This window comes from Ochotona princeps, chromosome 31 (assembly GCF_030435755.1).
Source record: "Ochotona princeps isolate mOchPri1 chromosome 31, mOchPri1.hap1, whole genome shotgun sequence".
In the NCBI taxonomy this organism is placed as follows: Eukaryota; Metazoa; Chordata; class Mammalia; order Lagomorpha; family Ochotonidae; genus Ochotona; species Ochotona princeps.
Window position 1 is genome coordinate 9427313 of NC_080862.1, and position 63477 is coordinate 9490789.

Genomic DNA, 63477 nt, shown 5'->3' on the forward strand with positions numbered 1-63477 from the left:
TGTTTAAGGAAAAAGTTTGGCCAAGAGAGTTCTTGGAAAGTGCAGCTGCACCTCGCCTTCCTCCATCTAACGTGGCTGATTCACTTCATTGGACTCTGCTGTTTTTACCTTTAAACCAGAGAAATGAACCTCATGGGAACCAATCTCAGAAGGACAATAGAGTTCAACGTGTTATCGTGGGGTCTGATGGGAAGGGAAAATTCCTGGTGCAGGAACAATCAATTCCCAAAGAACCTTGATCTCCGAAAGCAAGATATATTAAAGGCACTCTCAAAACAAATTTTAAAATTTGATGAACAGGAGCAACATGATGGCATAATCCTCCAGTTGCCATCACAGGTATTCTATATGGGCACTGGTTTATGTCCCTGCTGCTGAAGGGTCCCAAGACTTTGGGCCGTCCTCAACTGCTTTTCCAGGCCACAAGCAAGGAGCTGGATGGGAACTGGAACAGCCGTAATATGAACTGGCACTCATATGGGATCCCGGCTTGTGTAAGGCTAGGACTTTATCCACTAGATTACTGCACTGGATCTATGCTTTCAATTTCAAAAAGCAGCTCTCACACCGTAGGTACTATAAGACAAAGATGAATCTTCTAAACATGTCCTCCATCCTGGGTGATGTTACCAACCCAGAAATGGAGTGTTAGCTGTTGGATGGGGTTTTGGGAATGCTGTTCAGTAAATATTTTAATTTTAGGGCCTTTCCATTGACCAAAGGCCACTCAACTTTCTAATTAGGAAATATTCTTCAAGGAGACACTAAAGAATATATGATTGGTTTAATATCCTAAAATTAAAAAACATAAGTGACTATCGTATAAATCAAACAGCAAGCTTGCAAGTAATTTCATTTAGTTATAAGAACTTGTTCCTTTAAAAAAGCCTCCACAAGCATTGTTTAGTTTTAAATCAAGAAAAAAATATGACCTGAAAATATCTAAGTCTACAAAATGTACTTTTTATAAAGATTTATTTATTTGAAAGACAGCATTGGGCAGTGGTGGGGGTGAGGAGACAGTGAAAGAGAGAGAGGCAGAGAATTTTCCATCTGTTGGTTCACTCCCCTAGTGGCCATTTGGTTGGCGCTCAGCTAGACCAAAGCCAGGAGCTGAGAACTCACACGTGCTGAGGTGAGACTGTGGAACTAAAATAAGAGCTAAGTAGTACTAAAGTGTGCTGAGTGATAGATGAATCAAGAGTGTGTTAAGCAGTAGGTAAATAGTACTAGAATGATAGTAGTAAGAAATAGTATTAGGGAGTAATATTAAGAAATAGTTCAATGATAAATAAATGTCAGGCAATAAAGAAAATAAAGTTAGGTTAATGGCAAAAATATGTGTTAAAAGATAACATTAAATGACCTTAATCTCTATGACTAAGGTCCAGCAATAGCATTAAATAAGCAACTAGCAATAAGATAATTAAAGCAAACATGTAGGTAATAAGAGATAGCAATTGGTAGAGGGTTGGATAAGTAATGGTAATTAGAACATAGGATAAATGATGTTAGAATGATGCGGATTGATCAATTGTTAAGCTGATTGCTAAGTTTGGCTTCTGTAATGAGAGCTTTGCTTGCTACAAGGGGAACCAAGGTAAAGCCATGACAGGCCTCGGACAGGCTAGGTCTAAGTGTCAGTCCCTAGAACTGAGGTACCCGCTACCCCGAAGGGGGCCACCACACACCCTAGACTGAGCCAACCAATCAGAGGAGACTTGAAAGGTCCCTAGCATCAGGTGGTCATGGTGATAGAGGCTGACCCCGGGGATGGGCACGGATAAGAGAGACTGACCAACAGAGTGGTCACAGGTGATAAAAACTGGCCAACTGCAATCTTGCCAATGCCTGTTCATAGAACCAATGGCCTATTCCTAGAATTGTAGCCAAAATCCTATATAAACTATGTGAAATGTATGGTCGTGGTCCTGGTCAAGACTCCACTGCGTTGGGTGAGACTTGGACCCTAGCGTGCTAGCAATAACGTTCCGTTGCTTTGGCATGATCTCGTGTGGAACTTCTCTGTTCAAGGTGGTGGGATAAATGCCAGACCCAGCAGTGGCAGGCGCCAACTGGCACTCATGTAAGATGACAGCCTTCCAGGTAACAGCTTGACCCAATGCCAGCTGCTGCCAAACTCATTTTGAAGAGAGCCACTTTTGCTTTTTGGCATGAGTAAGTGTTGAATCAGAGATCACTTTTAGTCATGCAGAGAACGGGACTAGGATTCTGTTCAGCCTGCTATTTACTATTGTAGGGTGGCCAAGAATGTTTGTTTTCCCTGCCTCTTTTTAAAGTGACAGCATGGCTTTTCTGTCCTGAAGTTGATACTATCTCAAACAAGAAAGTAAGATGCAACAACTGGATGGAGTGTAGAGGTGGGCCTCTCAGCAGTGCTCGGGGCAGGCACGGGAGGTGATGTTTGAGAGACGAATGGTGATGACCATCATGAAAATATTTGCAGAAGACACATATGTGACAGCAGGAACAACAGGTGCAAACACTACAAGGGGAGGATAGGCTTGGCAAGAGTGAAACAGCATCATTGTGGCCAGTGGATAGGGTAAAGGGAGGGCTGGTGGATCCTTCTTAAAGGGCCTTGAGGACAAAAGCGCAGCTGGATTCTAACCACAATGGAAAGTCACAGCAATTGAAGGCAGCTAAGTTATCTGATTGGTCATCTGAAGTTCTCACTGTAGGGGTGGTCTAAAAAGCAGAATGTAGATGGGCCTTACATTTATGGGAACTAGAAGACCATTAGGAGCATATTCCTGTGGAATTCACTCAAAATGGGATTTGGAAGTAGAATCAATAGGATTTGTTGTTGACGGATATTAGTAGTAACAAAAACAAGGGCATCAAGGATCACAGTTAGGGGCAGGTGTTAGGTGCTATGGTTATGGTTATGTTGGTGCTTGGGATGCCCCGACTGTGCCTTCTTGCTAATGTGGACTCTAGGGGCAGCTGATGATGGCCCCAGTGTTTGGGTCCTTGCCACCTATATGGATGACCCAGATGGAATTCCAGGCTCCTGGCTCAATTTCACGCTGTTGTGAGAATTTGGGGGAGAATCAACAGATAAAAAATCTCTCTCAGGCCCGGTGCAGTAGCCTAGTGGCTAAAGTCCTAGCCTTGCATGCACTGGGATTCCATATGGGCACTGGTTCGTATCCCCTGCTCCACTTCCCATCAGCTCTCTGTTTGTGGCCTGGGAAAGCAGTTGAGGACAGCCCAAAGTCTTGGGACCCCTGCCTGCGTGCGAGACCTAGAAGAAACTCCTGGCTCTTGGCTTCTGATCAGCTCAGTTTTGGCCATTGTGGCCACTTGAAGAGTGAACCAGCAGACAGAAGATCTTTCTTTTTTTCTCTCCTTTTGTCTGTAAATCTGAATTTCCAATAGGAAAAGAAATAAATCTTAAAAAAAAAAAAACAACCCTCTCTCTTTTTCTCTTCCTTTCAAATAAAAATGAAAATAAATAAAATTTTAAAGGCTAATACATTCATCTCTCTATTTTTCTCTATATATTATTTATTTATTTATTTATTTATTTATTTAATGTGCTGTTCCAGAGCAGGATATTGCAGCCAGATAACCTATACTATAGGGTTTCACAATGTCATGTGAGTTCACTAAATTAAGGAAGTATAAGCACAAAGTTCGAAAACCAGTTTTAGCCAATCCGAAGAAGAAAATGTGCTCCTTTTCTGGAAATGAAGAAGAAGTTGGAGGCAGTGTTCTGGGAATGGCTTCAAGCCTGAACCCTGCTCCTGGGGCTTCCTGTCCAACAGGTTCAGCAGTGACTGGATAAGGTCATTTCCTATCGGAATGGGAAGCCCCGGGCCAGACATGAGAACAGAGAGCTGTGAGTGAAGCTGGGATATTCCTTTAACAAAGTACAACCAGGGAAAAGCCTTGCAGGCTGAGGCTCTGGCACTGAAGGGTGTAGACACCAGCTTTGGGCAATGAGCCATTTTATTTCCTTACGGAATATGGCAGAGTGAGAGTAATTGGAAAGTGGTTCAATTTATGTCTGTACTTGAACGTGCCAGAGGAATATCACTTCTTTTTAAAAACTATCACATTAACAAAAACAGAATGCAATGATGGTAATTAAAAAAAAAAGCAGCAATAATAAAATGAAGAAGACTTAAAATTATCGAACACTATCTTGGTCATTCACCTATGCTAGCACATTCAGATATGCCAATCATCATCCATCTGTCTTAAAGAGGTGGGGACTGAGGTATGGGGCTTAAATAATTTGAAGTGCACTCGACAATGGAGAATGTCTCATATATGCCCAAGAGGAGAGAAACCATGGGTACAAAGAAAAAAAAAAAAAAAAAAAGAAAACCTTAACAATATTATTCATGGTAAGAAACAGAGGCAATCCAAAGAAAGGTTTCTGAATTTTGAAGAAATAAACAAAATTTTTGCACACTGAAATATTACTTCACCACAGGAAGGGCAATACTGATGCATACTAAACTCTGAGTGAATGTTGAAAGTATTTTTTCAGTTGGAGATAGAAGCAAAAAAAAGGCCATGTATAGTGGGCTTGCCTTTCTATGAAATATCCGAAATAGTAAAATACTGGATCTGAGTAGCTCTGATCACGTGGGTTTTTTTCCTTTCCTGGTGCCCCCCATCTGTCACTTTCAAGGTGGTCATTTTACAAGGCTGAAGCTTTGCCATTCTGCGGTTCTGAGCCGGCCTGGTGAACACTGCCAGCTCACGCCCACACATGTCTCCCGGCTTCCTGGGTGCTTTAAGCCCAGGGATGCGCTGATTGGCCGAGCCCGTCACCCAGTGTGCGACGGCTCTGCAGGGACAAGGCCCGCGCCCTGGGAGCCCGGGTCTGCCGGCCTTCTCGCCGCGATCGCCTGGTCACTGCTGCCCAGTGAGTGAGCGCCGGCCGCGGGCGGGGCGGGGAGGGCGGGCCGGCGCGGCGTGACCGCCCGCTGGTGACCGGCAGCTGTCCACCCCGGATTGTCCGTGAGAGTCTTCGGATCACGCGAACTCGCGGTCGCTGGGGATCGCTACCATCGAGTTCGGGAGGGGCGGGCAGGGCCAGTCAGCATTCCAAGGCCAGCCTGGGGAATGCCCAAATGATTGCAATTGAAAGCAATGCCGGAGGGTGGAGTTAAAGACAGGAAACTCCCCCGGAAGCTGTGGTCTTTGCCCTGGAATTTGCATGAGGGGAAATGGCCTAGTTTGAGTGGAATGCAACTTACTGAAATGGTCCTGAGTGATGTGTCCTTTGATCCGGAAACGAGTTTAGAGCACACGTCATTATTACTTTAGGTGCGGTAGCAATTAAATCTAGATTTCTCAGGGGTACCCAGAGGAAGGCAGCTTTCACTTGCAGCCCCAACTCTACTCCCTAGAAATATGAGGGCACTTCACCAGATTTTCCATGAGCTGTGTGTGAACACACTCGCCTGCATTAATTTCATCAATTTGGGAGGGGCGGGGGGAGAGCCAAAATCAGATTTACTTTTTTGTTTTTTTAGGTATCTTAGGAGGTTTATTCCAGTGGGGCAGGGACGGGGTGGTCCAGATTTACTTTTAGTTTCGTTTTCCCATGAACTTTTTGAAGTGCCCTTGGTAAAACTGTCATAGCAACCTACAGCACGGATGAGGCCAAGATGTTAACAGCCAGGAGCCCTTCCAAGGTCTTAAGGGTCACCAGGGGGACCCTCTGTGCCCTCTAGGCTCCCCGTGTGAATTAACAGCAAGAAGTCTGTTACCTGAGATAAAGTGTTCCTTGCCAGGAAGGTTCTAATGATCAGGGCGGGGCCAGGCGGAAGCCAGGAGCCAGGAACGCTACCAGGGTCTCCCACCAAGGTGGCAGAGTCCCAAACACTAGCGCTGACTTCTGCTGCTTTCCCAGGTCATTAGCAGGGAGCTGGATGGGAAGCGGAGCAGCTGGGACAGGCAGGAATGGGTCCCCATGGCAGGCTTTGCAAGGCAGTGGTTTTACTTAAGCCGCAACACTCACATTTTTGAAAGACTTTACCTTATACAAATGAGTGAAACCCAAGTTATTGGTAGTGTAAGACTGCTGATTTTCTGATGTGTATTTTCGTGAGCAGGAGAGGAAAAGCTGAGAGGGCTGTGTTTACTTTGACGAATACTTGGACCTAGCGAAATGGCTTTGTGAGGTGGAGGGCAAAGTTGACAAGGTGTGGTGTTCCACAGGGCGACTGTTCTCTCTGCCAACCGTCTTACTAACATACCCAGACTCCAGTGCAGATTCAAGGTGCCAAGAAGGAGGTAAGTCTGAATCCTAACTTTCCAGACAGTTCTACTTCTCCCCATGATTGCTGCTCCCTGTTGAAAGCCAACGTTACCCTATTCCAAATAAGAGCACTCCAAGGAACAGCAGCTCTTTGATGTATAGGGTGTGTGCCTGGGCCGGGGTGGCGGGGAGCACAGCTTTCTGTTAAATGTCTGCAGTCAAAGAAATGTCTTATAAGCAGGAGAAAAATAAGTGGTGGTAGGGAGTCTGAGCCAAGCTTTTGCCCTACTCAAGCTTTTTAAAAATATATATAAATTTATTTTGTTTTTGATGTTGTTTTACATAGTGGAGAAGCTTATATACTCATGTGGACCACTGATTAGGGTGGGGAGGGTCGAGGTATGAGGGAAAGTGATTGAGACAATTGCTTCCAATTATTTTCCCCTGTATTTTGGGGAAGGGGTGAGAGAAAGGGAGAGTGTTGCTCCCAACAGTGTCACCCTGGGATCCCCAAGGTAGAGCGTGTTCCCAGGGTACTGCTTTGGGTTGTTCCGAGATTTTGCTGATTTTGTGGCCCCGGGCTTGAGGGAATCATTAACAGCATATGTTGCTGTTATCTTGAATGCAAGTTGGGATCTATCGTTGAAGATGGGGGGCTGTGAATGTTTGGAAGAAGGGAAAGTGGCTAGGTCTTCGCCTATCCCCTCAGGGAGAGACCCCCGAGGGCCTCACAGTGGGATGGTGGTGATGGGGGTGAGAAAGCTCCTGTCCCAGATCTGCTCAGGGCTGGGCCATTTCTCCCCTGTCCTTTGCAAGCCAATTCTGACTCAGGGGTTGCCCTGTTCACAGCAGGGTGTGCCACGGGGAAGCCACAGCAGGAGTGAGCCCACGTTGGAAAGTGGGTGAAAAATGGAATTAAAAGGTACATTGATTTTGGTGCCAAACAACCCAAAAGGAAATCCATGTACATGAAGTCTCTTCAAAAGGCACAGGGAAACATGTGTGTTACACGTGTGTTATATTGTGTTACATGTGTGTTATATATGTGTTATGTGTGTTACATGTGTGTTATATGTGTTTGACCCCACTCAGCTCTGACTGTTGCATCTATCTGGGGGCTCAGCTCTGACTGTTGCATCTATCTGGGGATGGAGTGAACAGATGGAAGATCTCTGTGTATCTGCTTTTCAAATAAAAATGAAAAATAAATTAAAAAATTAAAAGCAATATTATATATGGATTTCAAAAAATTACTTGTACCCTAGCAGACTTATACTGTAATTTCATTTCTCATGAACTTTTTCAAGTTCACTCATATGGGAAAAATCTGGCTTGCACTTTCTACTCATTTGGAGCCTCATTAACAGGGGTAACCCAATTCCACCTGACATGGCATCCTTTCTTCCGCAATCCTCTTCTTAGTCAGCCAGAACCCAGGATGGTACTGGTGACAATGGAAGTTCTCCCTGGGCTTCCTCACAGAACACTAATGAATCTTGGCCGTAAAATATGCAGAATGGCTACTCTGTCCTGACACCCCATAACTTTTTGCAACAGCCTACTAAAGAGGAAAGTGGCATGGGCACAGGTTAAAACTCCTGGTACTCTGCTTCCGGTCTGGCTCCCTAGGAAGGCCCAGTGGATGGCCTGAGCACTTGATTTCCTAATAACCCACGTGGGACACCTGGATGGACATTCCAGGCTCACGGCTTCACTCCCACCACACCCTTTACCCCTCCACCTCCTGCCCCAGGCCCTGACTGTTAAGGGCATCTGGGGAGTGACTGAACCACTTTGCCTTTCAAATAAATCAATACTTAGATAAAAAATATACCTGCCACGTTGTCACACAGAACAGTTCCACCTTCTGAAAGTGAAAGTCAACAACTGAATAGAGGTCTTCAGAAGCAGGTTTTTTTTTCTTTTCTTTCTCTTCACGTTATTCTTCTAGTTGTTTTTTTACCTTTTGATTTCTTTCCTTTTTTAAAAAAAATTCAATTTTCTTCAAGATTAATAGTGAGAAGAAAAATTAGGAGATATGAAACTACAAGCTTACAGAGCCAGGTGAGATTCTGGAACTCCTCAAGTTCAGTCAGTTGGTCTTAGCTTAAGTCAGAGATGTTGGCTACTAAGGCCTGTGGTCACAGGAGCGGCTAACAGCAATAACTAGACTCCCACAGTGCGTTCCTGGGAACTTGCTTTTCTTACTTTGTCATAATCGTGTGGTCGCCTAAAGCACACAACATCAGGATGCATGGAGTATCTTGTTCTGAATCTCTTCACTGTTTGTTTTGCACTTTAGGTCAAGATGGGGTTTGTATTTTCAAAATCTATGAATGAAAACATGAAAAATCAACAGGAGTTCATGCTCATGAATTCTCGGCTTCAGGTACGTGTAGAAGTGACGAAGGATCGTGTGGCCCCAAGGATTCTGTTGTCACTGTGTGTGCGCCAGAAGTGTGTTTCCTTGGACTCCTCAGGGAAGGCGATCTTGGCCTGTGTGAATGTCCAGTCCATTCCCGTGGAAAGATCTGCAGACACAGAAGACAGAAATCAGGCCTCTCCAGAGAGATCTGTGACCTGACCCCCCAGGGCTTGTGGCTGGCTTGCCTTCCTGGACAAGAGGGACTTTTCAGTGTGACCATTTAAAAGGTCTCATGTGGGGAGACAGATCATTCACTTTAATCACTGGGGGCTTTGTCCTTATAAGAGAAAGAGTGAAGCAGGCCTGAGAGAAGGAGAGAGAGGAGGAAAGGAGGGAAAGGAGAGGGGAAGAGACAGAGAGAGAAGGAGAGAGAGAAAGAGAGAGAGTGGGGTTTGAAGACGCAGTAAGGGCCACAAGCCAAGAGTTCACCCATGGTCTAAAAGGTTGAAAAGACAAGGCAACAGATTCTCCCTTACAGCCTTTGGTAGCCTCAAACCTTCTCATCCGCCTGTTTTGGACTTGTAAAACTAGACTGGTGTCACTTGAAGCCATTGTGTTCTTACTGACTTGTTGTGGAAACAATGGGACGCAAATCCCATTGGCACTGGGTTTGTACAATGGCTGGATCAACAAAAAAAAAAGTGTAGTTGAATATTGTTTGCTTACCACCTGTTGCTGATAGGTATCTGAAATAGCACTAGCCAAGATAAAATGTTGAAAGTTTGACTGCTTTCTTAAGATTTCAAAGATTATAAAGTCTTTGGCTCCTTCTGGCCATGGGACTATAAGGGCCTACTTTAAGGCTGTAGATTCAAGCCAGACTGCCTGGGTTCAAATCCCAGCTCCATCTCTAGCTAGATATGTGACTAACACCCCAGTCTGCTGATATGTGCTCTGAAGCTACTTAATATGCTCTGGGACAAGGTTATTTCAAGGAGTAAAGGTGATACTCTTTGCATGAATAGTGCCTAAAGTCGTTGACAAAATGCCCGTTACACTGCTTGTTGTTGCTAAAAAGTGAAAACGGTGTCTTGTGTAAGATGAATATTTCTTTTTTTGGGGTGGAGATGGAGTAATTGAAAAGATGGGTAAACTAATTATTGTCACAGAGTACTGTGACCAAGGCGAGACCAAATATTAACTGGTATGAATCACTCACAGCCCGGCATGCTGCAGGAGCACGGGTCGAGGTGGACTGCCCTTGCCTCCTACTCCCAGGGGGCTGATGCACACGCTGTGACGTGCTGTGTGCTCGCTGCCTTAGTGTCACACTGGGCCAACGCTGGGAACACTACTGCTTTTGTGGTACTGGGAAGGAGGTTACGCTGCAAAGAGCAAAGGGCAGATAGAGTCTGGCCTTCCTGACCTTCCCAGCCACCGTGTGGGCAGGGCGACTCAGGGGCTCCTGGCACTAACCCGTGAGATCAGAGCTTCAAGAACAGCATTGAGCTCTAGCTGTCCAATGCCCAGGTGTGACACAGCTGACCCAGGGAGGAACCACACTTAGGCACGTAGGGGAATCTCAGTGAATGCAGGGCATTACTGAGTCAGAAAATTCTTTCAGGCTGCAAGGTAGGTGATCAAGTTTCCCCAAAAGGGTTTGCCACTTCTCCTTTATCAGAAACCGAGATGGCACTAGGCCGAGGCCAACCATGCCCCTCAAATACATTGTTTTCATGTGAGCAGTAAATGGACTCTTTCCTTGGAGATGTTCTGTCCTCGTTGGCCCATTCAACAGTGGGAACACCAGACCTGAGGATCAGACAGCCTCTGAATATTCATTTTTTTAAAAAGATTTTTTTTTTTAAATTGGAAAGGCAGATATACAGAGAAGAGTTGAGACAGAGAGGAAGATCTTCTGTCTGTTGACTCACTCCCCAAGTGGCCGCAACGGCCGGAAATGCCCTGATACAAAGCCAGGAGCCAGGAGCTTCGTTCAAGTCTCCCATGTGGGTACAGGGTCCCAAGGCTTTGGGCCATCTTAAGCTGCTTTCCCAGACCACAAGCAGAGAGCTGGCTGGGGAGCGGGGTCGCTGGGATTAGGACTGGCACTCATATGGGATTCCTGTGGACTTTAGCCAAAAGGCTACAGCGCTGGGCCCAACGCATATTCATTTTTAATAAGAGATTAGCATCATGTAAATAACTCCCCCCTTTCTAACCAAGGTATGTTATTTGTTGACAGCTCTGTCTCCCTCTGAAATAATGTGTTGAAGTCTTAACTCTTATTTGGGGATAGGATTTTAACAGACAAAATTAAGTTTAAGAGAGTTATCAGGGTAAGCTTTAAGCAGGAATTGACACTGAAGTAGGCGTTTGGGGGAATATAGTGTTAATGTGAAGTCAGCCATCTACAAGACCAGGAAAGAGACTTGTAACAGATGTGTCCTTTACAGCCAAACTTGCAGACACCTTGCCTTTGGATTTCCAGCCTCCAGAAATGAGGGGGGGGGGGAAATGTTCTGATGCCCAGGTCATCCAGTGACCACAGAATCCCTTAGAAAGCGAATAAGGGGTGTTCTTGTGGTCTGTGTCCAGCAGGTGGTGCCGATGTAGCAAGAAATAGCTTTGTCTCCTTTGCTCTCTGAATTCTGTACTATAACGGAACACATGAATTTAGCTACACAGTGGTATGCAGGCATAGGGTTGGGGAAGGGAAGACGGGACACGACCACGGTTTCTTGACTTGGCTCAAGGTTCCCCAAATTCTCCACTTTCACTGGAAACTTTGTTTAAACACTATCACTTGAATTCTGAATGCAAGCCCAGCGGTTTAACCAGAGGGTCTCAGGGTGAGCCGAGCAGTTCTGGGCGATGGTGCCGTCTCTAAGTAGGGGACGAGGTGCAGGGCAGAGCAAGACAGGCAAGGCTTTAACCCTCCTCATTGCAGAATAAATTTGGCTTCTTGCTCTGTATGTAGCCCTGGCCTCTGGAGAGCCCTGCTGGTTGGAGGCGTGTTGCTGTTGGCTGTCACAGGTGCCACGGGGGCTGCCCTGATGCCCCCAGCTCCCAGGGTCTAGCACACACTTCCTCGAAGGGACCAAGCTAACTTTGACTCCTGAATCCAACACAGCCATCAAAGTTCGAATCCCTCCCCTCCTGGAAGCTCCCCAGCAAACCTCACACTGCTGCAGCAGTTGTAGCTGGGGGCATGGGAGGGCAGGAGCAAGGGCAGGGAGGGTAAAGGAGATGTTGGATTCTCTTTCAGTTTCAAGTGGCTCCCTGCCTCTGGGTTCAACAAAGTTCTAATGTTCTATTGGTAGCAGTGTTCTAGGCCCTGGGTGTTCAATGGAGAGGGTGCAGATGAGCCTGTGTGGATGCTGGGACGGATGCAGTCGGTCTGTGAGGAGACTCAGGAGTTGTGGCTTTCCTCGCTCTGACTGGGAGTGGCTTGCCAGCCTGGCCTGGGTCTGGGAGAGAGGCTACTTTTCAGCGTTGACCAGTAGAGGACAGTCAAGGACCATGTGGGTTCTTTCCTACATATGGAGTGAATGCGAACAGGCTGGGTTGGCTTTTTCTTTCAGGGAAGAGGACCAGTATTAGGCATTTAGTCACATCTCTCATTCCAGTGACTAGGTCCTCAGTCCTAGCTGAACCCCTTTTGGGCATTCAGGCCCAAATGTATCCCTTCATGGCCAGGACGGTGGTTGTTACTTTAGGCTGCCTGACGGGAGATGTCCTACAGAGGCCAGGAACTTTTATCACTGCTTTCCCCCTGTGATGCATGTGGTGGCTGGCAGGGATTGAATCGAACCCAGACTGCCAGCAAATACAGTCAATTTTCAATCAATAGCAAGCTGGCCAGTCACTGACATAGAACAAAATTTTATACAAGGCTTCAAAAAAGTTTTCTGTTGATGAGTGAACAACTTAGTTTTGGATGGTGATGGAGGGGGTATTACCTCGCTAGTGGAAATGAGCTCTTCAGATTATCAGCGAACTAGAACTTGCCACTGCCTTTGTGGCCTTTCTCCGAGGATGATGATGCATGCTGGACGGCTGTCCTCCTGTCCACAGGTCCCCCAGCAGGTGCTGAGGCTGCAGAAGGTCCATACCTAGGATATACCATGCCTTTCCTTGTATACCTGTGATGGTTGAATTTATACATTAGTAAGAGATGAACAACAATGAATAAGATAGTTCCAATAATGTCAAGTAGTGTTTTCTTTACAAGAAGAAATATTTGATTCCTTCTCAGTGAACAAAAAATTTGGCTCCATCAGGAAGATTAATACTGTCCGTCTTAGGTTCACAATTCTTCCAATCTTGTTATGAAAATTAATGATCATTTAAGATTTATGATTAACTTCAGCTTGAGAATATTTACTGAACATAAATGGAGGGACCATTGGGTTAGGAATTAATTTATTACCATAAAGTAATGGTGTCATTTAAGATCTGAAATTTTGTTACATACGGGTATATTCATTGGATTTTTCATTGTACTTCATCTGAATGCCACAATATGGTATAATTACTTTCAGTTGTATAACCAAGAAGAAAACTATTAATTTGATGCTGTATTTGTTTCATTTTGAAGAAGATATTAACTTTAAAAAAAATGATTTCTATATTTTCATTGGAAAGGCAGGCTTCCAGAAAGAAGAGGAGAGAAAAAAGATATTCCACCCACTGGTTGACTTCCCAAATGGCTACACTGGCCAGAGCCGACACCAGGAGCCAGATCCTCTTCCGTGTCTCCCACGCGAGTACATGGGCCCAAAGCCATCCTGCACTGCTTTCCCAGGCCACAAACAGGGAGCTGGATGGGAAGGGGAACAGCCAGCTCACAAATTTGTGCTCAAATGGGATGTCAGCACTGCAAGGTGGAGTGTTAGCCAGCTGAGTTATCATGCTGGCCCTGAAGAAATTATGTTTTAAAAAGAAAATGAAGTGTTGGGAGTTATGAGTGATTCTCTTCTTTTGAAAAGTTCTGAAATCACTGAGGAAGCTGTGGAAAAAGGAATGGGAAGATTAGCTTATTTTGATGTCAAAGAGCTTAAAATTTATGCATAGCTTTTTTGGTAGTATGAACTCTCCATGTACTGCTTGAAGAACCCTCATGTGGGGATATGAAGTTGGGTAGCATATTTTGCCACTATGTTTTCCTTCAAGAAAATACACGAAGAGGACAAGCCCAGTGGCATTGTTATTTTGTTTTTACATCCTTTGTTTCTGAAGATTATTTTCTCTTTTCATGATCTCAATAGGAAGATTTTCCTTCATAGTTTGCAGATTTGGGGTTTCCAGTTCTTGCATAGGATTCTTTTTGAAAAATGAAGGTTCTTTAAAAAGAGTTTCTCAACAAAATATTAGTTAGAAGTTAGTTAATACTAACAGGTTTCCAGAAACTTAACCTATTAAGAATGTCTTTGCTTTTAAATATCCGAAAACTATCAATAAGCAAACCCCTAAATACTAAAATAGGGGCAAATATTGAATTAAAACATAACTACATGGAAAATACATGTTATGAGAAGACTATGCGTGGATTCCAAAACTAACTTGCTTTTCAACACTTTCATTTATTTGAAAGACAAAGAGTAAGAGACAGGAAGAGATCTTTCATCTTGGGTTTGCTCCTAAAATGACCACCTGGGACTGGGCCAGGTTGAAGCCATGAGTCTGGAACTCCATTTAGGTCTCCCATGTAGGTGACAGAGACCCCAAAAACATAGTGACAGTTAAAGCCAGCCATAAGCTTTTTTCTTTTCAAAACCAGAGAAATTTAAGCTGAAAAACTGTATATTTTTATTATTTAAAGCTATTACCAAACTTAGATTCTAGAGTTTTCAAAGATGGTCTCCTACTGCCCAACACCTCCATTCTTATCCTTTACATTTAAGCATTAATTTGCAAAGCAATTATTAGATATTTTTGAAAATCTGTTAGAACTACATATGGAAAACTATGAGTGTAATTGAACACACTGTCTTTTTTTCCCTCCTTACTGATAAGAAAAGAACCACAAAGAAAATATTTTTGGTTATTCTATGCTCATTAACTCTAGCAGTATACCAGGCCCTGTATTTCTCAGTGAGCTTATACAGATTGAAAAAAAAAAACCCAACTTTTTTTAAAAAAGTGATATTTGTATGTTCTGATAATTAAAATTATTTCATGTAATCATTTTCCTGGAAGAGAAAATGTTCATTAAACACACATAATTAATTTGTTTAGTAAATTCATTATGTTAGTTTTAAGTTCATGATTAGGTTCAGTTCAAGTTTATGTACCAAAGGTGAAATAGAAACACGGGGTCTGGGGCCCTCACTGAGGTACGCTGGCAGCAGGCAGGATTGGTGCTCCTGATAGGAGATGCTGGCATTGTAAATCGCATCTTAACCTTCTCCATCACAATGCTGCCCTAAACAAAACAACATTAACAGTGTACACGTGTCTGGGATGTTTCTATAGGTACAAGGCCTGAGAAGCAGCCCGGTGATTGAGACTTCATTTTGAGCTACAGAAAAATATAGAGATTTGAGGGCTGAAAGAGATGCATGGAGACAAATCATGGGAAAGCGAGGAAACGAACTACACAGTGAATAAAGATTTCTTAGTTATGCAGGTAAAAGGTGATAAATATGTAGCTCTTTGGGCCCAGCGTGTAGGCCTAGCGACAAAAGTCCTCACCTTGTATGCACTGGGATCCCATGTGGGTGCCAGTTTGTGTCCCAGCAGTACCCCTTCCCATCCAGCTCCCTGCTTGTGGCCTGGGAAAGCAGTTGAGGACAGCCCAAAGCGTTGGGAGCCTGCACCCGCGTGGGAGATCAGGAAGAAGCTCCTGGCTCCTGGTTTCGGATCGGCTCAGATGATCTTCCTCTCTGTCTCTTCTCCTCTCTGTATATCTGAATTTCCTATAAAAAAATACACAGTTCTCTTTCTAATAAGGATAGGTAAAAACAAATCTCGTTTAGCAAAGGGGACATTTATGCCTTCTTTTAAAGAACTAAAGGAATAGTAGCAAACTTTTCTGCATGTGGTAGACTCTTAATTTCTTGTAGATCAGAATAATCAGTATGCCAAAGTGACATATTTTGGCTTGGTCAGTGCTTGGTGGTAAAATGCCACCCAGTATCTAACACCATATTGGTGTTGTGTTTGAAAAAAAATTTAAACATGGTAGAATTCTCCAAATCTTTAAGATGGAGAATGAGATGCTTCAGTCATGGATCTGTCTGCTGAGAGACTCCCCGAGGCACGCCTCTCTGCCATTCTCATTCATACTCCATCACAAAGTGGGGTGCAGGGGGAGCAAAATGCCAGTGTGCTCCTGGTGTTATGAAATCAAAAGCTAGGGCCCGGCGCTGTGGCCTAGTGGCTAAAGTCCTCACCGTGAACGTCAGGATACCATATGGTTGCCGGTTCTAATCCCACCAGCCCCGCTTCCCATCTAGCTCTCTGCTTGTGATCTGGGAAAGCAGCTTAAGATGGCCCAAAGCCTTGGGACCCTGCACCCGTGTGGGAGACTTGAACGAAGTTCCTGGCTCCTGGCTTTGTATCAGGGCAGTTCCGGCCGTTGCGGTCACTTGGGGAGTGAATCAGCAGACGGAAAATCTTTCTCTTTGTCTCTCCTCCTCTCTGTATCTCTGACTTTGCAATAAAATAAATAAATCTTAAAAACAATAAAATCAAAAACTTTCCAAATTTAAATTGAATCACTTAGAAAGCCAATTTTCTAGAACTTTCTTTTCCAGTGAACTCAAAGCAGTGACAACCCCGAGGGAAGAACACAGCTTATGTTTCTCAGCCTTCCCTTCTTCCCTTCTTCCCTTCCAAGAAAAGTGTACCACTTTTCTTGGCTTAACAGAACTGACGTCTCTTTGGACCACTTCTCCTGGTCTTCGTAGATATTTCGTATCGGTGTCTCCTGTGAATTTAAAAGCATATTACGTCTGGAAGGTTGCTGGCAGGACAAGGCCCTGAACCACGCCACACCTTTCATCATCTTGCTGTATCCGAGCATACGCCACCCAGTTAACACTTTATCACCTCACAGAGAGTCAGAATGCCTTGCAGTTGGGAGGCACCTTGACATTCCCTGTCTGCTTCCATTTTGCTGCCACACAGACATCCTAACATCTCTACCACATGTCCTCTGGCAACGTGGTCCAGGTTCTTCTCTAACCCTTCCCTTCATAATGGGGTCACCATGCTGTAAAGGTTAATAATGTTAGGATAATTTAGAATCTTTGTTGAGATTTTCGGCACCATTAACTACTAGAATTTTTTTTTAAAATATATCCAGACTTAACACAGTCATAATAACTAAAAATCAACTGGGGGGTATACAAAATACAGAAGGTCTTTAAACGTGTTACTACTAGGAGATGTCCGTTGTTGAAATCAGCTATTTCTCGTGTTATGTAGGTAATGGGCAGGGGAGAGGAGAAGGAGGATGTTGTTCAAACCACTCACCAAGGGGGAAGAAAAATGTGGCATCAACTCTGTACCCCAAAACATAGCTAATTACTTGTGATAAACTGTTATTGTGGAACTTTCTTGATAGGAACCGAAGATGTCCTACCTGAAGCAGTAATACTGTGATAATCAAGATGAATTTATTATTGTAGAAATGTATGATTTTCTTCTCTTAGCTTTTATTCCCAGCAATGCTTTTGGGTATCTTGCCATTTCCTATTCTACCTTGATAAACCAAATGTTGTAATCTGCAGTTATTTCAAAGATAAGTCAGGTTCTTTTGGTTTATCTCAAATCAAACCATACTGCACCATTCCAAGTTGCCTCGCTCACATCAATGATTTTAGATCAAGTTAATGAGGCATTAAGCACACAGACCTTTAATTTTTCTAATCATTTAGGGTCTTTTATGGTGAACATAAATTCAGCAAAGCATTTTTGTCTGGCTCTTGAGGTTTTTTGTGTGTCCTTTAATTGCTATTTCTAGAAAAATCTGCTTTGAGATTTAGAATGCAGAGATATAAGTAGGCAAAAGATGTGTCTCTTTTGTTACGACATTCAGACAGCTGAACATTGTATGAGCAAATGGAAGTTCTAAGATTTAGTCACTTTATACTTTGAAGACATTTCAAATATCCCCTCCCTCCAGGGTTTCCCTTCTTACCAATATCTCTATGTTTCACAACAGCTTCGCAAAGCAGGTGTAACTGGGCACATTTCAGAAGTGCATGAAGCTGCAACTTAGAACAACATCACAGTTAGTATCAGGCAACTGGTTCCCAAAGAAGGCTGTGTTTGAGATTTTGCTCAACCCCCTACTTGATTTTATGAGTGTAGGAATGCTAAGTAGGATAAGCATTGCTTGAGAGGAGAAGGTGAGAATGATGTGATTGTTTCTGTGTGCCGCCCTTGCACCCCATGTTGGGAAGCATCAGCAGGTCCTGTAACTCGTCTGCTTGAGACCGCTCTGTGAGCTCTCAGACTCTAAAACTGGTCCCACATCTGGCTACCTTGGATAGTTCTGGTAAAGGGATCCCAGTATGTCTAGGTCTCCCTTTGGCAGCCTGAGGATTTTGCAAGGTCGATTTTACACGAAGGAAGGCAAACAAAACATAAGCAAGAATTGAACTAGGGACAGAGTTGACTTTATTTGGATTTTAAACAAAAGTACTCTCCTGGCCTGAGACAGACAGGTCTGGCACCTAGGGTTGAGAACCTTATTGACAGCCTACACTCATTCCTGTGACTACTGGATTTCCTCAATGACTGTTTGACTCTGAAGATGTCTTCTTAGTGACTCTTGCCATGCTTTACCAACATCCTTGGGAATTTCACATTTCTGTATAATTGACACTCATTCCTGAATCTTCTTTGGTATCTGTCTTGGCAGTTCCATTTTCCTGGTATGCATTCTGGCAGGAAGTTCAACCACAGGGAAGCTGACATCTCCAACATGTCCCACAGGATAACGCTATTTCACCCTGGATATGAACTGACTCACTTCTCTCTAGAAGTTAGCAGCAAACTCCTGTCTCTTCCTGTTTTTACCGTCTGGGCTTGCTTTGGGTCACCTATGGAATTCTCAATCCTTCTGAGGACTTCCAGAGAGTGTTTCTTTTGAAAAGCAGAGATTATAGGCATGTTTAGGACTAAGCAAGTGGGAGATTTCCTGGCTTAGCCTTGCTCCAACCCCAGGTTCTCACTCGTGACCCATTATTCATATAGCTTCAAAAGCATCTGTGAAAATCTTTATAAAACCTTTCCAAATCACCCCTTTAAAGCACATCACAATGAAGGGGCTGACTGGGCACCATCAAGTGGGTCACGATGGAGTTCTCCGGTAGAAAATAAGGAATTGCAGAGCACATCACCGTCAGTCAAGGCCATTCTACAAAAAAAGAAAAAAAAATCAAAACAATAACAAAGCCACAAGACCATTAAGTGATCATCTCCGAGCGTGGATGACAAAATGAAGGTTGTTCAAACCACAGTACTGACCAAGCATTTCCCTAAGCTAGTAAGAATGCTGCTACCACTTTTCTTTTCATTCATATCTCCGTTTCATTCCTTGTGCTTCAGATGATAACCAATGTTTGCCTCTCCCTGACAGCGCTCTGCTCAGATCATCTTCTGAGTGCTCCCCTGTGTGTGTCCTGTGATAAGCCATTTCTGTTTGCTGTTAGTGAAATGCCTCCAGATAACCAATTATTTATCTCCTTCATTGCAACGTGTTTATCTAACCCAATTTTTCTAACTCTTGGTATGTTTCTGGTGTGTTTTGCTGGAAGAAAGGGACAATGTAGTGGTAATCTAACACATATCTAATACTCATTTAGCACTTAATGGGTCCTGGGAACTGTTGAAAGCGCCACATAAATTATTAACGCCTGTAATCCTGGTTAACAACTTATGAGATGAGAACCATTGTTATTGCCATTTTGTTGATGGCGCCACATAGGTGGCAGTTCTATTGCCTCAAGGAGAGATCCTTCTTTACAGATTTGGGAAATCTTTAAAGAACAGTTAAAAGAATCCTTGATTTCTCCATTTCTTTATGACCAGGGTGGCTAAAGGTTAAGTTTATTCTAGGGTCACTCCTCATGGAGTCTCTTCTTACACATTCTAGGCTATAATCTCAAGGGATGGGAAAAGAACAGGCCAATTTGTGAGGAACTCTCATTTTTTTTTTTCCAATGCAGAAATACTATCTTTTGTAAACAAAATGACCTTATGTTCTAAGACATATAAGTATCTTTGTAAACATTGTGAGATACAGTTGATGCCTTTGTAGAGCCTACAGAAATGTGAGAACCCATAGAGAACTGCCTCTGGAAGATGCCTTTCTATCTACAGGCCTAGACTTCTGCCTGTTTTCTTTTCCAGCACCTTCTCTGACACTTGGGAGTTCTTCCTTCCTGAAGAGACTTTTTACACAATAGGCCCTGTTCTCTTTTCTGTTGGTTTTCTTCAAAATAAGCATAGATGTACTTCATCTATTAAGGTGTTCTTCCTAAGCATTATAAATGAGCAGCTGTCAAGTCACAATAGCAAATATTAGGAGAGTTTATGAAGGTGAAGACAACTTAAAAAGTTCTCATAATACTTATTTACTCTTTTTATTTTTATGGATCTAAGAAGACCTGTGTACTGTTAACAAATGTAATGATTACGGTGTGTTATTTTTTTGCTCTCTCAGAAATTTCCACTGGCTTTCAATGTCACTGAGAGAGTGTCTGAAACACAATGGCCCGCGAGGTCCCGTGAGATCTCTCATCTTTTCCTTCAGCACCTTCTTGACCTCTATGTTCCTATCTCTGGCCTCATTTCCTCTCAATTTGGCTTTTGCAGTTAGTCTTATTTATTCTGTTTTTTCAAGAAAAAGATTTTATTATTTTTGTTGGAAAGGCAGAAATGCAAGGAGAGGAGAGGCACAGAGAGATCTTCCATCTACTGGTTCACTTCCAAACAGCAGCAATGGCCGGAGCTTTGTCGGCCCAGAGCTGGGAGCCAAGAGCTTCTTCTGAGTCTCTCACATAGGTGCAGGGTCCCGAGGACTTGAGTTATTCTCCACTGCTTTCCCAGGTCAGAAGCAGGGAGCTGGATCAGAAGGGGAGCAATCAGTCTCTTGGTTTTGCCCACACCCACGTAGCCACCGACGTGGGGAAAGCCAGAGCTGTAAGGGAAATCAAAGGCCTTGGCAACTGCCTGGTTAAAAATCTATAAATCTGATGGGATTAAGGGCCTGTACCAAGGCTTGAATGTGTCTGTGCAGGGAATTATCATCTATGAGCTGCCTACTTCAGTATCTATGACACCGCAAAAAGAATGTTTCCAGATCCCAAGACGACTCACATCTTCACCAGCTGGATGAGTGCCGTCTGTCACAGCTGTGGCTGGGCTGACTTCCTATCCGTTTGACCCTGTTTGGTGACGCATGATAATGCAGTCAGGGTGCAAAGGAAATGACATCATGCACACAGGCACACTGGATTGCTGGAGGAAGATTACCAAGATGAAGGCGGCAAAGCCTTTTTCAAGAATGTGTGGTCCAATGTCCTCAGAGGCACGGGTGGTACCTTCGTGCTGGTCTTATGCAATGACATCGAGAAGCTCATATAAGTTAGTTTTTAGGTTTGTTCCTCTGCGAACTGGCATGCTGTATTATGTAATCTGAGACTTCTTGATCAAAAGCTACTATGTACTAGTTGAAAATGGGAAAAAATAATATTCTTGTGGTCAGTTTTCTCTTAATGCCATTTCCGTGATGATGGTGATGATGATGATGGGACTCAATTATATGTGTTATTTCAGTCACTCCTGACATAAAAAAATTTAATGAAATAAAAATATATACAATAACAACAGAAAGTGGAGCAGCCAGGAGTTGAACCAGTGCCTATTTGGGATGCTGAAGATGAGCCTGCTGCATTACGGCACAGGCCCCAGTGTTATTTCATCTTATTAATGAAAGGTTTGAGGAATTTCAAATATCAGAGGGCAATTAATTCATGCACCAAAACTGTTCTATTTTTATTTCTGAATTTCAGTGCTAGCCCTTAGGACATAGGGAGGAGATTCAGATGACTCCGGCACCTCCTGTGTGCTAGACACTGTGCCCAGTTCCTGTGACTGGCTTTCTTCTGCTAAATTTTGGGTCGTACTGATGATTAGGCTTTTGGCAACTTAAGAGGTAACTGTGAGTTTCCAATTAGAGTGCCAGTTTAATTCCTCCAGATGTCTAATTTTTTTCCCCACATGTCAAGACATGGCCAGTCTTCCTTCATCTTACATCTGTGCAGTTAGGTTTATCTCCCACAGTGATTTAGCCCAAATAGGTACAACATCACCCAAGTGGCTTGATATTGATACATATGAAAAAAATTTTTAAGGTTTGGGTTTTTCTGCTGAAGACTCCATCCTAGTCTAAGTACATCATTGTCCTGGGGAGATTTTATTCTCCACATTCAGTCCTAATTTATGGTGCTGTGAATGATTTTTATCAATTTTAACTGAAATTTAGTAAAACTTCTGTATCTAGTTATGTTCTGCTCACCAGCCCATTTTAAAATTAATTTAAAAATCTGCATTAACAATAGTTGTGCATACTGAAGGGGCAGAACATGACATATGAGAACACACACATAATGGGTCCTGATCAAATCAGGGTAATCCACATTGTCCCTTCTTTAACATTTCTTTATGATTGGGATCCTGAAGCTTTCCTCCTCCACATCCTCATAAAACACATGTAACAGTTTATTATGAACTATATTTATCAAACTACCATTAAGAACTTACTCTTTTGCCTAAACTCGGATTTGGTACCTATTATCAAACTCTATTTCTCCCATGCCCAGCCTTGGTAAACATTTTCTTGTGTTCAGATGGGATTTTTTTTTAGCTTTTATGTGCTAGGGAGGACATTAAGTATATGTCTTTGTCTGGCTTATCTCACTTAGCATGATGTTCTTCAGGCCTATCCATTTTATTGCAAATAATAGGATTTCTTTCTTTTTTGCGGCTGAAGAAGATTCCCTTATATACATCTATGCCACATTGCCTCCATCTGTTCTTCTGCTGATGAACACCTGTCCCATTTTGGTATTCTCACTCTTCTTTCCCAGTGTTTCATGATCTGGCCACTACTCAGTGTGGCGTCTATGGGTCTTTTCCTTCTGTGGGCTGTCTTTGAATGATGTCCTTTCCTTCTGACATGTTCATCAACGGATACCTGCTGGAAGTTCTCCAGTTGGCAGCTCTTACATGGACATCTTGTCTGGGTTTCAGATCATTAGTCTCTCTGCCTTGTAGACCCAGGGCTGCCCCAAGTGGTCAGGCAGGCTATTGAACAGTGGAGTGGCTCTGTGTAAATGGATGATGTCTTTGCTGCCTGATCACTTCCAGTCCTTGCAAATTCTGTATCTTCGAAGCTGAAGTCATTCCCTTGGCATTAGAATTGCAATTCCTTTGTTTTCTGTATTGGTAGGTCCATTGGCTTATCAAGCCACCTTAATGACATTAGTGGCTTTAAAACAACCTGTGTATTCTTTCTCGGTTCTGGAGTCCAGAAGTTTGAAATCAAGGCATGCCAGCAGGACTATGGCCTCTGTGAATGCTATAATGAAGATGCCTTCTTCAAGTCCTCCAGCTTCTGATGGTTCCGGATATTCCTGGCTTCTGGATGTAGCACCCTCATCTCTTCCTCCATCTTCATAGGCATTTTTTCTTCAATAAGGACACTACTTGTCACTGAATTTAGAATCCCCTAGAATAACACAGGACGATCTTAACTCAAGGTCCTTAGTCACATCTGCAAAGACGTTTTTTTTTTTTTTTCAAATAAGTTTTTTTTTTTTCCAAATAAGACTTTTTTTTTTTTCCAATACAGGGAGACAACCTTTATTCCTTTTCATTCTCCTCCCACATCCAAGTTCTCACCAGTTCTTACTTATTCTCTTTGGAGCCCATCTACTTCCTTCTAGAGATTTGTTACATGAACAGTCTTTAATTTTATCATTTTGAAAATAAGAGAAGTTATGAGGCTAATATTATTTCCCCCCCAGTGAGTCTCTGAGTTTGAGAAGATTAAGTAATCTCCACAACCCCGTAAGAAGTGAAAAGTAAGAATAAAATTGCCTATAATTTGATGTAAGGTAGCCCAACATTTACCTTTATAACACTGTGGTATAAACTATTTGAGTTCTACTTTGTGGAATTTATTTGTATCTTTTATGGTGGAATAATACAGTGTCCTCTGAATGTCTATAATGTTTTTCAATGTTTATTGACCCTAATGTATACACATAATTAAGCTTGTTAATTACTTTGCATTGATCTTCAACACTCTTATTTTTTTATAAGGTCTGTAAATTTCTGAAAGCAGCTGTTAAATTTTACTATTATTATTTATACTTTGAAAATTGTCCTTATTTATACTAAAGTTCTGATTTGTATATTCTAATGCTAATTTATCTATTGTCTAAAGATTCTTCATTGCTGTACCTTCTTGATTAATTATGTGTGATCCTTATCAATGTTAAAGTTCAAGTCGTTTTCATGGACTGAACATTTTCCTCAAGCCTTACTCTAACATCTTCTCCCATTATCCTGACTTCCACCTGACTTTCCATGATTTGTACTCTTTGGTATTTACCCTCTTTGTTCACTGTTACAAATATGGAATTCACTCACGTTGTGGTACTGACATCACTCTTTCTGAGGGCTGCCTCAGTGGAGCCTAAAATAGCAAAATAACTAGAGAATTCAGTGGTCCCTCAGGGGACCAGAAACAGAGAAGGAAGATTTGAGTCACATGGGCCCCCATTGTTCTATACTGTCCTGAATGATCTCTTATTCCCTACTCTGGGTACCTTATTTCCTTAACTTCATTCTTCCCTAGTGTGCTCTTGTTTTCCCTCAACTGTCTGATAGCCCTCTATTGCCTGTTCATGTGTCTGTTGAAGAATTAGGTGGCTTAACATAAGTAATTTTAATAGATTGTCACTTTAGCTTGTGAGTTTTATGGGTTGGACAACATTGGCTAACATGAGAACTTCCTTTCGGAGTGGATGAGCCAATAGTTTATTTTTTACGTTGATGATTCCAAAGTAGAATAAAAAAAGGGAGAAGTCTGCATATTACTACCCATGAGTCCCTACTTGTATTTTTCCTTTTAACAATTTTTAAACAGAAAAGTAATGAGTGACTCGAGGCAATGCATAGGATATATGTGTACACAAAAGGAAAAGATTACCACGCTGCCATTATGCCAATACAGCCATGACTTACATTTCTTCTAGTCTTTTTGTATTACTTTTTAAAAAGTGTTCCCAATTGTTACCATATTATCTGTGAAATTTTATATTATGATTATTGCACCTGGCACTGTATTTAGTGCTGTGCATAGCTTTCATAACACATCATTGTCAAAGCTGTAGGCTATTTTAATGTGTGAATATTCCATTAGCTGCTTATCTGCTCCCCAGATAGCTAACTTCCTAGGCCACCTGGGGACAGACTCATTCTTATTTCTTTGTTTATAAGACAATTACAATTTAAAAAATATCAACTCTGTGTACATGAATCATACTTTTGAAAAAGCACAAAGGAATATACAGTGAAAGTTTCCTTCTATTCCTGTGCCAAGTGACATGAGTCACCTCCTCAAATGAGTTTCTTAAACACTCTTTCAAAGACAGCCTGTAAAGTCAGACACATTTTAGTAAGAATAGTTGATGTATACAAATGTGAATATGCTTGAATGATAAATAGTAGCATATTGTACCCTCTACCATACTGTTTCTTCCATTTAACAAGCTGATTTGTCCACAGCTAAATAGGAATGATGATGATGATGATGAAGATGCTAAGCAGGAGGAAGGGATTGGTATGGTGTATGACACAGTGAGTTAAGCGTCACCTGCCATGACAGCATCTTATATGAACAGCAATTTGAGTCCTGTCTATTCCATTTCTGATCTGGATCCCTGCTAATGCTCCTGGTAAAGCCGTGGAAGGTAGCCCAAGTCCTTGGGCCCCTGTGCCCACATGGGAGACCTGGCTTAAGCAGAAGGAAGAGGACGAAGAGGGGAGAAATGAGTTTTTATTGAGGGGTGACTGCTGGAAAGTGGAAGTACTAAATCAAAGAGCAGGCACATTATAAATTTGAATAGATGGTGCTATGGCACAGTGGCATAGCAGGCTAATCCTTGGCCCATGGTGTGAGCATTCCATGTGAGCACTGGTTCGAGTTTCAGCTGCTCCATTTCCCAACAGTTCCCTGCTAATGGACTGGAATAGCTGTGGAGGATGGCACAAGGCTTTGGGCCCCTGAATCCTTGTTGGGAGACAGGGAAGAAGTTCCTGGCTCCTGGTTTTGGACTAGCCTAGCTCTAGCCATGGTGGCCATTTGGGGAGTGAATCAGCAGATGGAAGATTCTATCTCTTTCATTACTGTCTGTAACTCTTGACTTTCAAGTAAAATAAAATAAATCTTAAAAAACATACATTTGTATATAAGTTTTCAAATTCAATCACAGGGTTGTCTTACTTCTGCATGCAAATCTCAGCAAATGTTAAGTCCTCAACACAACCCCATGGGTGGTTACTATTATTATCTGTATCTGAGATTCTGGAAGGAATAAAAATCCATCACCAAAAAGAGTTCCAAGATGGAAAGTCAGGTGCAGAAGCCATCAGCCAGAGGTGGTAGCTGGATTTTGGACGGTGATGATCTCACTAAAAAGTGAGAGGACTGAAAAATAAGGATGGCAGCCATGGAAATTCTGGGGAAAAGTGAAGTCATATAGGATTTGAGGAAAGAGTCCCTCTGTGAAAGGCTTCAGTGCTTGTCTGTTCTTAAGCATTTCCTTTTCCCTTGATATTGCAAGATACTGGAGGGGAGTAACACATTTTGAATTCTCCAGCTTTCTGTTTCATCCCAAACTTGAGCATGCATACTGACTTTCTGGTAGAACCAGAGGCCTGATCTCGTCCAGAGCCTTTAGCTGGGAAGCACTTCTTATGCAGCAGGGCAGAGAAGGCTGTGCTTCAGAATGTTCTGAAAACAGGCTCCAATTGTGGTCATTATTTGGATACTGTGGTTGTGTCAAGTTTGTTTGAGGAATTAAATATGGTAAGGATAAAGGAGTAACAAGGGCCCTGGGAGTTTCGGAGAGTTGTGCTCACAGAAATCAGACTACCTGGGTGAAGCGTGGTGAGAAAGGGCAGACAGGTGAGTGAATAGGCTCTTTCAAAGAGACCCAAGTAGAAAAATCCAGCTCAGGACCTTGCACATTGGCTCAGTGGCTAAATCTTTGTGGTGCATGTGCCAGGATCCTGTATGGGCACTGGTTCATGGACTGGCTGCTCCACTATCAATCCAGCTCCTTGCTTGTGGCCTGGGAAAGCAGTCAAGGACGGCCCAAAGCTTTGGGACCTGGCACCCATGTGGGAGACCTGGAATAAGCTCCAGGCTCCTGGCTTTGGATTGGCTCAGCTCTGGCCACTGCAGCCACTTGGGGACTGAACCAGTGGACAGAGGGTCTTTGCATCTTTCTGCGTCTTTCTCTTTGTAAATCTGCCTTCTCAATAAAAACAAAAATACATCCTTTTAAAAAAATTAGGTTCACTGTTTCCTCAGCATAATTAAGAACTCATGGTATGTGCCTAAAATTCTTGTGTAAGTTAAATAGAAAGTTAAAGGCTTTGAGATGGCAATCACACGCTGTCCACTCTACAACAACCCCCCCCTTTTTTCTTCCATATTGACTTGCAGATTTACTTAAAGCAAAGGGCAAGATGGGATTTTAAAACAGGTAGACTTGGGTTTGAATCCTAGATCCACAATTTCATAATTGTAAACACAGGGACAATCAAACTTTAATTCCTCAACTCTCAACTGAGATACTAATAATGACTGCGTTTAACTTTCAGTCTCCTTTCTACTTATCTTAGGGCATGTCTACGTTAGTATCAGAGGCTGAGATGCCAAAGACAAATCTTCCAGATTTCCTTGCAGCTGAATTTTACACCTGAGCTGGTTCTACCAAGCGAATATCCCCGTGAGAGATTAGGGAGGTGGAATGATGGGCAGCAGAACGCTTTGAGAAGGCACTGGATCTTGTTCTGAGCAGTATTACAGGGGCAACTCGTATTTTGGGAGATGGAGTTTTGGTGTTTGATCCATAGCATCTGCAGCAGGAGGCAACAGATGTGGAATCATCCTAGCAGAACCCCATGTTTTGGCTGGGTGTTTCTTTGGTTGTACTGTTATTCATTGTGTAGAATGAAAACTTCCATGGCACCCCAGAAATTATGTTGGTAAGTGCCCTGAAAAATCTTGTTCTGTTTAAATTTGTTTAGAATAGATTCCACTGACTGCAACTCATAGACTAACTTCCCAGGTTTAGAAGGGGAAGGCAATTTATATCTTCAGCATGTATTTAGCACATGGTCAGCCATGTTATTTTTGTTATTGCATCAACTAGCAAAATAAAACAGAAACAAATATACCATTGTTTGTTTCTGACTTTATTTTTTTGAAACCTACCTTTGTTCTACTATTCTTAGGTTTGAGGACTGCAGGACAGACCTCTTTCTGTATTATTAGGACTGACACAGTGAAAGATTATCAAACTAGGAAATAAGTCCTTTATAAAGCGAGGAAACCCCGGGGTAGCACTGTGGCACAGTGAGTTAAGCCAGTGTCTGTAGTGCACTGGTTTGAGTCCTGGCTGTTCCACTTCCATTTCCGCTCCCTGTTTATCACCTGAGAAGGGCAGTGGAGGACATCCTTGTCACCCAAGTGGGAAATCTTGAAGAAGTTCCTGGCTCTTGGCTCAGGCCTTCGTGGCCATCTGGGAAGTGAACCAGCAGATGGAAGAACTCTCTCTCCGTGTCTCCTCCCCACTACCCCCATCCTGACTCTGTCTTTCAATCAGTAAATCAGTTTTTATTTATTTACTAACCGAAGAAGCCCTTACGGTTTTTATTTAAGTTCTGAAATTCTCTTCAACTTCAGTTAACAGTTCTTGTAACGGGTCAGACACTGTTAGGAGCTGCGGCTTTAAAGCATTTAGATAATTGAGAAGTTCATGGTATTTTGTTTTTCATTTCCTGGTTCTGTTATCTGCTTAACTTACTGTTCTCTTCTGATACTGCTGGAGAAAGTCCATTTATGTTTTTATCTATAACTTAATATAAAGTTTTTTTTTTTTTTTGCTAAACTGCTAATCTCATTTTTGTGTATTGTAACCTTTTTGCCTATAAGACTTTCGATCTTAAAGTAAAAATGATGTAATTATGTTGTAATCTTTGTTGGAAGGTACATAATAAGATGTCACTAATTCTTATAAAGTCTGAATAATGTGAAATTGTTTATATTCAATAGTGATTGGATTAAAACGCCCCGTCATCTTTTTTCTTTAAAGAAGCTCAGATTTCTATTTGCTTCCTTACCCTGATTCTTCCTAAAATATTTACCAGACATTGAGTATATAAAATATTTATAGAGGGCATGGTATTTAAGCTAGCAGGTAAGACACACATGTCCCCCCCAAAGTACCTTGGTATGATGGCTAGCTCTGGCTCCTGGCTCCTGATTTCAGCAGATCTGGAGGTCAATGTTAATGCCTCAAGAAGCTGGGGCTCTTCCGCCTATGTGGGAGACCAAAATTGAGCTTTTGGGCCACTGACTTTAGCCCAGCCAAGTCCTGACTATTATGGGCATTCGGGAAGTGAACCCACATATGGAAGCTCTCTGTGTGTGGCACTCTCTCTCTTTTTCCCTCTCTCTCAAGTAAATAAAATGTCTGTAGTGCAAATTGAGACTAAAATGCTCACAGCTTTCCCGATAGCTGTCTTATTTTACATGTTAGTCTATGTTTTTTTTTCTTATCTAAAATACGGTTTTTGATTTGGTTCTCAGGTATTGTCATGTCTATATTGCCTTAACAAAGACATGGCAAGTAAAAAATTCTCATTTAATATAAAAAAGCCCAAGTCTTTGAACAATCCCCAGGAGATCTGTTTGGAGTCGAACCAAGGTTGTGAGTTCTTTCCCATCTCGCAGTGGGATTGTGTTTGCTGCCCCTGGGGTCCTTTGTAAGCCCCCAAACCTTGGGGACTGTCTGCTAGGTTGCTTTCTCTTAGCTCTCACTGCTGTGCTCCTCACGAGGTGACATCAGAACCTTGGGAGCTTTTTCCACACTTCTTGGCAGCTTGGGGTGATCGGAGCGCCCCCTTTAGCTTGCTCTATGCCTCAATCGGATCTCCAACTGTTTCTGCTTTGTCATAAGTGACAGCCACAAGAATTCCTAAAAGGATTCAGGCTACTCATCCTCTCTGTTAGAGGATTCCCAAATCCATCTGAGATTCCTTTACATCCCCCAGTTCTTCAATCCCCAGGAGGAGCAAAGAACTGAACCCCCTGGTTGTATCTTAAGCTTCCATTATCCTCTTCCTGTCCGCCCCCAGCAGAAACAGGGCCGGGGGCGGGGGAAGAATGAGTCATGTTACCATTTCTCCCCAACCAGTGGTTTGCACCAAGGGGTCTCCACTTTCTCCTTTCTGGCTTGGCTATCAATCTACGGGGCATGATTTCAGAACTAAAATCACAAACAAAACCTACAACACAACCCAAGACAACACTTCTTCAAGAGCATCACTCTGTGCAAATGTTGAGCTTGGCTTTTCAGTCCGTTGCTTTTCCACTTTGTTTAGAAAAGAGGTCATTCAGGTACTCATTCTGCATCTGTGATGTGGGCTCTACCTGCCTTAAGTTCCAAGCAGCAAAAAGCACTGACCAATGTTCAAGGACGTGGAGCAAGAAATAGATGGTAAAGAACAACCTATTGATGTCTCCATGTAACAGCCCTCTATCATCCTATCATGCTGTGATTTGGACCTAAATACTTCAAATGAATTTCAATTCACAGTAGAATGGGTCTGGAAGACAAAATTATTTCCATGAAAGTAGTTAATTTATGAAGTCCAATAAGCTGTTTTTGTGTTTAAAGACACCTAGATCTTTCCTCATATGTAACAGAAAAATTACATATGTATGTGATATTTGCATAGAAGCTACAGATCACATATAGTCAAGACTTCCAGACACTGAAACTGACTATCAGTATATGTTCTGCATATAGTAGTTCAGGAAGATTTCACTGCCACGGCATTTTTGGAAGTAGCTGTCCAGAGGGACTTCAGTAAAACTTGGGATTTTAATAACTGAAGGAAAGAAACAGAAGAAGGAAAATCAACTGGAAAAGTGGCTAACTCTATGTTCATATTCAAAAGATGAGTAACCACACTGTATCTTTTGTTTTGTTCTCAGCTGGAAAGGCAGCTAATGTTACAGAATGAAATGAGGGAGAGACAAATGGCCATGCAGATTGCTTGGTCTCGGGAGTTCCTCAAGTATTATGGAACTTTTTTTGGCCTTACAACCATCTCACTAACAGCTGGGTAAGTTTGCTATTTACACAGTTTTCTTAAATAATTTACTTTATTTTATCTTTACCATTATCATATTATTAAGTGGGCTATTTGGTCTATGTAGTATACATGTAAACAGAGCAACCTCTTGCAGCTCAGTCTTTGGGGATTACTCTGTGGAACCAGGGTAGTCATACTTAATCTAGTTTCACATATTTCTCCTGCCAGTTTCTCTGTTTCATTGAGAATGAAGGGTAGGAAGAAACAGAAGAAAAATGCCTGTGATCGAAGGAGCAATGCCAGGGCTGGAACCAGGAAATGAGAACACATAGGCAGGAAGATTCCAGTGAGTTAGGCCGTGACTTCTGCCTCCCAGGGTTTGAAAAGCAGGAAGCTGGAGCCAGGAACCAGAACTGGGACTCAGTCACTCTGATGTCGGATATGTGTCCCAATCACTAAGTTCAATGTTCACTCCCCTTACCTTTTAAAAAATGAATCTGAGCCTCAAAAATAGAGATGACCAAATCATAAACCTTGACCTGTACAATCAGATGAGGGATATTGGGTAGGAAAATCCTAGCTCCCGAGAAGGTACAAATGAACTTCGTAACTTCTGAAATGGAGAACTTTCTTCCAAAAAAATAGGCAAATTTTCTGCAAATATATGTATGTATATATATATGTGTATATATATTGGTTGCTTTTTTGTTGTTGAAACAGAGCAATAAAACGAAAGAAGCCAGCCCTTCTCGTCCCTATTGTTCCATTAAGCTTTATCTTTGCCTACCAGTGTGACTTGGGGTATGGGACCCTTCTACAAAGAATGAAAGGTAAGTCTTCGATAAATCCTAGTTCCTACTTTCAGATTATTATTTTTTTTGTTGTTCAAGGATCCCCTAAACCTATGACGATTTCAGTAAGACCCTCTGTCCAAGCTTCGACTGGCCAGCTTTTTGGATCCCTCACACACTAGCTCAGAGGAACTGACCATTTGTTACATTTCCATAAATTTTGTAAGCTGGTGACTAAATAGATATTTATTTTAAATTAAATGATATAAAGCAGATATTTAATTGTATAAATGCTATACTACTCATAGTATAGATGTTATATACTCATAGTAGTATATAGCATCTATACAAATATTATTTGTATTAATTATATATGTATTATAGAAGTGTAAATACATTTTACTGACATAAAGGTATAGCAATATCTCCAACTTAAGGGACATCCAGTTGGTGGTTTAAAGTTAGCTTTTATACATCAGCACTACAGATACTTAGGACATGCCAAGTCAGGGCTTGACTTCTTATTTTGGAAAACCAATGCCTTTGGGCCAGCCATCTATTTTTGAAAATGTATTTATTATTTATGCATTAGTTATGGCTGTGTATCTGTGAATATGACAGAACTAAACAATGGAAATTGAAACACAAGGTTATACCTCTAAAGTATTTAATCTTCTGCCCTGTGAGAAAGTTTGCCACCTGTGGTCTACACTTTAAAAAAAACAGATGAAAAAATTAGTCATGCAAATTAAGTGTAATAGTGCATTGTATCTACAGCTGTTATAGTCTTCCAATATTCAACAACTATTACTTGATTTCATAAAGAGATGGTCCACAATATTCTGTGAAAACAGTAAAATTCTTATATATGTCATCATTGTTTTGCTTTTATCCTCTTCTTTAATGTGTGTGAACAAAATGTCATAATCACGTTGACTAGAATTACAGTTTCACCAACTGCAACCATAGCTTTAAGTTATGGATTCCACAATTCAGCAATAATCAGTGAAAGCATCTAGTGATTAGAAATCTGCTATATAGAATTTATCATTAGGCATTATACACATTTTATGAAGTGCCACTTCTACTTTGTGTCAGTAACATTTATAACAATGTGCATACATTTCTTCTTCTTCTACTTGTTAAAAATTAAAGAGCAAACCACTGTTGTCACAGAGCCTGACTCCTATTGTCTGGTACTTCCAGAGTAGCCATTCATATCCCAGGAAAACAGAGCTAACTAGCAGTCCAAGACAGCTTTGTCTTCCAGATTCCTACCACTTCTGGGGAGTTGCTAATCATAGTGCCAATAAAAACAAATACATTAAACATTGCATTAGAAAGTGCCTAAAGAAAGGGCAGGCTCTGGGGTATAAACACTATATATTACACAATTTAAAACATTCTGTTAATTAGTCTTCAGAAATAAAAATTGGCAAATGTCACCAGGTCTGGGAAATCACTGCATGATCTAGATGTTTTCTGACAGAAGTGTGTGTGGAAATATGTGTATGTTTGTAGAAATGTGTGTGCACATGTCTGGACAGACAAGGGAGTAGTCACTGTTATTAACAGTAACATGAATTTCAGGATGGATAAATAATTTGAGGTCAAAAAGTAACTTTCCTGAGAAGTTTCCATTTCAACTAACTTTGTTTTTCTACCACTTAATTTTACATAACTGAAAAACAGACTGGGCTCTGAAGTTCCTCCATCCCAAACCATTCCAAACCAAATTAAATTTTCTTGTTCCAGGGAATTACTTGTCTTGGTGTTCTTTCCCTTCTATATTTAAAAATGTTCCTTTCTGGGTCTGGCATGATAGCCTAGTGGCTAAGGTTCTCGCCTTACACACTCCAGGATCCTATATTTGCTCCGGTTCTAACCCCTGCTGTCCCGCTGCCCACCCAGCTCCCTGCTAGTGTCATGGGAAAGCAGTGAAGGATGGCCCAAAGCCTTGGGACCCTGCAGCCATGTGGGAGACCCGAAAGAGGCTCCGGGCTCCTGGTTTCGGATTGGCTCAGTTCTGGCCGTTATGGCAACTTGGGGAGTGGGTCAGTGGACAGAGGATCTTCCTCTCTGTCTCTTCTATGTGTCTGACTTTCCAATGGAGATAAAATAGGTCTTCAAAAATATTCCTGTCTGTGCTTAAAAAAAAAACCAACTGTTTAAAAGTCAGATTTGCTTACAAATTTTTTGAATTTGTTATGACATTTCCCCTGGGAAGTACATTTCTTCTCTTAAGGAATGTGGCTGAAATGTTGAACTATGTTATTTGGGGACATAGCCCCATATTGTGTTATTGCCTGGCACTGGAACAAAATAGCAATCAGCTAAAAACAACAACAACAACAACAACAACAACAAAAACACAAAAAACTCACCAATGACCCTTTTGTCACTTTCCATTATTGCTATGCTTAATTTCAGGTGAAGCAGAGGACATACTGGAAACAGACAAGAGCAAATTGCAACTGCCAGGAGGAATGATTACTTTCGAAAGCCTTGAAAAAGCCAGAAAGGAACAGAGTCAATTCTTCATAGACAAATGAAATCGTATCGACCGACTGAATCTTAGGACACAGAATTGGTGGCTTGACTCGTGTTGCTTTTTTTTTTTTAACAATTTTTTAGATGCTCAAGATTTTGATAAATGAACTTAATTTTAAAATATTAAAATGTAAGATGAGTTTTGTTTTACTATCTTGAAATAAAATGTGTAACAAACAGCACAAATTACAGAGGTACATTAAGCTACTCTTGAATTTACTGTGTATGTGTGTTTTACAGATATCTAAACCGGAAAAATTAATAAATCATGTTGTTTTTAAGTCTTGGAAGCAAATGTTCTGATTATTGAAGTTCTCTGCTATATAGACTTTCTTTGTCACATTCAACTCCCCTCAATGCCCCTATTGTTTGAATGGGCAGCTGTGTCCTGTCTACATGACAGAAAACCACCAGTACACGTTCTGCACTTACTATGGCAGGCACTGGTTTGAGCATTTTGTACACGTTCTTGTGATCATCCCAACAATTCCATGGAAAAAGCATCAATTTGTGAATGTAGAAACAGAAGAACAAACATATTGGATTACCTGACCAAGGTCATACATGGGCAGAACTTGGATTTGAACCTAAACAAATGGTTCCAGTGTTCAAAAGGTTAGTACTTAATTCATGTTTATCAAGCAAAGAACAGACACAAGAGGAAAGGGTAATGATATCTGAATAATGATTATAAAGCACATGGGAAAGAAGGGGAGGTTGATTAGTGTGTCTACCTTTTTTTTCCAGACACCTCAGGAAAGCTATCCTCATAAAACACACCCAGCTGTTCTCTTTCCTTCAAATGCAACCCCTACATAAAAACCACTTATTCCACAAGTATTTATTGATTTCTACTATGTGCCCTACACTGTCACAGCAGTTACAGCGGTGAATGGGTAGCTAAGGTCCCTTCTAATGAAAAGCATATGTTATAGTGAGGGGTGTCTAAATTAGGAAAGACAACAAATAAACATATGCATTGAAAAGACTGATAAATACTGGGGACAGAGAAGGACTCTCAAGGCACAGGCTTGAAAGGGTTAATTGTCAAAGTGACTATTTGCCTGGAAGTCTGGACCCTCCAGAGATTAGCCTGCACCCTGTTACAAGAACACTCTGCTTCCTGAAATACCAAGAAGCAAATAGGCGATAGTCAATTCCTGGGAGTGTTAAAGACTTACGGGACAGACAGCATTTTGTATATTACTCTTTGCATTGAAGTGATAAGGTCAGAAACCTCTGCTTATACATTGCTAATCTTCACTAACTGCTTTCTGCTTTATGTTATGTAGACACCCACCATCACATAGATGACCACTGTCATGCAGATACTTACTAAAAAAAACAACACTCATTTTGTTTGGGCTATTTCTTTGCTCATAGCAAGAAGTGGCCTCCTGACTGAAGAATAAAGACATTTCCCTCACCTTGGAGTCTTGCTCAATTTCTTTGGACCCCAACACAGACTGAAGCGGGAGGAAAAGCTCAAAGGAGTCATCAAGCCAAATAATAGAAAGGTCAAGGAGAGTAGTAAGAGAATGCAAGGGAACAGAATGGGGATCCTATCTCAAAAGGAGCTAATAACAAATCTATGTGTTGCCTTGATGCATTTGTTAGTTGTAAGAGAACCTGTTTGGAAGGATGTATAGAAGTTCTCCATGAAGACATGGAGACAAACAGCAAGGGTGTCCCAGGCAAAGGCGGAGCTTGAACAAAGACAGAAAAATACACATCAAATCCAAGAAGTTGCTGCTGGATACTCAGAATGGCTATGGCAAAGGGTTCTTCACCAGAGATATGTTTTAAAAAATGAGTCTGTACCTGGCCACGCTTTAACAGCAAGTGTCTGGGTGAGTAGAGACTCTAAGGTGGATTATGTCAGGCAATGGACCTTGGAAGGATTTCTTCAACCTTGGAGCAACAAAATCAGCATCGCCTCAGAACTATCAAAACCACTTCAGCAGTACCCTTGGAACATGTTCTACACTGGGACCCTGGGGTGATATCAGATGGCCATCCCCCATTCACAGGTACTGATGCAGTTAGGCTGCTGAGAGCAGCCCTCTTCCCTACTCTCCCCTTGCTCCCAGATACAAGAAGTAAAAAGTTTGAAGCAATTGTCTCATCTATTTTTTCCCATTCCTCAATCATTCCCACTATAATCAGTGGTCCACGTGAACATGCATCCTTCTCAACAATGTAAACACCAAAAATAAAATATGCTTATTTTTTTAAAAAAGAAATGAGTGTGTAAGTCAGGGGGGTAAGCTGTCTTTTCTGATGCTGGCATTTCTTATCGAAGTACCACTTCGAGTCCTGGATGTTCTAGATCCATTGCCATCCAGAAAAAAACCTAGATGGTATGTCTAGTCCTGGCTTGAACCTGGATTAAACCTCACACTTATAGCCTTGGGGGAATGAACCAGCTGATGGAAGATTCCTTCTCTATGCCCACCTCCGTCTCTGCCTTTCAAACAATAAATCAAAAAATTTTTTTTAAAAAGAGAAAAGAAGCTGATGGTACAATTCAATTCCTGAATGCCCTTGAGTGTTAACAGCAAGGAGCTTGGCCACTTTCTTGAGAGGGACGGGAATGGAAAAACACGAATTAGGATTTTGTCTACATTAGTATATTGAAAGGAAGCGATGCCAGAGCTCAGGTAATAAGGAATTACCTTGGTTCACAAGAGTCCTGAGCAGGACATGAATTAAAGAACAGCCGTTGGGATGGATTCAGGGATATGAACCCAGAATAACAGAACCAGGAAACTAGTGTGAGACTGTAGATTGGGGCGACTGTAATTTTCCTTCACTTATTCCGCATGGTTTATCTAACCTCTTAGAGAGAGAACATGGGAAAGAAGAAGTGACTGGGAGACGTGCTAGTGCGCTAATGGATGCCCAAGATCTAGTTCTGGTTTGCAGATAATGCCAGAATCTAGACTTGCACTTCTTCCTTCTTAAATTCCATCGTGCTCCATATAGTTTTAATATAGTCTAGACAGGGTTCACCACGAATGGGGTTAAGGTTCCTGAGAGGGCTGACTAAAAACTTCACATAGCTGGGCCCGGCGGCGTGGCCTAGCGGCTAAAGTCCTCGCCTTGAAAGCCCCGGGATCCCATATGGGCGCCGGTTCTTATCCCGGCAGCTCCACTTCCCATCCAGCTCCCTGCTTGTGGCCTGGGAAAGCAGTTGAGGACGGCCCAATGCATTGGGACCCTGCACCCGTGTGGGAGACCTGGAAGAGGTTCCAGGTTCCCAGCTTCGGATCGGCACGCATCGGCCCGTTGCAGTCACTTGGGGAGTGAATCATCGGACGGAAGATCTTCCTCTCTGTCTCTCCTCCTCTGTGTATATCTGGCTGTAATAAAATGAATAAATCTTTAAAAAAAAAAAACTTCACATAGCATTGTGTTGCTGTAATCCTCTCTATACTTACTGCCAGGCTGTTAATTTGTCTTGACTTCTTGTCCTCGTGAAGACTGAGCTCATTAATAATTCCAACTCGGAGTGGGCATTTGACATAGCTGTTAACATCCTACCTAAGACACCCACGTTCCATATTGGCATGCCTGTGCTTAGACCCTGGCTAGCCTTCTGATCCTGGTGTTTTGCTAGTGCATGTGCTGAGAGAGAAGAGGCTATGGCTCAGTGGTTAGACACTCTGGCTTGGGATGTGGGTATTCCAAGTGGTGTCTTTCATGTGCCACATGCTTGCCCTCCTGTTTATTTTCATGTAAAGCAGTTTGGAATCCATGTTTGTTCACAATAATTGATGTCCATGAATCCTCTGAACACCTTTATTACATCAAGTTGATGTGTTTTACACAGCACTGTGTTTGGGGATAAAACTGAAGGTTTCTTAAAGATATGATAGTTATGATACGTTGGAAAGATTACTGCAATGACTACAATACTCAAAACAGTTGTAATGACAGAGTCTAAAATGATAGTCAGTAATATTAAATAGGAAAAAAAGATCTTAAGAAGCAGTCTAGTCTAATCCTCTACTAAATATTTGAGAAAATGGAGCCCCTTTATAATTAACCTAAAAGTCTAGATGCATCAACAGTACTCTGTACTAAAACCTTGTTGTTTGAACCCCTGGTAGAATTCTCTTCAATACAACCTGCTGCCTGACTCTGGAAGGACAATAGCAAGGTTTTTTTTTTTTTTTTTTTTCCTGTAAATTTAAGGAACAGGCATTTGGCTTAGTAGTTAAGAAAGATGGCAATGTCCCATTTCAGTGTGTCTTTCTTTCACTCCTGGCTCCCAGTTCCTTTTTCTTGTTAATGCATATTCTACGAGGCAGCACATGATAGTGTGTTTAAGGCGAGGACTTTAGCCACTAGGCCATGCTGCCGGGCCCTACACTGAGTTTTCAAAATTCTGCATCCCCCATTTTCTCGATGTTTTCTTCAGTTAACTCTCAGGTTGGCAAAGATTTTTGCTCCTTTGCAGAGAAATCATCAGTAACATTCATTGTGCCTTTGTCTCTTTTTTTGCTCTTGGTCATTGTACTTCTGGTTAGCAGATTCTTCTTAGGGCAAGTTTCTAAACTGTGTAACCCACGGATACTCAATTCAATTTTATTTATTGTGGTTGGTACATGATTCTTTGTAGTCTCTTGTACCTTCCTTGCACACTTCCTCCTGTGAGTTTCAGATCCGGGCTCTTGTGTTAAGCTTCCACCAAGGTTTCTGTAGCCCCAGCTCCTGGCTCACTACTCTCCTCTTCCTGTGATCCCATGCTGAGCCTGCACCATTGTCAGCACAACCTTTCTCCCACTTCTGGTTCAAGTGGTTTCCAGGATCAGGGGGACATTAGGTTGCCTAAATGGGTAGATTATGGCGGTGCTGATCTTGCCCGAACCTGCTGGTCATTAGGTTTAAGGACCACAGGGATCTATTTTGAGTCATAAGATGCCAAAGTCAGTATTATTTTTGATGTGGGACCAGTGCAACGCACTGAGCTCAGTGAGTTCGCTCCCAGCTCATTTCATGCACAGCTCACTGTTGTCCCTGCAGTCTCACAGGCTTTGCCACAACTGTACAAAATGGAGTCTGATGTGCCACTGGTGGAGTTCTGGGTCTGCTGGCCATTAGGTTTGGGAGCTACCTGTACCAGTTTTGGGTAGAACCTGTAGGATGCCGCATCGTTGAAATGCACTGAGCCAAAACTGAGTTTGCTCCTGGATTAGTGCATGCAGTCCTGTCCCGTGTGCTTTGCCTCCCTACAAAAGATGGCACCTGATTCGGCTCTGCTGGGGGACTGGGCTATGAGATCCACCCTGCTCCTGCACTGCCTGTTTGAGATCTGCTGCTGTGTCTCTGTTCCTGGTCAAATCAAACAGACCAGCAGAACAGGCAGATCTTTGCCTGGGTTCACCTTCTGAGTTCCTGTAGAATTCCCCTTCCCACCTGGTTGCTGGTGGAATTCTGGCTTCCGGTGGAGTTCAGATCACTGTTTGCTGAATGATGCTGGGATATCTGGTCACTGCAACACCACACTGTTGTCTCCACTGCTTTCCTGTGTCCATCAGTTTCCAGGTGCCTCTCTGCCATTCGTCTGTCCTCTCCTATTTCCTGGGATGTGCCCTCTCTGCTTCACCCAGCTAATGTTTCTGCGTCTGTTTAAACATGTTCTTACCTTATTCCCTAAGCTACTACTTTCAACATCAGCATTGCATATTAAAGTGTCAGTTCAGAATCTGGCTACTCCGCTTCCAATCTATCTTCCTGCTTATGTACCTGGGTGGTAACAAAAGTTAGTCCAACTACTTGGGTCCCTGTCCACCATGTGAGAGAACACTTCTCAGCTACGTCCAGATTTAGCTTTTGAGATTATAGGTGGAGTGAACCAGTAGATGGAAGCTTGCTTTCTTTCTCTTTCCCTTAGCCTATGTTGTTCTTTCAAATAATAAAAAAAAAAGTTTGCAGAAAAACATGGTTGAAACATCATTTTATTTTAATGACCTATTTATTTGAAAACATATACAGCTTTTTTCATGACAAAAATTTTCCTGAAGTTTTTGAAAACTGTATACATGTGTCTAAGCATATATATTTGTTATATATATGTGTGTATGTGTGTAAACAGAGATATAAATATGGATACAAAATAGTAGTAAAAGATATAAGTGAAATAAGAATTAAATCGATGAGAGGAGTAACTCTAAGATGGTATAGTAAAACATAGATTTATCTTCCTCCACACAAAAACATGTAGATCACTACCTACAAACCAAAATAGCCCTAGAATGCTCAAATCGCCATCAGAGAATCCGCAACACCAAAGAAAGAGCAAAGGAAAATGGAAAATTTTCAACAGAAAGGATTAGTGGTAAGGTCTGCACATCTGAGATACCAGGACAGCTACACATGAGCAAAAAGATCCACAGAGGTTATCTCTGGTAGCCAGGCAGCCCCCAACCCTGAAGTTCATTAGAAGGTGGGTCGGCTGAGGACACCAACACTTTCGCTTTCGTTGTGGTAATAAAAGCTATTCTCAAATGGGAATCTGAGAGATGGAGAAACAGAGAGAGAGAGAAGAGAGAGAGAGAGAGGAGGGGAGAGAAGAGAAAGATGAAAAATGAAAAAGAGGTGGGAGAGTGACAGAGGAGAGAGAGAGAGTGAGGATAACAAGTGAGAGAGGAGAGAGAGAGAGAGAGAAGGGAGAGACAAGGGGGGAGAATAGAGAGTGAAGAGACAGAGGAGAGAAAGAGAGGAGGGAGAGAGGTGGGGGGAGAGAGGGAGAGAAGAAGGAGAGAGAGACTACCTGCACCACCACCCTTGGCACATCTCCCAGTTGTGTGCGTCCTAATCCCCATCTACAGCTGCCCCAAACGTCCACAGTAAAGACCTCTGCTCTTGACTATCCTGCCTTGATCATATATGAACCAACTGCAGTGGGCTACTTTAGGACTCCCTTCACATTCTCTGAACATCAGGTCAGCTACCTTAGAGGAAATCCTGTCCCAAATCCATAGCCTCTGTAATTTTAAATATGCACACACAGTTGTGCTGTTATTCTCAGATCCTGTGCCACTGTCAACATGGCAGTCAGATGTCTACTCTTGGACCTGGGTACTATTGCTGCCTCAGGATATAATCCCATACTGTGTATCCCTGTTTCAAATCTCACCTCCACCAGCTAGCCGATGGCTGGCACTTCCCAGACACTAAAATCAACATTATTGCAAAAGAGCCTGCCAACTGGAGTCAGTGCCCAGCTCCACTCCCCAGTTATTACTTCTACGGTGGGAAACGAAGCACTTGGGACAACTTTAATAATAGAAAACTTTAACAACCCTTGTTACTACTACAAGCACTCAGAGAACTTATGGCTGGGTGTCTCTATAAGCTTCGTCAATACTAACCCCATCTGACAGAACTGCATGGCGATCACACAGTTGTACCCTTATTAGTGCCAGAATCACCAAACCCTATTTAGCCAATGCCCTTGCAGTTTTATGATGGAGATATTTGTCCATAAAAATCTGAAAGAATGACTGTCTCATTAAATGTACAGACATCAAAGTAAGGCAACAGGGAACCAAAAAAAAAAAAAAAAAAAACCAAGGATACATATCCCAACCAAAAGAACACAGCAGTTTCCCTCTTCCCTACCCCAACAGTGAACTGTTTGATGAGGAATTTGAAAGAGTTACTTTAGGGAAGCTCGTTGAACTTCAATTTTAAAAACAAAACAAAAACAAATAAAACTTTTAGACCTGGAAAATACAATGAGTAAGATGAAAATAATGCAACACGGAATGTCAAAGCAGAACTGACAAAACATAGCAAAGAAGTTGTGAACCTGAGGACAGGTTATTTACAAATATATACTCAAAGGAATAGGAAAGAAAAAGAATGAAAAATGCTTGTCTGTTTATGGGGCAGCATCAAAACAATGAATGTTTAAATTATGGGAATTGAAGAAACAGAACGCAAGTATCAGGAAGACCAATTCAAAAGTAATGGGTTAAAACATTCCGACTTTGAGAAAAGATACAAATGTTCAAGAACAGAAAGGTGAAAGGTCTCCAATAAGAATCAGTCCAAACAAGACTACATCAAAACATTATTGGCTATCATCTGAAAATCAAAAACAAAAAATTGCTGGCGATGATGTTGGGGGTGGGGAGGGAAGTACTTTGATCCATCATGGGTGGGTACGTAAACTAGTGCAACTGTTATGAAAGATGGTATGGAGACTTCTCAGGTTTCTGAAAATAGATCTACCATACAACCCAGCCATCCACTACTGGGAATTTACCCTCAAGAAATGAAATTAGCATATGAGAGAGCTACTGTACCCCATGTTTATAGCAGCTCAATTCACAATAGATAAGAAATGGAATAAATTCAGTGTCCATCAATGAACGACTAGATAAAGGAAATGTATCGCATATACACTATGGAATACTACTCATCTATTTGCAACTAAAAGGATGCAACTGGAAATCATTATGCTTAGTGAAATAAGCCAGACCAAAAAAACCAAATATCATATACTTTCCCTAATCTGTGGTAACATATATAGAATACAAAAAAATTGTAATCTGTCAATGCAAAAGTAACACTTTTGGATTAGATTATTGTGCATAGCTTTGTTTGTACACCTGAGAAACAGTAGTTTAAAAAAAAATTCTTGTTTGCTTATTTCTTTCATTCCTTGTTATTATTTCCCACTTGTCATTTGTTGATATCATCATTTAATGGAATTTTAAACATGTGGGAATATGTATTACATAGTTTAAATACTATATTTTAGTATGTTATATATTTATATATTATTAATGCATATTAATTATATTGTTGTTTTAATTAATATTTTCTACCATTATATATTGCATGTAATTTATATATATTATATAATTTTATAATGATACTTTCATATAAAATATATGATATGTAATATGAAACTGATTTTTAGTAAAATGAAATTATTTCTATATGAAATTTTATATAAACTATTTTAATTTTATATAAACTATTTTGATTAATTATATATAATGTAATATATATTACCATTAATTTATATGTATATTAAATATATTTATATATTTAATACGTACACATTTTAAGCATGCAGTAATATATGTCTGTATAGCTATATCTATAAATCTCCACAAAATGCATATTCATTATGAAACAGAAAAAGAGAATAATTTTTTGGGTGTGTGGTCTGGTAGACATACTCTTAAATGCACATCATTGGTTTTGGGACAAATCAAAATTATGTGCTAGCTGAGAAAATTTTGCAATCAAACATCATAAACCCAGTTCCAGAATAGTCCTGTCCAAAATGCATATGCCTGAGAAGACATCAGACGTAGCTAATGAGGGACATACATATTATACAACAATAGGCTTGACTCATCAAAGTTGTCAAGGTTATGGGAGAGACAGCAAGACAGAGGATCGCTGCAGATGCAAAGAGAATAAAAAGACACGTAAGGAAATGGAGCACATTATTCTGAATCAAATCTTTGTGTTCAAAAGGATGTCATGAGGATAAATGTCAAAGCCTTAAACCAGTGAGGGAATTAGGATATGAATGTTACTTTCTGAGTTTAATGATTATATGAGGTTTTGCCCATTTTGAGGGGTGGGGAGGAAAGATACATTCATGCATTCAAGGATGAGTGGATGATGCTCTGCTGTCAGCTTATCTTAAAATATTCTGGGGGAAAAAACTCTCTTTGTCTTATCCTTGCAACTTTCCTATAAATTTGGAATCATTTCACAATCAAAACAACATAAATATGTTTAAGATTTATTTGTTTTTATTGGAAAGGCAAATATATAGAGGGGAGGAGAGATGGAGAGGAAGATTTTTCATCTGCTGATTTACTCCCCGAGTAGCCACAACGGCTGGGGCTTTTCTTTTTCATTTCTTCTTCAAAACATTAGTCATTCAGTAGCATATTACTTTACTGCATGTTGTTGTAAAAATATTTTTTCCCTCACTGTTGTTCATTTTGTTTTATGGCTTTTCATTTAAGGCGATGTATAGTAACTGTGTAACAGAGACTATCATATTCAGTTGTGAAGATACAATGCAGTATGCATCCCTACTTCCAAATCAAAGACGAACTCCCAGTGAAACTGTTAAATATATCTTGACCATAGAATGTTGGGCTCTCTGCCATTGTCCATACTTACAATGTCAGGATACAATTAAACAGCATATTTATGGACATATGACTGCTTATGAAGGAATATTATATATATAATATATATAAGGACTATTATATATAACATGTATAAGGACTATTTTTTTTATATATATATATATATATATATATATATATATATATATATATGGTAGCAACACAGGGGAAACCCGTGGTACAGCCGGGAACTTGCAGAGGGAAGAGGAGAAATTGCAGAGCCTACAGAACTGTATCATTAAATAAATAAATAAATAAAGCATTTTATAGCAAAAAAAGGGATAAATTTTTGTAACCACAAGACATAGTAGTTCCTATTTCAAAATTCTAATCCATTTCAAAATACCAATGTAATACTTAGTTGAAAAAAAAAGCAATTACAATCCTTCATTGAAGTGAAATCATCTAAGACCCCAAATAGCCAAAGCAATCTTGAACAAAAAGAATAGGGGTGGACCAGGCCTGGTCAGGCTACAGCACCCACTGGCAAATGCTGAGGTGGGGTAGGCTATGCCAAACTGGGTCACATCACCCAACCAGCACATGTGAAACCCGGGTGTACTGGGGACGGATCCAATGGGGGGGCTGTTGGACTCTCCCTACTGGACCACTACTCCCATTGGTGAGTATGAGACCTGAGATTGCGGGTAGACCAGGTTGGGCAGGGCCACAACATCTGATGGCCTATATGTGAGCTGGATCAGGGACAGGCAAAGCTGGGCTGACTGCTCCTTCTGGTACATGCATAAACCAGAGTAGGTGTAGGTGGGTTAGGCTTTGATGCAACATCAGCTGGCAGATGCTGGCGGGGTTTGGGGTGGCAAATTCTGTCAGGCACAGGCATGGCTAGACAGATGGTGGCACCTGCTGGCACCAGTGTGGACTGGATATTGGGCTGGTTGGGATGAACTGGGCTTCAATGTACTATGTGCATTGTACATTGCACAATGACATGTATGAGATCCAAATGGGATATGGGACAAACAAGACCAGTCAGCTATACATACTGGCAAGCATGGGAACCAGGGTAGGGGGTAGGCCTGGTGGGGGTTATTGTGGGTCGCTCCTACTAGGCTGCAGCTCCCACTGATTTGTGTGACGGCTGAGTATGTGGTGGGCAGGATCGGGCTGTACTCCAACATCCTTTGGTTTGTTAAAACACGGGGCTGGAGACAGAACTGACCCAGCAGTTGCAACTACCAGTGTGTGCGCAGGCTGATTTGGGTGACAGACTCTGCCAGACCCTGTACTGGCAAGCACACACAAGAATCAGTTCTGGGATGACCTCAGATGAGGTTTCTTTGGCGATTCCCTACCAACTGAACCAATGGACTCAGAACCCCAACCATGGAGAGAATTACAGATTCCATGGTCTGACCGTGGAGTGCATGTGTCAGAGCTGGGCCTCCTCAGTGGCTCAGATGGAGTTGTCACAGCATATCCAGGTGCACACGGAGGATACGGCAGTACAATGGAGCCTCCAGAGGACACCTGGCACCATGGCAGAGGAAGGAGGACAGAGTAAATTGATCAACTACTCCAACTAAGCGTCAACAGTGAATATCTGGGCAGACAGAGACTCTAAGGTGGACTATAGCAGCCAGTGGATTCTTGAGAGATCTCATTGTGATTGGAGTGGCGAGATCGACTTCAATTCAGGACTGTTGAACTATCAAAACTTCTTGAGAATTTCATGGCGTTGTAAATTTCTATTTTTCTTGCTGTTGTTGATTTTGTATTGTGGCTTTTCACTTGAGGGGATGTATGGTAACTGTGTAATGAAGAATATCATATTCAGGTGTGAGGATACAATGCAGTATACATCTCTAATTCCAGATCAAAGATGGACTCCCAATGAAACTGTTTACTATATCTTGACAATAGGATACTGGATTCTCTGCCACTGTACATACTCACAATGATGGATATATGACTGTATATGAAAAATAATATTATAGTAATAATAATAATAGGGGAACTCTAGGGGGAGGAGATTAGGGGTGAGGGTAAAGAAACAAGGCCTATGGAACTGTCTCATAAAATGATAATAGTAATAAAAAATTAAAATAAACAAAAATCTATAGTAACATACAGCTCTGATATATGGGAGGCTAGTATCAAAAGCAGCAGTTTAACACACTACGCCACAACCCACAAGGTTTACTTAAAGAGGAAGCATACCCAGAACAGCAAACATAATACAGAAAAGGAAGAACAAATTGAATTAACTGATACAACCCAAACACTAAGATTTTCTGTAAAGCCATAGTAATCAAGACAGCATGGTGTTGGTGAAAGAATATGAAGACTACGAAACAAAATGGGAACCCACAGTTAGAAACAAATAAATTTAGTCAATTGTTCTTTGATAAAGGAGCAAATCAAACAGATTGAGAAAAGGCTGACTCCTAAGAAACGGTTGGAGCAAACTATACATGCCAAAAATGATGCAGACACAACCAAACATCCTTCACAAAGACTAACATAAAAATGAACATGAGCAATGAAAAAGTAACTTGAAATAATAAAACAGAAGAATTTAGATGACTTTGAACTTATTGATATTCTTCAATATGAAACTAAAAGCCTGATCCATGAAAGAAATAATTAATAAGTTAGATTTCATTAAAATTAAGAATTTCCAAGGTCAGTGCTGTGGCCCTGGCATCCCAATGGGCACAGGTTCATATCCTGGCTGCTTGACTCCCCATTCTTTTCCCTGCTTATGACCTGGGAAAACAGTAGAAGATGACCCAAAGCCTTGGGACCCTGCACCTGCATGGGAGACGTGGAAGAAGCTTCTGGTTTCTGGCTTTGGATCAACACAGTTGTCGGTGTTTGGAGAGTGAACCAGCGGAGGGAAGATCTTTCTCTCTGTCTTTCCTTCTCTCTGTGGAACTCTATCTTTCAAGTAAAAGTAAACCATAAAAAGTGACAGTGTTTTGCATGTAATGGTAGAGACTTGGTACACAGTTGCTCAAAGCCACAGAAGACAGTACACTAAGAGGGAACCCTAATGTAAATGTTGGCCTCTGGGGATAGTCATGTGTCAGTGGCCATGGTCCAGTAACATCTGGACCACTTACATAGAGGTATATTGATAATGAAAGGCTTGCTTCTTTTAGGGAAGGCTGTACCTTCTGGTTCATTTTGCTTGAACCTGAAGCTGCTCTACAAAACAAAGTCCATGTTTTTAAAAATGCAAACTATGGTTCATTTTAAAACAATCAGAAGTAATACCTATCTCTGATTGTTGCCTGCTTTGTAGGCTGTAAGTGGAGCCAGCCCTTCAGTTTGCAGAACTGAATTTGATGTCTGAAGTCTCGGGCTTCAGCACATGATGCTGTGTGCGTAAAACCATGTTTATTAGATCTGTCAAGAAACTTCTCAAGGGTTAAGAGCCTGAGCGAGGCAAACAAGGCATTCTCAGCTTGATTCTTTACTCCCTCACGCCCCAACCCTGAAAGTGTAACTGACACTTGTTCCCTCCATTTCTGTTGCCCTAGTTCGGAGTTACCAAGATTCCTCAGCTCAGAAGAATGCCGAGAAGGAAGAAAATGTGATAAGGTATCTAAAGTATTCGCCAGATAGCAAGCACTCACTATTTTCCATTATCACTATTCTGTTTTGCACTGTATAACTGTCCTGTTATACATTTCTATGTGCCATATCACTTGATGAGTTCTATTTCATGAAACTGATAGCTAACAACAACTCACTTCTACTAAGCAGTTGTTTGACTCATATAGTTCATATCGCAGCAAATGACTGCACATTTTATTTGGACTCAGTGAACGCATTTGAGAACTAAAACTAGAGTAAGGGGCAATATTTGGCAAATTTACATTAAAAATATTAATTAGCATTTAACTATATATTAAGCAAATTAAGAGTTACTTAAATAAGGACCATCCAGAATAGACAAATATGGAATGAATCCATTCTTCAGTAATCTTAAAAACTGTAAGTAAAGGGGAGTTTTTGGGTCTTACATTCAATGGCTAAATTCTCACCTTGCAAGCAGTGAGACCCTATATGGGTGCTGGTTTGTGCCCCAACTGCTCCACTTCCCTTCCAGTTCCCTGCTTAAGGCCTGGGAAACAGTAAAAGGTGGCCCAAAGCCTTGGGACCCTGCACCTGTGTGGGAGACCTGGCAGAAGCTCCTGGCTACTGGCTTCAGATCAGCTCAGCTTATGTTTGGGGAGTGAACCAGTGGATGTAAGATCTTTCTCTCTGTCTCTCCTTCTCTCTGTAAATCTCATCTGCCTTTCCAATAAAACAAAGTATTTTTAAAAGAGTTTTAATAAGATACACTTCATTCAAAGTATATGGGGAGTTCGGTCCATAGTCAGAGACAGCATACTTTAGTTCTTTAATACGTTTATAAGGCAACGGTTCCCATTCAGGTTCATCCCATTCATAGATACAGGAAAACAGAAAAAAAAAATCACCTTCCTTATGTGCCTGCTGTATTGCTCCTCTAAAGCCAATCTTTGCTGGATCTGGTCTAGCTGGAAAGGGCTCACACAGTTTAGAAGAATATCTGGGAGGCTTATCATCAACAGTAAGGGACCACCTATCATGTAATTCAACTGTCTGCCCTTTTGTACAGTCCCTAACCCCTGATACAAATATTTCTGGTTTTAAAAGATGTTCCTCATCTGTAAAACCTTCTCGATCATTTTTACAAGATTTTACATCATCTTTAGGAAGGACACTTTCTATAGAGCCGTAAGTAGAGCCTGAGTTTCCCTTTTGCGACCAATCAAGGGAGTGTGTTCCCGAGGTGGGGCAGTCGGGGAGGATGGGGTGTATGCATCTGTCCCCATGTCTTATACTTGTCTCAATACTTTCCAAATAGCATAGGCTGTGCAAGGCATGTCAGCACCCCCATGACTCTGATACCACCTCTTCATGTCATTCCCTACCTGATCCCATGTCTGTGCATCTTAAGTTTTCTCCTTTGGGAACCATGGGCTAACTTTTTGTACAAATTGTAATAACCCTAATAATTGCTTCTTACTAACTTTAATGCCCTTCTTCTGTAAGGTATGTTTAATAATATCAGCGTATAAACTTCTTTCTCTAGAAGCACTCTGATCCATTTTTATAGCACAGAGGGTACACAGCTTCTCAATACCCATTCTGACTATTCCACCCTTCTAACATGACCTTCTGTCAGGGGGCCTGCAGCACCCTGGATGAAGTCCTATCCACATTGCAAAGAGCAAGAGAGAAAAGACCTATCTTCATCAAGCCCTCATGTTGGGCGCCACTTGCCGAAGGTCAGTTCCAGCTGAGTCTGGAGCTCAAGAAGGATGTGTGGAGTCGGCGAAGAGACATGGACACTGTCACTCAGTGCCCCCCCTGTAACAGCTCAAGAAGATGTCCTTTTTTATTTACCCAGCCACATCACAAGCTTCTGCACAAACATTTAAGTGTTCTATTTCTACTTCAGACTAAGTGGGTGTCCACAGACATTTGGTCATTCTGCTTGTACTTCACAGCTAAGCAGGTGTCCCTAAAGATAATTGTGCAAAATACTGTATTCATATTCTTCAAAGCAAGCCATTGTTCATTCTTCAGTAGTAACAATGGAGCGACAGTCAGGACTCCAAGTCTAAGACACATGCAATTACCTGCTAATCAGTAATACATTCCTACCACATTTCTATTTCTACAGTTTATCCATCACTTAACAGGAAAAAAAATATGTCACAAAGGAAAAAACATAAAAATTCAAGACAAAAGTTTCAAATGTTAACCCCCCCCCCCACAACTACAGGCTCTACAACCTCATAAACAGTCAAACAAAAACCGAAAACATATTTCTTTGGTATTAATAAGATCACCCTATAATTCCTCTAGTCAAAAAGCTATAAAAGTGGCTAAAACAGCTACATTTTCTATGATGCAAAGAATTGTAAGGACAGATTAACCTTTAGGGTCACAGTAACTATATATATATATTTGCCATAGTAGTTTCAGCTCATACTCTCATCACTTGCATTAGTTGGTAAGCTTATCAAGCCATTTCCCAGAAGGCATGCTATATGTCTGGGCCAGATTCCAGGGCAATGGATAGGCGTACAATAAGGTGTCAAGAAATGGCATGGGCTTAATTCTACTCCTGTGTGTAGCTAAAGCCCCACTCAACTCACTGAGAGATTATCAGTAACATTAACTCCCAGCTCACATCAGTTGCAAAAGCCATCTAACAGGGGCAAACAACAATGCCTCAATAGATTGCAGAATTCTTAGTGGGCTGGTTGAGTGTCCATGCAAAAGGGGGTGAAACTGTGTTGAACTGGTTGGACGTCCGCCAGGCCTTGCCATACAGCTGGAAGCCCCTCATGGCCCTGTTAGGGAGGGAGGGGTTCCTGCCTTAGGTTTGCACAGACCACCAAACATGCAACAACTGATGTGATGGGACAGACAAAACTGACCAACAATTTATTTCATGTACTCAGAGTATGTGTGAAGAGAATACTGACTGCCATGCAAAGTCACGTGGGCGCTATCACTGACAACAGACCAAAGAGGCAGGCTTTATAGACTCAAGACGGTAGGGTGACATGTTTAGCATGAGAAGAGGTGATTGGCTTCTTTGAATAGTTTTGTGAACTAGCAGAGAACTGAATTTCTCTACTTAAGGATAAGCAGGCACTGTGCCTGCTTCTTTTGATAACGAATGTTGTTTGTCTGGGGAACTTTATCTGTGGATACAGTAGAGAAGGGACTTTTGGCCAGGCATTTGAAGTTGTCCCGGTTTTATACAATATCAAGTTAGCCCGTAATAAGTGTCATGCATTTTAGGCTTTATACCACAGTTCACCTCTTAATGTTTTGATGCCAGGTTAAACCCTGAGGTTGACCAATATTTCCATAGTGAAAGATTAGATCAGCTACCTCTGTAGGAAACACCATAGGCACATGACACAGAGAGGTCCACAGTGGTTATAAGGATTAGACTTAGGGTTTGGAAGCCTGTGGAAAACCAAAGGGTCTGTTTGGTTGGGAACATCCATGAGAAAAGATCTGTCATTTCTGGGACCATTGATATGCTATTTAGTATTTATATAATATTATGAAATATTGTAATGGCAGCTTTTATCTAATTTGAGGTGCTGCACTTGCCCAGTATTGCTGTCTCATACATTTCCGGCGACTAACATAATTCTCCTTGTCTGCTTAGCATACAGTCACAGTAAGTAAACGATCCACTGAGACTAGGGAGTCTTGCCCTCAGTGAACAGGTTGGTACCTGCTTGAAGTCAGAGACATGGCCATGTGATGACTGCGCTAATGCAGTCGTGCGTAGTGCTACATTGGTGGTCCTTCCCAAAAAGGGGTTCAAGAACAGAGCAGCTTGTGTGATAGGATTGAAGAAGACTGTAAAAACTGGTAAGTCGCAAAGATTGAGTTTTGCCTGAGATGTTTTTAAAATGTACTTACCATTTTATTTAAGATTTATTTATTTTATTGGAAAGGCAGATTTTACAGAGAGAAGGAGAGACAGAAAGATCTTTCATCTGCTGGTTCACTCCCCAAGTGGCCGCAATGGCCGCAGCTGAGCTGATCCAATTCGGAACCAGGAGCTTTTCCAGGTCTCCCATGAGGGTGCAGGGAGACTCTACTGCTTCCCCAGGCCACAAGCCAGGAGTTAGACTGGAAGTGGAGTAGCTGGGACAGAAACAAGTACTCGTATGGGATCCTGGAATATGCAAGGCGAAGAATTTAGCCACTAGGCTACCATGCCAGGCCCTGTACTTACCATTATTACCAAACGAAAAACAGGGCGTTGCCCATTTGCTTCTCTTTTGGGATCTCCATTTCATAGAGCACCCTTCCTGGTTTGTTCCAAGCAGCGGATGGCTGAAGTTCTACGGCCTCTACTGACTTCTCCTGCTCGTGGTCTTGTGCCGGAACTACCTTCCAGCTGCTACTGCATCCAGTCAAGACAGGCCAACAATTCTAAGAAAGATCACAAGTCTGTTCTTTTTTTATGTTTTGCTACTACTCTTTTCCCCTAGCTTTTGTGTTTCCTACAAAATTTTCTTTATTTTCTCTGATTTGTCAACAGCAAGGAATCCATACCCATGGAGCCTAATGATAACTGGCGCTGAGTTAGTTCTATTTTTATTTCTGTATATTTCATTGAGATTTAAGAAAAAAACATAGAGGTAAGTGGGTATTTTTTTTCAAGTATCTCTTTAACATTTACTGTTCAAATTAACTTCAACTGAAACTGGATCCAAAGTATACCGAAGGGGCTTTGGAGCACAATGAGTTGGAGTTCCATCTTCAGCACCTGTCATCTATATGCATGGACACATTTTTTTGTTTTTCCCTTAAAATTTTTGTTAATAACATGAACTCTTTTCATTTTTGTCTATAAAGGTTGTGGTTTCCACATTTGCCTATCAAGCACTGACTGCAGACTAGGTTCACATCTGGTACGTACATATCTGTAGCAGGTACTGGCTCAAGTTGCACTGGATTGCTACATGTCCTCTTTTTTTTGTTTGTTTGTTAGGCTATTGAAACTGATCATGTTTATGTATAATCACTTACACATAACGCTATCGTTACACACAGGTGAACTGAACTGAACATACAGTTCTCCAAAAACATGACTTTAAATGAATTTTCATTGAAGATAGGCACACACCCATGTGCATATTAACAACTTTTAAGGTTCTCCAATAAATATTACTTTTGTACCAAATACATGCAGTCTGAAAAAAAAAACAGTAGGATTGATTTCAAAGAGTGTCTGCGTATCAAGAGCCTGAATTTGGCCTTGCAGTTGAGCACACCACATCAAAACTTGATTTCTGATTCCCAGTATCAGCTTCTTGCTAATGAATCTCCTCTGAAAGGTGGATGGTGGGGCAGGTGGCTAGGTTTCTATCGTCTTTGTATATCTGGATTTCATAATGCTCACTTTTAATTTGCTTCCTCTCTGTAAGATGGAAAGGTCGCGTAGTTGTGAGAACTCTATAAAACCACTTAGGCCAAGTTAAAAAAAAATGAAATATTCTTGGAAATTTATATTTTTCAGTGAATTATCCAGAGGACAAACCTGAAAATGAGTTATTTTTTCAAGGACTGTGTACTCACAAGAATACTTTAAAAATATTTATTTATTTTTATTGGAAAGTCAGATATACAGAGAGAAGAAGGAGAGACAGAGAAGAAGATCTTACATCCGTTGATTCACTCCCCAAGTGGTTGCAATGGCCGGAGCTGTGCCCATCTGAAGCCAGTGCCCATCTGGCCTCCCATGCGGGTATGGGGTCCCAAGGCTTTGGGTTGCCCTGGACTGCTTTCCCAGGCCATAGGCAGGGAGCTGGATGGGAAGTGGGGCCGCCAGAATTAAAGCTGGCGCCCAAATGGGATCCTAGAGTGTGCAAAGCAAGGACTTTGGCCGCTAGGCTATTACACTGGAACCACAGGAATACTTTCAAGCTTCAGTTTCCATAATCGTTTCCCAAATTGCTTTATCTTAGTGAAAATCAGTTTAAATAAAAGCATTGCCTCTATTCATCCCATAGCTTTGGTCAGTTCTTTTTTTTTTTTTTTTAAGAATTAACAATACATTACTTGAATAATGCTGATGTGGCCCTGACAATTAACAGTAACCTAGAAATTAGAATTAATTTACTCCATTGCTGCATTAGTCACTAAGAGATTATTATTACTTTGTTTCAAAGCTATCCTAACTTCCGCCTACTCTCCCATATCCCTGGTAGAGCTGAAGTTATTCTAGTGGATGATGAACAAAAGCAAATAAATTCTCTTTAGAAATGGAGCTGAGGCAAGAGGCAGCCGGGATCTGAGAAAAACAGCAAGAGAAAAATTCAAACTGATAAAGTTAATACAGCTTTACTTGCTTAAACTAAAATTCCTTGCTTACAGAAACTAGCTAGCTGCTTGTATCCAGAAGATCAAAGACCAACCCAGCCAAACCCAGGGCCAGATCAGCCAAAGCTAATCTTGAGTAACATATGTGGTATTGTTATCATAACACCTCTAGACAACATGTCCCTGGCAATATCTCCCCACCTCAAACTTGTACCAGGAACTCCTGGATAATGTCCCCTCACCCCTCTCTAAAAATTTGACCAGAAATTGACAGTCAAAATTCATCTTGGCCATGAATTTCTTTGCACAGGAATGCTCCTGGAGTCTTCTGGTACGGACTTTGCGGACCTGAACTCAAATCAGGGGTCTGCTCCCATGTCTCTTCGTGAAGTAAACTTCACATGCTATACTAAATCTCCCTTGCCTACACATGCTGTCTCTGCTCCTTCGATTCACTTTTTCCAGTTTGAAGAACTGGTGCTCCATGCCTATAACAAATATACTTGCACTTCAATATTTAACGTATGACCGGAAACATTGCTTAGTGAGCGTATTACCTCAAAAACCGCACTAGATTGTTTTAAAGTTAAATTAAATGATGTTACAATAATCTTTCAGTGGGGCCAGCACAGTGGTGTAGCTGGCTAATTCTTTGCCTGTGGTGCTGGCATACCATATGGGCACTGGTTTATGTCCAGCTCCCTGCAGATGGCCTGAAAAAGCAGCAGAGGATGGGTCCAAGCCCTTGGACCCCTGTACTCGTGTGGGAGACCCCGAAGTTCCTAGTTCCTGGCTTTGGACTGGCTCATGTCTGGTTACTGTGGCAACAGGAGAGTGAGACCTCTATCTGCTAGCCCTCTCTCTGAATTTTGACTTTCAAGTGAAAAAATTAAAGAACAAACTTTAAAAATGTCTTAACAAAATTAGAAAAGTGTTGAAATATTGATCATGCATTTACTGTGATTCTAACAATCTATTAAGTTCCTTTTAAAAATGAAAAGCAGAAAAATAAATGGATATATGTCTGTGTATATACATATATCCATATAAATCCATATATATATATGCACACACACATATATAAATTTGTGTTGTAACCTAGTATTAGAACTATTTCTGGAATTATGGGATTTTACTTTTCTTTCTTTCCTTTTTTGGATCTCTTTCTCTGATCTTTCACAATATAAAACATAATTTCAAATTAAAAAACTCATCTGACTAGAATCAACTTGTCTCCCTCAGGAGACGGAGGAAATTTCAATTGGGAAAGTTAACTGTAAGTTTTACACAAATCTAAAATGTTATTGACAATTTTAATAGTTTTACCAGGAGTCAGATTGTAATCAATTAGCTCTCTTGTCAACAATTTACCAATTGACAGAAAAACTTGTGGATCGCTAAAACAGACATTCCATTAATCTGATTTTAGTAGTCTGGCTTAGGTTATGTGATTAAACGTGTACACTGGATAACTGAATTCGCAGATGAGTGATCTCAAATTTATTTTTGTCTTGATGTAATTTATTGTAATGGCCACATCTTGTTCCGTGATAAAAAAAAAATGCCTTCAAATGTAGGATGTCTTACATAGGTATACAAAATGATTTGAGAGGGTGAGAAAAGAAAAAAAAAATACCAAAAAGATAAGGACAGAAGAATGGGGAAAAGGAGCGAAGATAGAGATCATGAACTGGAGCCAAGGGACCAAACTGTGTGGAGGTGGGTGGGGCAAGGGGTGGGGCCTGCACCAGTGACTCAGCGATCGCCCAAGGGATATAAAGCCTGGTAGAGCATGCATCCTGAGGACCAAGTCAGTAACCACAATTCCTGGCACCTCCCAAAGCAAGCAGAAAAGCTTGGAGGAGGAGACCCCAGCCTATAATGCCTAGCCTCCTCTTGTTCTACCTTCTAGGAATCTGGTTGCCACAGGGCCACCTTTGCAGATCAGCCAGGGGTGATGATGCATGGCTGGATCATGTGATTAAAGCATGTGGTCGTGAACTATCCCGAAACTATATCGAAGTCTGTGGCATGACCTACTTCAGAAGAGAAAGGCAGAGACAGGCAGGAGCCTTTCTGAGTTTGGAACCAGCAACAGGTGAGTATTCTCATCCTTCGGTCACTCTGCCTAGATGAAGGAGCCTGGATTTCTCTCTGATTAACAGACATTAGGGGTTAAACAGACCTGGATGAAGGTCCTGACTTCTGACTTTCATCTGGCCCAACCCTGGCCACTATGGCCACTTGGGGAGTGAACCATTGTATGGAAGCTCTGTGTCTCTCCTCTTTCAGTAACTCTGGCTCTCAATTAAATACAGAAAGCTTTACATATGAAACATAAATTGTGCTTTTAGATTTGATCCTGGAGCAGTAACTTGCCATCATGATTTAATAACTTAAAATAAGTAATCTTTTTTTTCAAAGTTTACTCTCAGAATTCAGCTGCTTAGTAATGGAAAAAAATTACTTGGGCTAGAGGGAAAAAAATTTGTGCACAAACTGATTATTTCTGATGGTCAACATCACTTCAGAAAGTGTTAGACAGTGAAACTACTACATTGAAAGCAGTGAAGGGATGAGAAGGAGGGATGACAGAAGGTTGAGTAGAATAAAGCAGAAACACAGTAAGACTGCGGTGCTTTAAGCTATCAGTAGGTAAACGGTGACTATTAGAATACTTGTGTTTTTCCATGTTCAATCAGATTGGGGCAATACTTTCCATTTGTGTGAGCACATTTAGTCTTCCCAATACTTCCTGATAATAATATTTTTTTTTCTTTCCCTCCCTATTTTCTTAAATTTAACAGAAACTGTGCCATCCTCCATCGAGAAAGACACAGAAAATGTCACTATGATACTGGAAGACAGTCCTAATTTGTCAGAGGAACTGAAGGCACCACTCTCTGCGAAGCAACCATCATCAGTTCTATCTGAACAACACACACCTACACTGATGAATTTAAGTCTTAGTTTGGAAGAATGGAAGAAAATGGCTCCTAATGACCAAGCACAAGTGGAAGATAACAGTCCTTCAGAATTAAAATCCTTGGGCTTGAGTACTCAGCGCCGAAGAAAGAGGGACATTGGTAAAAGACCCAGTGATCAATGCTGTAATTTTGGTTGTACTAGAAGATTTATTGCTGAATTGTGCTGAGATAAAGTTAATTGTACACATTTCATGTAATTTTCACATGTATTCTTGTAGACATTTTCTTTGATAACTCTGATGAATGGAAAATAAGCCATCATTACTAAGGTTAAGACTTTTTCCATTTGCTGTGTAGTAAAATATTTCCTGAAAAAGTCTTTGTCTTTTTAAGATTCATGGATTTATTTACCTGAATGGCAGAGAATGAGAGAGAGAGAGAGACAGAGAGAGAGAGAGAGAAAGGAGAGGAGGATATGCAGATCTTCCAACCACCAGTTCACTCCCCAAATGGCAGCAACAGAATGGGTATGGCCAAACTGAAGTTAGGAGCCGAGAACTCCATGCAAGTCTCCCGTGTGAGTGACAGGAGCCCAGGCCCCTGGCCCTTCATTTACTGTCTTCCCAGGTACATCATCAGGAAGCTGGGCCTCAATCAGAATAGGCAGAACTTGAACTGACACTCTGATGAGGGATGCTATCGCAAAGAGTAGCTTAACTCACCGTACTACCACACTGGCCCCTGTCTTTTTATGAAGGTAGAGAGGAGGAAATGGAGAGGGAGGAATTGACATACTTACAAAAGTGTGTCATTGAAACTAATACTAATTTGAAAAAGAAAAAAACTGCTTTACATTTTAACTTAAAATATAACAAAATAGCTGTCCCTCAAACCACACACAATAAATTAATTTCCAAACAGGGGTTCTATATTCAGCTTTTGCTTCCAAGAAACTAAAATAAGTTTTTAAGAAGAAAATGTGAATAGGCAAATATAGAAAATAATATGTAATTTTAAAAATATTTATTTATTTTTATTGGAAAGGCAGATATACAGAGAAGGAGAGAGAGAGAGGAAGATCTTCTGTCCAATGGTTCACTCCCCAGGCGGCCGCAACGGCCAGAGCTGAGCCAATCCAAAGCCAGGAGTTAAAAGCCTCTTCCGGGTCTCCCACAAGGGTGCAGGGTCCCAAGGCTTTGGGCCGTCCTTGACTGCTTTCCCAGGCCACAAGCAGGGAGCTGGATGGGAAGCAGACCCGCCGGAATTCAAACTGGCGGCCATATGGGATCCCAGTGCATGTAAATTGAGGAGTTAGCCACTAGGCTACTGTGCCAGGCCCCGAGAATATATAATTTTAACAAAGAACTGACTTAGTAAGGAAATTTAGTTTATGGTCAATATTTTATAACTTATTAATAACTTCTGTATGCAAAATAACTATGAAATGGCCTGAAGATTGTTAAAAATCTGAAAATTAGAAGTTACCATCTTTGTCTTTAGCCAGTTTTTAAGCTTTCGGTAGATATACATTTCATGTCAGCATTTACAGAAGAAAGCATGTAAATGCAACGTTAATTTCCACCAAATATCTGCAAACAGAATTTAGGGATTAAGAAGACAATTTACAAATGTCAAATTCTCACATATGACCAATCATACCTGAACATCTAAGATCTATTAAGTCTTCACCAGGGATGCTTTGTAAAGCTTCAGAGATGAGTGTATAGGCTGAGCGAGCATTAGCTACCTTGGATAGAGCCCAATGTTTAATGTGTAACTGGAAATTTCAACTCATGAAAGGACTAGAAAATTTTCCTCCCAGCTAGCGTAAAGGGGCATTCCCAGGCGTATTCTTCAGATCCTGTTCTGGGAAACATCTCACATTTACTACTCCACAAAATCCTAACAGGCAACAGTACTGGAATTAGAATCTAGAATCCATATTTCCTGCCTCCAAAAATATGACCACTTTTAGAGTGTTTCAAAGACAATCTGGTTAACCATCTACCATGAACAATCAGGTATTACTTTTTAAATAACTAATGCTTTCACACTTAAAATCTAAATAAAAGTTTGGAGAAATGTAGCTGGATTCTCTCTCTCTCTCTTTTGCTGTTCTACAGACATGTATCAGAATTGTTTTCTTTGTCAATCACAGACTATTCTAGAACATTGTCTTAGAGGCACTGTTCCTGGAATAAGCCTCCAATGGTCCTTAGTTTATGAATGATGAAGGCAGGCTTCTCTTCTCTAGTCAACCATTCTTGGACAACAGATCCCCCTTTGTGCATTCTCCACCTCACACACAGTCCCGAGACGGTTGCTTAGCTTGCCTTCCTTAGTGTGCATTGCCAAAGCGAGAGAGTCTAGTGCTCCGTTACAAAGGCTTTGTTGGGGGCTCCAACACTTACAGTGGTTCACAGACTAGAACTATGTCACATGGACACTAACACATGCAAAGCATACATTCTATCTAGTTCTACAGCCTCAAGAAGTGAGCTGGTCAAGGAGATGTTTCTAGAACAGGAGATTGGGACAGTTTTCGTATCAGTGCACTTTGATGCTCTTTCCTGCTATAATTACCCTTTAAAAGACATTCATGTTGATCTATAACTCTTCATCATAAAATTAACTACACACGATGCTGTATCTAAAAAATGTCAGGGAACAAAGATAACTCTAGAATTCAGTAGCATAGGAAACGGATTTCCAGCCCCAGCATCATCAGCTATCCATGTGGACACACTGTTTTTCTTTTAAAAATGCATCTTTGTTTCTTTTATTCTGATGGAAAGAGTTATTTTGATTTCTACATTAATAAGGTCAGTTTTTTAAAGCACAGGAAACAGAAAAACACGATAGAAAGTGTAGAGATATCCTATATGCTCTCTCATCTTACCACACTAACAGTTTTCTCTTATTCTCTCCCATTAGTGTGCTACATTTGCTTCAATGGACAAATATTGATACACTGTTATTGTCAATAAATCTTAAGTATAAGCATACTGAGAAGTGAAGATACAAATGCTGTATGCATCTCTATTCCCAAATAAAAGATGGACTTCCAATGAAACTGTTAAATATATCTTGACAATAGGATGCTCGGCTCTCTACCATTGTCTATACAGAATGATGAAATTGTGACTATTGTGGAAAGACTACACCATCATAATAATATAGGGGAAATCAGTGGTAGAAGGGGACAAGGATGGAGAGTTGAAGGGGAAATCCCTGAGCCTAAGGAGCTGCATCATGAAACATACAAGTCTATAGTTTACATTAGGATTCACTGTTTGTGTTGCACATTCTATGAACTAAAAAAAAAGTACTGAATTTTTTAAAAGTTATTTTAGTTTCATGGGCAATTTGAATTGGACGTACAGAAAGTGACCACAGCCACCCTCCAATCACACTCCCTTACAGATCACGTACCCCTGGTACATTTCTTCCAAGTGGCTCATTTGTTACAAAGCTGAACCAACACTGAATATTTATCATAGTCCAACATTAAAACTGGTACATTTCTTCCAAATGGCTCATTTGTTACAACTGATAAACCAACATTGAATCATTCATTGTAGTTCAAACATTTAAACTGTTTAAATCTTTCTATTGGACTTTCTACGGGTTTTACCAAATCTATAATTAATGTACACTTACGGTGTCATCCAAACTAGTTTCGGCAGTCTCTAAAAAATTCCGTGTGCTTCACCTAATTGTTCCTTTTTCTTGCCAAATCTCTGGCAACTGCTTGTATGGCTTTTTTTTTTACTGTTTTGTTTACAAGTTTTGCCTTTCCACGACCTCACAAAAATGGAACCATAGCCTTTTCAGATGGTCTTCTTTGACTTAGCAAGGCAGTATAAAGGTTCCTCCATGTCTTTCCACAGTTAGTTTGCTTGCTTTTGGCACTGAGTAATATTCTGTTATCTGGCTTATTTGTTCAGGTAGTGAATTCTGGCAGTTAGAAATAAAGCTGTGCATGCTTTTATGTGGACGTAAGTTTCCAACTCATTGGATAAATCCCAAGGAACGCAACTGCTAGGTTATATAGTAAGATTTTATTTAGCTTTGTGGGGGTTGGGAGAAACCCACTTTTAAACTGTCTTCCAAAGTAGTGGTCACCATTTTGTTTAAAAAGATTTACTTATTTTTATTGGAAAAGCAGATTTACAGAGAAAAGGAGAGACAGAGAGAAAGATCCTCCATCGGTGGCTCCCTCCCTCTGTGGCTGCAATGACTGGAGTTAAATCAATCCAAAGCCAGGAGTCTTTTCTGCATCTTCCAGGAGGGCACAGGGTCACCAGGCCTTGGGCCGTCCACATGCCCTCCCAGGCCGCAAGGCAGAGAGCTGGGTGGGAAGTAGGGCAGCTGAGATATGAACTGGTGGCCACACAGGACCCCGTTGCGAACAAGGCAAGGACTTTAGCCTCTAGGCTATCATGCTGGACGCATAGTGGTACGATTTGTAAATTTAGTATTTACACACACACATACACAAGAGTGAGAATCCCGCTTTCCCACATTCTAATTAGTATTAGAAAGTCTCAGTGTTTTGGGACTTGTGGAACTTCACTAGCTCAATATTGGCACCTTGGCATTTTAATTTGAAATCTGCTAATGTTGAACATCTTTACAAGCTTAGTAAGGATCCGTGCATACTCTTTAGTGAGATGTCCCTTCTAATCTTTTGCCTGTTTTTAAACTAACATGTATGTTTTCTAACTGCTGACATTAAAGAGTTCTTTAGATACCAATGATAGGCAGGTTTTACAAATATTTAGTTTAGGTTTGTGACGTCATTCTCTGAAGAGTGACTCACTGAGAAGTTTCTAGTCTTCATGTAGTTTAACATCAGTTTTTATTTTTTAAAAAAGATTGATTTATTCTTACTACAACGTCAGATATACAGACAGAAGGAGAGACAAAGAGGATGAGCTTTTGTCTGATGACTTATCCCCCAAGTGGCCGCAATGGCCAGAGCTGTGCCGATCTGAAGCCAGGAACCCGGAACTTCCTCCGGGTCCCCACATGGGTGCAGGGTCTCAAGGCCTTGGGCCAGTTTTGACTATTTCCCCAAGCCACAAGCAGGGAGTGGACAGGAATCAGGGCCACCAGGATTAGAACCAGCGTTGGCCTGGGTTCGCAGTACATTCAAGGCGAGGACTTTAGCCACAAGGCTACCACGCCGGGGCCCCAATTTTTATTTTTAATGGATTATTTGGTATTGCATTTAAACAATATTAGCACTGGTATTGATATTACATTGACAAGTCCAGTCACTTTTATTTTTCTTCCTATGATATTTTCTAGTAGTTTAATAATTTTTCATTTGTGTTATGGTAATTGCACATACTGAAAACTTGCCATTTCTGCCATTTTTGAGTGCACAATATGTTGACATTAAAAACACTCTCATAGCTGTATACTACCACCACTGCTATTTACCTCCTGAAAATTTTCATCAAATCAAACTGAAAACCCCATATCCATGAGAAATGAACTCCCCACTTTGCTGGCTCAAGTTTTGGTGGATACTATTTCACACTCAGTCTCAACCAAATAAACTATGCTGGATATTAAATGAAATCATACAGCATGTGCCTCTTTATTTCTGGTTTGTATGACTCACAACAATATTTTGAGGTTTGTCACGTTGTAGCACGTATCAGGAATTCAATCCTTTTAGAGTAGAATAATGTTTCCTTGTGTGCATTGTCTGCATTTTGTTTATCCTTTATTCATTAATGAACACCCGAGTGACATTCACCATCTGGCTTTTGTGAATGAAGCTGCTATGCACCATAATGTGTAATTACATCCTCTCTGCTTTCAGTCTTTGAGGGAAACATCTAGCAGTGAAATGCTGAAATATATGTTCATTCTGCTTTAACTTTCCGAGACCACCACACTGTCTTCTGCAAAGGTTGTATCACTTTACATTCTCATGAAAAATGCACATTGGTTTTCATTTCTTCACATCCTTGACAACATTTGTTATTTTTCTTTTGAGTTGATAGCCATACCAATGGATATGAGGTGGCATCTCAAGGTGCTTTTGTCTGTAATATATATATATATATATATATATATATATATATATAGAGAGAGAGAGAGAGAGAGAGAGAGAGAG

General features: G+C 41.2%; 2 protein-coding genes and 1 pseudogene across 4 annotated transcripts; all 3 read left to right on the plus strand.

Moving 5' to 3' along the window:
- The first annotated feature begins 4694 nt into the window (after positions 1-4694).
- PLGRKT (plasminogen receptor with a C-terminal lysine) lies at positions 4695-34653 on the plus strand. 3 transcript variants are annotated; one of them, XM_058657325.1, is made up of 5 exons: positions 4695-4903; positions 8547-8633; positions 30931-31061; positions 31803-31861; positions 34253-34653. In XM_058657325.1, exons 2-5 carry the CDS (start codon positions 8553-8555, stop codon positions 34372-34374), a joined length of 393 nt encoding a protein of 130 aa, XP_058513308.1. In that variant the 5' UTR covers positions 4695-4903; positions 8547-8552; the 3' UTR covers positions 34375-34653. The 3 variants fall into 3 exon arrangements, with proteins under 3 accessions (XP_058513308.1, XP_058513306.1, XP_058513307.1); XM_058657323.1 differs by having other exon boundaries at positions 4702-4903; positions 31752-31861; XM_058657324.1 differs by lacking the exon at positions 4695-4903 and adding an exon at positions 6202-6279 and having other exon boundaries at positions 31752-31861.
- On the plus strand, positions 9837-21212 carry LOC101517505 (ADP/ATP translocase 2-like; annotated as a pseudogene).
- A 21642-nt stretch (positions 34654-56295) lies between the features above and the next one.
- Positions 56296-57591, plus strand: LOC131478370 (prorelaxin-like). Its single transcript, XM_058657322.1, has 2 exons — positions 56296-56515; positions 57225-57591. Exons 1-2 carry the CDS (start codon positions 56299-56301, stop codon positions 57569-57571), a joined length of 564 nt encoding a protein of 187 aa, XP_058513305.1. The 5' UTR covers positions 56296-56298; the 3' UTR covers positions 57572-57591.
- Positions 57592-63477: the final 5886 nt, after the last annotated feature.

Coding starts and splice junctions, on each gene's coding strand:
- PLGRKT (XM_058657323.1), top strand. CDS start 8,553: ATGGGGTTTGTATTTTCAAAATCTATGAATGAAAACATGAAAAATCAA. Junction 31,062..31,751: donor ACCATCTCACTAACAGCTGG/GTAAGTTTGCTA, acceptor TTGTTGAAACAG/AGCAATAAAACGAAAGAAGC. Junction 31,862..34,252: donor CCTTCTACAAAGAATGAAAG/GTAAGTCTTCGA, acceptor GCTTAATTTCAG/GTGAAGCAGAGGACATACTG.
- LOC131478370 (XM_058657322.1), top strand. CDS start 56,299: ATGCCTAGCCTCCTCTTGTTCTACCTTCTAGGAATCTGGTTGCCACAG. Junction 56,516..57,224: donor GAGTTTGGAACCAGCAACAG/GTGAGTATTCTC, acceptor TAAATTTAACAG/AAACTGTGCCATCCTCCATC.